Source organism: Myodes glareolus, chromosome 8 (assembly GCF_982192425.1).
Source record: "Myodes glareolus chromosome 8, mMyoGla1.1, whole genome shotgun sequence".
Taxonomy (NCBI): Eukaryota; Metazoa; Chordata; class Mammalia; order Rodentia; family Cricetidae; genus Myodes; species Myodes glareolus.
In genome coordinates, this window is record NC_142033.1 from 96,259,072 (window position 1) to 96,331,160 (window position 72,089).

Genomic DNA, 72,089 nt, shown 5'->3' on the forward strand with positions numbered 1-72,089 from the left:
ATGTTCACAGCAGAATTATTTTTATTATAGCCAGAATCTGAAAACAGCCTAAATGCTCCTCTTTCACACAAATTATAAATGAGCTAAGATAGAAATCAGAGAAGCATCACCCTTTATAAATAGCTGCAAACACCATAAAATGTCTTGAAGTAACTTGAACCAAACAAGTGGAAAAACCTGTATGATAAGAACCTTCAGTCTTTGAAAAAGAAATTGAGACATCAGAAAATGGAAAGATCTGCTATGCTCTGGGGTAGGAGGAACCAACATAACTACAATGGCAATTTTGCCAAAAGCAATCTACAGATTCACTGCAAGTGCCCATTAATATTACAGCAAAAATTCTTCACAGAGTTTGAGAGAACAATCCTCAACTTCATAAGGAAAACAAAAACTCAGGATAGCCTAAACAATTCTGTACAATAAAGAAACTTCTGAATGTGTCCCAATTTCTGACTTTAACTTCACTACAGAACCATGGTACTGAAAACAGCTTGATATTGGCATAAAAACAGATATGAGGACCAAAGGAATTGATATGAACCCACACACCTACAAAAAGCAAAGTTTTGATAAAGAAGCAAAAAAAAATGTGAAATGTAAAAGGAAAGCAATCTAACTACTTATTTTTTATTATTATAACTGTCCTTGAAGCTGCAGTTCCCTGAGGCTAACTTTCTTTAAGCCTGCCTGTCATCTCATAGCTGAAGCTGGGCCATGAGGCAGGGGGCAGGACATGCACCCTCTCTCCTCTGCTTGGCCCTGCCTTTCTAAGTACTAGGGACCAGATGGTGCCGATCTCTCATTGTCTGCTCTGCCTGGGCACAGGTCATGCTTTCAAAGTTTAAAAGTAACATCAGAAGTCAGTGTTAGGGGTGACTGATACATTTTTAGGATCTCTGGTGTCTGTCAGCGTGACTGCTTTAAGTTCATAGTGTGCCATCACAAGCTCTGGTGGATGTAGCTGTGCCAATTTTTTCTATCCTTATCTTTTTAATTTAACTTGTAAACATAAAATTAGGAGAATTCCTGAATCCTTATCTCTGTTAAAAGCTCTAGAATTATTCGTATAAGCTCCTTGGCTCCTTTATCTATCTATCTATCTATCTATCTATCTATCTATCTATCTATCTATCTATCATCTGTCTGTCTGAATACTGTTTCTTTGTCCCATATTTATAAATTATTATTTACAATTATTTTAATCTTGGTTTATTCTCTTACTTCTTTCTATGCTTTTAAAAGTTCTACTCCTTATTTCTGAGTGCTCATTACTTTTCCACCTGTGGTGCAGTTTTCTTTTGGGTTCTCCATGTTCTCCTCCATACTTCTGGTTACTTCTTCTGTGGTTTTCAGGATTCACCAATCAGCCTCACATTGCAGAGCACCAATATGTTGGGGACCAATCCTGATATAAATCATTTCTCATACCAGAGTTGAGGTGTGGGAATAAATGAAGCCCAATTCACACAACTATATTGGGAGGGAGTCTCAGGGTTCATTCAAATCCTGAAGATCACCCACATTTATTATTCAAACAGTTTTTATATCAACATGTAAACTGAGTAGGGGGGATTCATTAGCATTCTGTTTCCTAGGTAGCTAGGGGAAAAGACTTAGGTCATGTCCATAGCTGAACTTGTGTCATCACATCCATGTCCATGCTCATTTTGTCACATAGACTGAAAAACACCTCTTCCCCAGGTGACCACCTAAATTTCAATAGAAGAAGCAGAACAATGTTGTAGAAAATCCTATAGCCGCTAACCTTTAGGTTACCCTCCCACTTGGCCATGGCCTCTTATACTATTTATGCTGATGAAAAGTGCTCCTCTGGCTTCTTTTCCAGCTATGGGATTTGGTTGATGTTCTCCGTTCTAGCAGAGGATATTGATTTGTGAGTCTACCCCTAAATAAATAACCCTCCATATTCTCAATTCTGAGCTAGTGTGGGATTTCTTTTAAGCGTCCTTCTTCAGAACAGCATTAGCATATCCTGACCACTTGCCTAGGATGGCATCATGCTGTTTCACTATCAAAAGGCTAGGAGACCACCTTCTGTGGCAGGTGCAAATTGTGCCTTGTAGTTTGCTCATTATTCGGACCACCATACAGTGTAGGAATATGGGCCTGTATAATTCATCCCCTATACTCACCGCCTCCCACAAGGAACCATTAGGGCCCAGCAACATCTCATACTAGGAACAAGGACTGCTAGCACAGGTTTGAGCTTGACTGATCAGAGTCCCTTTTTGTTATTGTTGTGGTTGTAATTTTTGGGTTTTTCCCATAACAGGTTCTAATCATCTCCCTATCCTCACTTGTGGTGCTGGACCATGCCCCCAAGACAGTGTATTTTGGTGGGAAGGCCTCTCAATGTTGTATGTTCTTGGTCACTAAGGCAGGTAAGGCAGGTAAGTGTTGGGACTGCCATCTTCTCCTTACTTTGTATTGACTGTCGTGTTAGTCTGCCTGTTTAGCTAGGAAGACTCAATTTTTCTGTTTCTGTTTGCTTGGCTTCTCCACCAAGCATAAAACATGAAGGTATGACTATTTTCCATCCCTGTTAATTGTCATCTTTTCTCTGCCTGTTGCCTACTTGTTATCTACCTCTATAAAATGGGTAACCTCTGAGTTACTCATTTTACTTTCACCCCTGTGATGTCTGATCTCTCCATGACATTCAATGATGAGGAGAAAGACAGTTCAAGTCCCACAAAACATGCTAAGGAGAGAATTGCCACAATTAAGACCACACATGCCATTTCCCTATCAGCTCCACTCACATTGTGGGAGGCTATGCCTCTGCCATGGTACTCTTGGAGTGAAGTGCCTCAAAATCCTCCTGCTCCTGAATGTAGAAATTCCCTTGCTCTGCTGTATGACCCCCAACCACCACAGACCCCCTGCCTCAAGACATAAAGGCTGGTGGAAGCCTTCCTGGTCAACTAGGAACAAATGCTATTAACAAGCCTTAGAGTCCCATCCCTGTAGCTGAACTTTCTTATTCAGAAGTCAACTAAAGAGTAAGGCCTGGATTCACCTCATTTTAAGCCAGTCCTCACTCAATGGTCAATGCAACTATAGACTTAGTTTGATTGGTATAGTCTGTTGAAAGCTGTGCTGATGCTGGCCACCTTTTCTTAGCTGGAAAATGACTTACAATCATCAAGAAGAAGCTCAAGCATGAACAAACCTCTTAAATAATGTTCCAGAGACCCTTGACAGTCTCACTGGACAAGGTAACTTTATTCATCCTATGCATCAAGCACAGATTGGCCATGAAGCCTACTACCAACAGATTTTTCACCTGGTCTTCAAAGCTCTTAAGGCATGGATCCCACATGATCTATCAGCTTGCTTCTGCAAACTTTTTCAACAGCTACGGGAAATTTTTACTGATTTTCTCACACATGTCACTGAGGCAGTGGAGCATGGGCCCCATTAAGGAAAGGTTAATAAAACAATTGGTTTGGAAGGGGCTTAATGTCCCTGCCTGCAATGCAATTGCAGTGGTCTACAATGAGAATATTTACAAGTGGACACTGGCCACAAGATATCTAGACACTAGTCATAGTCTCATTGATGCCTTCACCTCTTTTCTGGATGCCCTCCTTGTGGACAGGCATCATGCCAATATTACACCCAAGTGCCCCCAGGTAGATAGATCTTGCTGAAGATGTGGCCAACCAGGCCATTTGTGGCATAACTGTCCCTCAGCAAAACCTAGGACCCAATGTCACAGTTGCAATAAGGGAATTCATTGGGCAAAGGACTGCAGATCACAGTCTGCCAAAACATTTGCCCCTTTAAACTCCAGGCAGGCTGTTTCTCAGCCCTGGTGTAAGAGGAGGCACTAGTAACCCAATGAACACTTCCCAGTTTTCCACACTACCCAATAGTGACCATCTATCTTGATTAATAAGCTGTTAGAGGATTGATGGACATGGGTACAGATATCACCAAATTAACAGAAATGGAGATGCTCTGCTTCCTCCATTGTGAATTTAGATCTGGGCCTCTCATTAGTGGAGTAGGAGGCCAAGAAAACTTGAAACGTACCTCCCATCTGGTACATAGGAAAAACCTACATGGCAACAATGGAGCCATTCACCCTATTGTTTCTACAGTATCAAGAAACTTCTGGGGGCAGAGACATCCTGGAGAATATTGGTGCTGTCCTAACTACTAATGGTAGCATTTTCTTTGGTGACTTTCAGGTCCATGAAAATGCAGGATTGGGAAATTGTAATCCTATGCATAAGTAGTACTCCCAATTCTAGGCCACTGTCTCTCACAAATTCATCACAATCAAGCCTCCTAGTTAGTGCTTTTCCTCCATTTTGTTATGTTTTAAATTTAGATATTAAGACTGTTTTGCTTATACAGAGTGGGAACCTCACCCAAGATTGGTGGGATTATTCAGGTACTTTGTGCTTCCAAATAATTTTGGTGCTGTTGGTGCTGTTCTTTTAAATGCTACTGATGGTATGATAGGAAATTAAGAATCTGCAGTTTATGTAGATATATGGATATTTAACAATATTAGTTTGTGTAATCCATGAACACAGAGTCCCTTTCTGTTTATGCCTCTTAATTTTTCCACCAAGCGTGATTTAGGTCTTTTAAAAGATAACTTTCTAATGACGTATCTGTAAATTTATTCATTGAAATTTTCATTGAACTAAACGTAGATTTAGTTCAGGGTAGGTAACTTTCCTTGCACAATCAAGGCCCTGAATTAAATATTCAGTGTGAAAACGGGCAATAAAATAAATATTTTTCATATACCTATTCAGACTTTCTTTGTAAGGATCATTTTATTTTATCTTAAGTAGCAGAAAGCTCCATATAGGTCTACAAGATAGGACCAATTAGAAAAGAGCTGTCTTTTATACAGACTGCAATGTCAATAGCCTAATATTGCATATTATAGTATGCAACATTCAGCACATGATGATAGAGCTGTCAAGTATACAGTATGCAACAATTGTAGCTGATGATAGAACTGTGTAACATAGAGTACACAACAGCCATAGCCTGATAGTTGAGCTAACATGCAGTATGCAACATTCACAACCTGATGATCAAGCTAATATACAGTATACAACATTCACAGCCTGATAGAAATATTACACCAACAGAAAAGACTAACAAGTGTAAGTGTGGGGTTTCTGTACGTGTACACACGACTAAGGTTAGTCACTCCTTCCTGATATCTGTTATCATTTCTGTGGTTGTTGATGACAAGCTCTACTCTCCTCTTTTCTCTTTCTCTGTGGAAAAAGTCTTGAATGATGAGTCTGCTACTCAAAAGTGATCTGAGTGCCCACTTAGTCACTTTTGTTTTATTTTTTTCTTTAATGTATCTTCATCCTATTGAACGATAAAAGTGGTTGCACAGCAAATTTTATTACTACTACCTTTGCTTTCTTATTAAGCACTAATCAGCTATAAATAGACCATATTTTCCTGATATGTTTCATCATTCTTCCTATTACTTTCCAGTTGCTGGTGAAGTGAGATCAGACTTATGTTTCAGACTCATTCTTCACATTCACAAGGTAAATTAGACAGCTTCCTTCCTTTCTCTGTGGAAGTGGTTCAGGAGAATTGTCTGAATTCTGTCAATCTTGTTTTAAATAAACGCTGATTTGCCAGGCAGGAAGTATAGGTGGGTCAACCAGACAGGAAGTATAGGAGGGGCCATGAGAACAGGAGAATTCTGGGAAGGAGGAAGCCCATTCCTCCCAGTCTTACCCAGATCATGGAAGAAGCAGGATGTGACCTGCCCAGCTGAAAAAGGTACTGAGTCATGTGGCTAACATATACCAGAATATTGGGTTGATATAAACTACAAGAGCTAATAAGACACCTGAGTTAATGGGCCAGTTTATAATCTTATGGAGACCTCTGTGTGATCTTTTTTGGGACTTGCCGGCTGTGGGAACTGGACATGACAGAAACCCCAACAAGCAGACCCCATGTTACATGGAAGGGAATAGCCACTTTCCTCTGCCTCTCTAATTATTTTTTGAGCACTCAAGTGTTAGCACTAATTGAGGTTGATGTTTATATTCTTGCTTATGTGTACCAGTATTAATTTGTTCTTGATTATTCTTTATGGATAGTAGATTGTGTAGTATAACATCACTCTTTGGGCCACCACTTTCTGAATAATGACTCAGAAACTTTTTATTAATTTTGAAAGGATGGTCTTAGCTTAGACTTGTTGCCAACTCACTCTTATCACTCCAATTAACCCATTTATATTAAACTACATTCTGTCATGTGACTTGTTACCTCTCTTTAGTACCTTAACTATGACTTCATTCATGTCTCACTGGTAAATACTACCTCTCAAATTCTTCCCAGAGTTCCTGTTTCTGCCTGGAAGTTCTCCCTATTCTCTCCTGCCTAGCTATTGATCATTCAGCTCTTTATTAAACAAATCAGAAGGTGAGGTAAAACAAGGATCTTTTACAGTGTGATGAAATATCCTGCAACAGTGTAGTTTTATTTACTTTTTTGGTCAATGTGTGAATATAATGACATATGGCATAAACAGAGAATATGCAGGCTTGCTCACACTTAATGTTTATGCAATTATTTCATGTTTTTCAGAGAGAACACTGAAAAAGCATTCCCATCAGTCAACTTCCATCATTGCTTTCAAAATAAGAAACTGCTTTATTTTGAACTGGTACAATGACATTTGACAAAAGAGATGTGATTTCTGTAAGAATTTATGGAAATACATAGAAATATTAAACCACAGGTGAAATCTTAATAAGTTCTCAAAACCAGATGACAATGATTTTTTATGAAATTTCTAACATATCTCAGAATTAAATCCTACTGTGCATAGTTGCATATGAAGTTGGAATTTTCATGTAAATCCTGACAATTAATAGGATAACAATACTCTTCTAACACAGTTTAGGCAAATTATAGTTCTAACAAAATTTTAGTCAGTTAAAGAAAAGCTAGAAAGCCTATTTATAATCAGCACAAACATCTATAAAGTAAAATGTGTGTAGGTGTGTGAGTGTGTGTTTGTGTATGTGTGTGGGGGGGTGGGTGAGTGGATGTTCCTCTCCTCTGGTACAAAAGAGAAGGCTAAATGATTGAAAACACTTGCTGCTCTTGAGATTCTAGGTTCCATTACCAGGATACACGTGACAGTTTACTACATCTACAACTTCAATTCTAGGGAATATCGTGTCCTCTCATTACTATCACATATACCACACTTGTTCACAGTGCACATATATTCTTATAGGAAAAATTCTCATACATAAAATAAAAATACATTTTTAAATAGTAAGCTGGTGGTGGTCACACTAAAGAAACAAAAACAATTTCTAGGAAATTAATTTCCATCATCAACAACAAAAACAACACAAAACATTCTGACATATGTTGTCCACTATGTCCAAAGTGATATTATATTTATGAAATTTAAATATATTTATATTTATGAAATTTTAATACCAATTTGAAAACAAACAAGTCAGGTTTTATTTATTTGACACCAAGATAGTCTTTTAAAATTCTGAAAAATGTCCATTAGGGCTCCATCAGTGTTTCTCAACTGTCCTAATGCTGCGATCTTTTAATACAGTTCCTCATGTTGTGGTGACCTCCAACCATAAATTATTTTTTGTTGCTATCTCATAACTGTGGTTTTGCTACTATTATGAATGCAAGTGCATTTAGAGACATAGATTTGCTAACAGGGGTCACAACTTCCGGTAAACCCATGGCACATACTAGTTTAATTTTGTGTTTTGATTAAGAGAATTTTCATTTCTTCTTTTCTAATATTTTCTTTTATTTTACATACCAGGCAGTTTCCCTCCCTCCCCTTGACCTCCTATCTGCACTCTACCCATTTCTCTTCTTCGATTCTGAAAGGGACAGGCCTCATATGGAAGTCAATAAAACATGGCATTTCAAGTTGAGGCAAGACCAAGCTCCTACCCTTGCATTACGGTTGGGTGAAGCACTCTAGCATGGGAAGCAGGTTTTTAAAAGCCAGTTCAAGCACCAGGGACAAGTCCTGATCCCACTGCTTGGGGACCCACAATAAGATCAAGCTACACAACTCTTACCCACATGCAGAGGGCCTAGATCAGTCCTATGAAGACTCTTTAGCTCTCGATCTGGAATCTGTGAGCATCCCCTAGCTTGGTGAAGCTGTCTGTGAGCGAGTACCCACTTGCTCAGGTCAACTGTCTCTGTGGTTACCCCATCATGATCTTGACTCCCAGTGGCTTAAGTCATCTCTTCGAATGGACTCCTGAAGCTTGGCCCAGTACTTGGCTGTGAATCTCTGCATTGGCCTCCATCAGTTACTAGATGAAAGCTCTCTGATGATAATTAGGGTAGTCATCAATGTGTTTACAGGTGAAGGACAGTTCAGGAACCCACTCCATTATTGCTCGGGGTCTTATCTGGAGTCATCCTTGTGGATTCCTGGGAGTTTCCCTGGCACCAGAGTTCTCTCTAGCTCCCAAATGAGACCCCGACAAGAAATTTCTTTCATTACTCTCCCCTTCCATCCTGTCCCAAGCCACCCAACCCTAATTCTCATGTTCCCATCTGCACCTCCCCTTCCCTCTTCTCTACCCCAAGTTTATCCAGGAGAACTCATCTATTTCCCCTTGCCAGGGTAATCCATGCCTTCCTCTTTGGGTTCTCCTTGATACCTAGCTTCTCTGAGGTTGTTTACTTTAGCCTGCTTCTCATGCACTTTATTTTTTTTTCTTTTTTTTTCTTTTTTTCTGTTTTTTTATTATTATTATTAAATTATAAAAGTTTCCATTTCAGCCCCTCCTCCCACCACCCTCCCACTCCCCCTACTCCCTCTCCCCCTCCCTCTCCATCCCCCAGAGCAGTCAGGGTTTCCTGCCCTGTGGGAAGCCCGAGTTCCTCCCCCCTCCCTCCAGGTCCAGGGAAGGTGAGAGTCCAAACAGACTGGAGCGCCAAAATCCAGTACATGCAGAGGAAGCAAGTCCCAGTGTCATTGTCAACGGCTTTTCAAAAAGGCTCCGGGCCAGTCACATTTAGAGAATCTGACTGGATCATGTCCTCGTTCAGTCCCAGTCCAACAGGCCTTGGTGAACTCCCATTATATCAGTCCCCTTGTATCAGTGGGTGCTCGCATCCCTCGCAGTCCTGATTACTTTTTTTATTTTCTTCATCATTCTGTTCCTCATTTGGACTGTGGAGTGCTCAGTTCGGTGTTCCAATATGGGTCTCCATCTGTATCGCCATCCAACGTCAGATGAAGGTTTCCTGTGCCCTTGCCTTCATTGCTCACGATCTCTTTCCTTCTGCCTCTCATTTGGACCTAGGGAGCTAGGTCCAGTGTTCCAACGTGGTTCTCCGCCTCCATCTCCATCCATCTCCAGATGAGGGTTCTATGGTGACATGCAAAATATTCATCAGTATGGTTGTGGGCCAAGGCCGGTTCAGGCACCCTCTCCTCTGTCCAGAGAACAATCTGGGGATCTCTCCTTGGACCTGGGATCCCATATATAATCAAGTTTCCTATAAACCCTAAGATGACTCCCTTAGTTGAAATATATTCTTCCCTGATCCCTTATTCATCCTTCCTCCCTTCCCCCCATCCCGGTCAACCGAGCTTTCTCCATTCCTCCCCTACTCCCTTCTCTCTAACCATCTCCCCTTCCAACAACCCTCCCACCCCCCCCCCCCATGCACCCAAGGTTACCTGGGACTCTTGACTATTTCCTACCTCCTGGCGGATAGCTAAATATTCTTCATCAGGTTCGTCTTCTTATTTAGCTTCTCTAGGATCACGAATAATAGGCTCAAAGACCTTTAATTATGGTTAGAATCCACTTATGAGTGAATACATACCGTGTTCCTCTTTTTGGGTCTGGCTTACCTCACTCAGTAAAGCGTTTTCTATGTCCATCCATTTGCATGCAAAATTCAAGATGTCATTATTTTTTACCGCTGAGTAAAACTCTAACGTGTATATGTTCCACACCTTTTTTAACCATTCTTCTATTGAGGGGCACCTCGGCTGTTTCCAGGTTCTGGCTATTACAAATAGTGCTGCTATGAACATAGTTAAACAAATGCTTTTGTTGTATGCTAGGGAATCTCTAGGGTAAATTCCCAAGAGTGGAATTGCTGGGTCCTGAGGGAGGTTGACTCCCAGTTTCCTGAGAAACCGCCACACTGATTTCCACAGTGGCTGCACAAGTTTGCATTCCCACCAACAATGGATGAGTGTTCCCCTCACCCCACATCCTCTCCATCATAGGCTATCATTGGTGTTTTTGACTTTAGCTATTCTGACAGGTGTAAGATGGTATCTCAAAGTGGTTTTGATTTGCATTTCCCTGATCACTAAGGAGGTTGAGCATGACCTTAAGTGTCTTCTGGCCATTCGAAGTTCATCTGTTGTGAATTCTCTGTTCAGTTCAGTACCCCATTTTTTAATTGGGTTATTTAGAGATTTAGTGCCTAGTTTCTTGAGTTCTTTGTATATTTTGGAGATCAGACCTTTGTCTGATGAGGGGTTGGTGAAGATCTTCTCCCAGTCAGAAGGCAGCCTTTTTGTCTTACTGACAGTATCCTTTGCTTTACAGAAGCTTCTCAGTTTCAGTAGATCCCATTTATTCATTGTTTCTCTTATTGTCTGTGCTGCTGGGGTCCTACTTAGGAAGAGGCCTCCTGTGCCTATATCTTGTAGACAACTTCCCACTTTCTCTTCTATCAGGTTCAAAGTGGTCGGATTAATGTTGATGTCTTTAATCCATTTGGACCTGAGTTTTGTGCATGGTGATAGGTATGGATCTACTTTCATCCTTCTACAGGTTGACATCCAGTTATGCCAGCACCATTTGTTAAAGATGCTTTCCTTCTTCCATTGTATACCTTTAGCTCCCTTGTCAAAAATTAGGTGCTCATAGGTTTGTGGGTTAATATCCGGGTCTTCTATTCGATTCCATAGGTCGACTTCTCTGTTCTTATGCCAATACCAAGCTGTTTTCAATACTGTAGCTCTGTGATAGAGTTTGAAGTCAGGGATGCTAATGCCTCCTGAAGTTCCTTTATTGTATAAGATTGTTTTGGCTATCCTGGGTTTTTTGTTTTTCCAAATAAACTTGGTTATTGTTTTCTCAAGGTCTGTGAAGAAGTTTGATGGGATTTTGATGGGGATTGCATTGAATCTATAGATTGCTTTTGGTAGAATTGCCATTTTTACTATGTTGATCCTCCCAATCCAAGAACAAGGGAGATCTTTCCATTTTCTGGTATCCTCCTCAATTTCTTTCTTCAAAGACTTAAAGTTCTTGTCAAATAGGTCTTTCACTTCCTTGGTTAGAGTAACCCCAAGATATTTTATGCTATTTGTGGCTATCGTGAAAGGTGATGTTTCTCTGATTTCCCTCTCCGCTTCTTTATCCTTCGTGTATAGGAGGGCCACTGATTTTTTGGAGTTGATCTTGTATCCTGCCACGTTACTAAAGGTGTTTATCAGCTGTAGGAGTTCTTTGATAGAGTTTTTGGGGTCACTTATGTACACTATCATATCGTCAGCAAATAACGAAAGTTTAACTTCATCCTTTCCAATTCGAATCCCCTTGATCTCCTTATGTTGTCTTATTGCTATTGCTAGAACTTCAAGCACTATATTGAAGAGGTATGGAGAGAGTGGACAGCCTTGTCGTGTTCCTGATTTTAGTGTAAAGGCTTTGAGTTTCTCTCCATTCAATTTGATGTTAGCTGTCGGCTTGCTGTATATTGCTTTTATTATATTTAGGCATGATCCTTGTATCCCCAGTCTCTCCAACACCTTTATCATAAATGGGTGTTGAATTTTGTCAAATGCTTTTTCAGCATCCAATGAAATGATCATATGATTTTTTTCTTTCAGTTTATTTATATGATGGATTACATTGATAGATTTGCGTATATTGAACCAGCCCTGCATCTCTGGGATGAAGCCTACTTGATCATAATGGATAATTTTTCTAATGTGTTCCTGGATTCGGTTTGCCAGGATTTTATTGAGAATTTTTGCGTCGATGTTCATGAGTGAGATTGGCCTGTAATTCTCTTTCTTGGTTGTGTCTTTGTGTGGTTTTGGTATTAAGGTAACTGTAGCTTCATAAAAGGAGTTTGGCAATGACTCTTCTGTTTCTATATTATGGAATACGTTAAGGAGTATAGGAATTAGCTCTTCCTGGAAATTCTGGTAGAATTCTGCATTGAAACCATCTGGTCCTGGACTTTTTTTGGTAGGGAGATTTCTGATAACAGCTTCTAGTTCTTCACGACTAACAGGTCTATTTAGATTGTTCACCTGTTCTTGGTTCAACTTTGGTATATGGTACTTATCTAAAAAAATGTCCATTTCTTTTACATTTTCCAACTTTGTGGCATATAAACTTTCGTAGTAAGATCTAATGATTCTCTGAATTTCCTCTGAGTCTGTGGTTATATCCCCCTTTTCATTTCTGATCCTATTAATTTGCATGTGCTCTCTCTGCCGTTTGATTAGTTTGGCTAGGGGTTTGTCAATCTTGTTGATTTTCTCCAAGAACCAGCTTTTTGATTCATTGATTCTTTGGATTGTTTTCTCTGTTTCTATTTTGTTGATTTCAGCCCTCAGTTTGATTATTTCCAGTCTTCTACTCCTCCTTTTTGAATCAGCTTCTTTTTTTTTCTAGAGCTTTCAAGTGTGCTGTTAGGTCTCCAATGTGTGCTTTCTCCGTTTTCTTTATTTGGGCACCTATTGCTATGAACTTTCCTCTTAGCACTGCTTTCATAGTATCCCATAGGTTTGAGTATGTTGTGTCTTTGTTTTCATTAAATTCAAGGAAGACTTTAATTTCTTTCTTAATTTCGTCCTTGACCCAGGGGTGATTTAGTAGTTGACTGTTCAACTTCCATGAGTTTGTTGACTTCCTGGGGATAGCATTGTTGTTGAATTCTAATTTTAATCCATGGTGATCTGACAAGACACAGGTGGTTACTAATATTTTTTTGTATCTGTGGGAGTTTGCTTTGTTGCCGAGTATGTGGTCAATCTTCGAGAAGGTTCCATGAACTTCAGAGAAGAAGGTATATTCTTTCCTATTTGGGTGGAGTGTTCTATAGATGTCTGATAAGTCCATTTGATTCAATACCTCCAATAAATCTCTTAATTCTCTGTTTGGTTTCTGTCTGATTGACCTGTCCATTGGTGAGAGAGGAGTGTTGAAGTCTCCTACTATTAGCGTGTGTGGTTTGATGACTGCCTTGAGTTCTAGAAGAGTTTCTTTTACATATGTGGGTCCCTTTACATTAGGGGCATAGATATTCAGGATTGAGACTTCTTCCTGATGAGTTGTTCCTGTTATGAGTATGAAATGTCCATCTCCATCTCTTCTGATTGATTTTAGTTTGAAGTCGATTTTGTTAGATATTAGAATGGCCACACCCGCTTGTTTCTTAGGTCCATTTGCTTGGAAGACCTTTTCCCAACCCTTTACTCTGAGTAGGTGTCTGTCTTTGTGGTTGAGGTGTGTTTCTTGTAAACAGCAGAATGTTGGATCCTGTTTTCGTATCCAATCTCTAAGTCTGTGCCTCTTTATAGGTGAATTGAGTCCATTGATATTAAGAGATATTAATGACCATTGGTTGTTGACTCCAGTCATTTTTTTGGTGGTAATAGAGTGTATGTGTTTTCCTTCTTTGAATTGTGCTAGTGAAGGGTCGCTAGATGTCTGAATTATTGTAGTTAGTGTTGGCAGTGTTGGATTCCTTGGGATGTAATTTTCCTTCTAGTATTCTCTGTAAGGCTGGATTAGTAGTTACATATTGTTTAAATTTGTTTTTATCCTGGAATATTTTGTTTTCTCCGTTGATAGTGAACGAAAGCTTGGCTGGGTAAAGTAGTCTGGGCTTGCATCCATGGTCCCTTAATTTCTGCAGTACCTCTATCCAGGACCTTCTGGCTTTCATGGTTTCTATAGAGAAGTCTGATGTAAGTCTGATAGGTTTACCTTTATAAGTTACTTGACCTTTTTCCTTTGCAGCTCTTAATATCCTTTCTTTAATCTGACTGCTTTGTGTTTTGATTATTATATGGCGAGGGGACGTTTTTTTTCTGATCCAGTCTATTCAGTGTTCTGTATGCTTCTTGTACCTTCATAGGAATATCCCTCTTTAGGTTGGGAAAGTTTTCTTCTATAATTTTGTTGAATATATCTTCTGGACCTTTGATCTGCAATTCTTCTCCTTCTTCTACTCCTATTATTCTTAGATTTGGTTTTTTTATTATGTCCCATATTTCCTGAATGTTTTGTGATGAGAATTTGTTGGATTTGCTGTTTTCTTTGGTCAGGGCGTTTATTTTCTCTATGGTGTCTTCATAATCTGAGATTCGTTCTTCTATCTCTTGCATTCTATTGGTTAAGCTTGATTCTGTAGTCTCCGTTCGTTTACCTAGATTTTCCATATCCAGCCGGCCCTCGGATTGTGTTTTCTTCACTGCCTCCATTTCAGTTTTCAATTCTTGCACTGATTCCATTACCTGTTTAATTGCTTTTTCTTGGTTTCCCAGGGTATCATTTACGAATTTACTCATTTCTTCAAACTTTTTGTTATATTTGTCTTCCATTTCTTTACTCATTTCTATTATTTTTTTGTTATATTTCTCTTCTATTTCTTTAAGTGAATTATTCATACCCTGTTTTAGAGACTCTATTGCTTTCATAATGACACTGTTTTCTGCTTCTTCCGGAATAGGGCGTTCGAGTCCTTCTGTCGTAAGATCGCTGGGATCTGGTGATTTCATGTTTTTTTTCAGATTGTTGGAGGAATTCTTGCCTTAGCGCCTGCCCATCTCTTCCTTCAGATGCTCTCCAATGGCTCTTCCCTCCGCTGGGTCTTCTTCTACTGGATTAGTGACCCTTGCTATCCAGGAATCACTTTGCCTGCAGTCTTAGCTAGCTGCAGGCAGGCTATTAGAACAAAGGGACTTCCTTCCCTTTGCACTCACCACCTCTCCAGCCCCGTGGTGCCCACCCTGGCTGAGATAGAGGAATTTAAGCCCTGAAAAAGGGAGAGGGGAGGGGAGGGGTTCGAGGCCAAAAGCTGTGATGGCGTAGCAGGAGAGAGGGATTAGCTGGGGGAAGCTGCCCCTTTGGAGTAGCCAGGGAGATAAGGATGGCAGGAATATTGTGTGTCCCCTCACCGGTCCACACACTTACCCCTGCACAGGATCAGAGCCCCTCGCTGGTCAGAAGAGTCCCTGCCTGCGGACTTAGCTGCTGCAGGCCAGCTATCAGAACAAAGGGATTCCCGCCCCTTTGCTCTCACCGCCTGCCCTAGCCCGCGGTGCCCGCCCCGGCTCTCTCATGCACTTTAAAACTAATATCCATTTCCGAGTTAGTACATACCATGTGTATCTTCTGGGTCTGGGTTACAAAATTAAGGATTATTTTTTTTCTAGTTCCATTCATTTGTCTTCAAATTTCTTGATGTCACTGTTTTTGACAGCTGAGTAATATTCCATTGTGTAAATATGCCACATAGACTATGAACATCAACATCCCAGGTGGCAGTATAGGCTACTCACATGTGCTTGGCTCCTGGTGGCATTGCAGCCCTCAGACATAAACATGGTTTCAGGCAGCAGTATAGAACGCTAAAATCCAAATGACTTTCAGTGTTACCTCTCTCCCATGGCATCCTGAATACAGACATCAACATGGTGTCAGACAGCAGTACAGGCTACTCATATCAAGATGTTCCTTGACAGTAGCTTAGTACTCAGACATTGACATGATTCAGCCTTTCTCTGCTGAATATGCATCACTCTGTTCCTCCATCGGTCCCAACAGTCCATTGCTAATTCATTCTTTGATATGGCATTGGAAATTGCAACGTAACACTCAGTATATTTTGGCTAACACAGTCTACATGCAGATACTCATTGTTATGGATCAAATTTATGTTCTCTGAAGCACCATAAATACTGAATCATGTTTCAGGTTTTCGGCTTCAATAACAATATCATGCTCTTAGATTTTGTTCTGCAGCAACAGACCTTCTTTGTGATCCAACCGCTCATAGATGGAGTAGGTGCTAGGATTGACTGACTCAGAAGCACTGGATCTGAGTCCAGATGCCAGCCAGATTTCAAAGGCCTCTCTGACCAGCATCTGGACAGCTAAATATACTTTTAAGCATTGTGTTTTCATCAAAGAAAGCAAATCATTAAATGTGAATCTTGGTCAAAATTTTCTGAGGTTTTTGTTGCCTTGGTGTAGTGATGCTTTGATTGTGTTCTAACAAAGTAAGTTTGCATGAAGATCAGAGTGCAGTGCTAAGCCACTATCTAGCAATAGAGATTGGGCAGTGGTGGCACACACCTTTAAACGCAGCACTCAGGATACATGGACAGATTCATCTCTTTGAGTTCAAAGACACTCTGGGCTACACTAGATTGATATAGGCTCAAAGAGAAACAGCCAGGCAGTGATTGCTCACATTTTTAATCCCAGTACTTGTGAGTCACATGCATGTTATCCCAGCACTAGGGAGTTGCAGACAGGAGTGATATGGCTGGGCAGAGAGAAGAATATACGGTGAGAGGAGACAGATGCGGTTTGAGGATAAAATCCGAGGATGCAGTCTGAGAATTCTTAGGAGAGAATCTCCCCTTCAGTCTAAGGATTTGGTAGAGGTAACAGGTGTCTCTAGTGACTTGCTTCACTTCTTCTCTAATCTTTCAGCTTTCACTCCCTAATATCTGACTTTGGGTTTTTGTTATTAAAAACAATTAGAGTTCATTCTACCCTCAATTTCATCACAATGGGGAACAGTTGAGATCTCCTGCCCACAACAGGGCTTCTAGGAAGGAATTGGGAAGTCCTGAACACTTCCCACAGAGTATCAGGTAGCTTGCACTGCCTGAAGACAAATTTCTTGAGAATGTCTTTAAAGATGAATTACAAATTAATACCACGTTGATTTCTTTCCAAAGTACCTTTTTCTTGTGCTATTTTTAACAAGAAAGTTTCTTGGGAAATAAACCTCTGCTTCATTAGCAAAATTCTGTCCAGTGTGTGGATAAAAATACCTAGACTTTTAGGAAATGCCTTCATTCTTTATAGGCTGAGAAGAACTAAGGACAGATATCTGTAGCCCCAGTGCCTTGGGCATGTTTGCACTTATCTCCATTAACAGCAGTATTTTCCTGTCTTTCTTTTGTTCACCACTCTAGAGGTGGTGGGAATAAGGAGAATGGAGTCAACAAATGGGGCAGCCTCACACAGTAGCTAACTTTATTCAAAGCATTAGACAATTTATAATCTGAGGGTTCAGAAGAGTCACATGAATAAAGTGTAAAATCACAAGAACAAGCTGCACATGGCAAAAACATGCTTTTCCAGGCAGGCATGAAAACATATAACAACAGACAGTTCCAATAAGTAATCTGAAGTAAACTCACTCCTACCTGCTGCACCTGGAAGGGCATGAAAGCATACTCTGAAATCAATCCTGTGTTTTTGAAGAAACTGAGGCCACAAGACTTTTGCCTTATTTCTTTGGAGTTTCCTTTTTTCCCCATATTTTTAAATTTTTTAATTGCTTTATAAATAATAAATAAATTCAAAGTTTCCACTTCCTCCCCTCCTCTCATTTCCCTCCGGCTTCCCCACTCACCCTTCTCCCCCTCCAGTTCTAAGAGAGGGCAGGGTACCCTGTCCTGTGGAACGTCCAAAGCCCTCCCCAGCTCCATCCAGGTTTAGGAAGGTATGCATCCAAATACACTAGGATCCCCAAAAGCCAACACATGTAGTAGAGACAAATTCAAGTGCCATTATCATTGGCTTCTCAGTCTGCCTCAATTGTGAGCCACATTCAGAGGGTCGAGTTTGATCATATGCTCATTCAGTCCCAGTCCAGCTGGAATTGGTGAGCTCCCATTAGCTCAGGCACACTGTTGCAGTGAGTGGACCAACCCCTCGTGGTCCTGACTTCTTTGCTCATATTCTCGCTCTTTCTGCTCTTTAACTGACCTTGGAAGCTCAGTCCAGTGCTCTAATGTGGGTCTCTATCTCTATCTCCATCTGTCACCAGAGGAAGGTTTTATGGTCATATGCAAGATAGTCATTAGCCTGACAATGGGACAAGGCCAGTTCAGGCACCCTCTCCTCCACTGCCCAGGGTCCTACCTGGGGACATCCCTGTGGACACCTGGGAACCCCTCTAGAGTCAAGTCTCTTGCCAACCCTACAATGCCTCCCTTAATTAAGATATCTTCTTCCCTGCTCCCATATCTGTCCTTCCTCCATCTCAACCATCCCACTCTCTCAAGCTCTCCCCAACCCTCCCCTTCTCCCTTCTCTCTTCCCCTCTTCACCTCTTCCCTTCTCCACACCCCACTGCCACCACCATGCTTCCAACTTTTGCCTTGTGATTTTTCTGCTTCCAGTTTCCAGGAGGATCTATATATGTTTTTCTTTGAGTTCACCTTATTACTTAGATTCTCTAGGATGGCAAACTATAGGCTCAATGTCCTTTGTTTATGGCTAGAATCCACTAATGAGTGAGTACATACCATATTCATATTTTTGGGTCTGCGTTATCTCACTCTGGGTAGTGTTTTCTTTTTCCATCCCATTGCATGTAAAATTCAAGATGCCATCGTTTTATACTACTGAGTAGTAGTCTAATGTGTAGATGTGCCATACTTTCTTATTCATTCTTCTATTGAAGGGCATCTGGGTTGTTTCCAGGTTCTGGCTATTACAAATAATGTTGCTATGAACATGTTTCATGTTCTACTTCCAGGCATACAGGGAGTCCACATTGCCTTCAAACAAGCTGCAGCACTCTGCTCACAAACCCAACTCAAATGCTCTGTACCTGGACCTCCTGCCTCAAAGAGTCAGAGCTGATGCCAGCAGCTTAGAAAGCCAGCCTTTTAAAACTGCCACTTGTTTCCTGCTGTGGCTACTGAGTCGGAAAAATCTCTCCTAAAGGAGCTGCAGCACACTGCCAACAAACAGCAAAAAGCTATGTTAAACTTTTTATTTTTGTGTCTAGAATTCCTTTTCAATCTTTCTCAGGCTTTATGTGGATATAGCTGACCACATTGGAGTGTCAATTTGTTGTAGGGGCTGATTGTTTGTCAGGCTGCCTGGCTACTTTACTCCCAAAATAATCACGCAGAAACTGTATTAATTCAAACACCGCTTGGTCCATTAGCTCTAACTCCTTATTGGCTAACTGTTACATCTCAGTTTAACCCATTTCTATTAATCTGCATATCACCACTTGGCAGTGGCTTGCCAGGAAAGATTTGACACTTCTGTCTCTCATGGTTGCATGGTGTCTCTCTCCTACTCTGCTTTTCTTCCTCCCAGCATTCAGCACTGTCTTCCCCACCTATCTATGTTCTACCCTATCAACTAGTCCAAAACAGTTTCTTTATTCATTAACCAATGCAAGCAACACACAGAGGTGATTCCACATCATACTGTGATGATCACACTTGATATTTTGTTCTTATCATACACATGTGGTTGTATTTAAGCAAAATGATATTGTAGTTATCTTCTCACACAACTTACTATTTATGTCAGTAATACCCCTCATCGCTTAAAAGTTTTTATTTTATCATTCACATTCAAAATGTTTAATTGATATATAATTGCTTTTTTATAGTGATATTTTTCTAATATCATGTAAGGTCTGATGTCCTTGTAAGTATTCCTCAAAAGATTTTTACTTATGATCTTAAAGTAATTAATTCCCCCAACTCATCCAGCTTAATTTGAGAAACTTGGAAACAAAAACTTGCTTCCTTTAGAATAAAAAAGCGTCAGCAATCAAAGTGTATTTCATTCACAAAGATTTGCTTTTTTTGTTCTCTTTCAGACATGGTGTAATCCTGGTGTGTATTAACTAATGCTCCTTTTGTATTATGGACAGCACAATGGAGGGCTTTGTGTGCAAATGCTATGACGATAGACTATAGCTCTGTCACTTACTCACTTTGTGACTTTCAGGTAAAGAGTTCTTACACTATATATGTTATTCCTCTTAAACTATAGTAAATTATTCATGAAGTGGAAATTACTAACAGCATTGTTGCACAATGAACACTTCCCACTTTCCAGTATTTTGCTTTATCTTATGTCATAGATGATTTCGTCTTTCCTTTGTAGTAGCTTGTAAAAGTGCTGTGTCATGTTGTCATAGTGATCTCCTCCAAATCAGAACACTAGGGGCGAGGTTCCTAAGACTCAGAAAGATGAGAAAATTTGAAGTCTTGTGAGGTCTTTTCTGAGGTCATAGACCTAAGAACATATTTTTTAGAATAGTTACCTGTAGCTCTTCTGGGAGTCACAAAAACACAGTTTCCACAGCACCTATGCAGTGTTGGGCAGTCTGATGAAGAGGTTACCTTTGAGTCACCTATGTTCCAGTAACTAACCCTCCACCCACACTACTGTAAATAACTCTTGTCAAACATATATCTTGAACATTTAGACTTGGGTAGAATCATTGTTTTGGTTTGCTGTTGGTTCCCTGTCTAAAATAGGTATTTGTTCATATCTCCCAATAAAAAGTCATGTGACAACCATATTTCTTAAAACCCAAAGCACAGTGCTTTCTAAGATCAAATAATTTATAACAGCTGTATGCTTAATAAAGAGATATAGTTATACACATGTATAAGACTTGTTTGTGCATGTTTATGAGCTTCTAATATAGTAAATAGCACTAAAAACAATATGTATGAATAATGCTAATGTAGGAAAATGAGCTTCATAATTAAAACTTGTCATTCATATGGTCAATACCATTCATTTATTTATATGGCCTGCTAAAACTATATTAGTATTTGAATAAAATGGGTAGTCCAGTACTAATAAACTTTTGGAGGACAGTTTTCTATTCTGCTTTACGCACTGAACAACTTAAAAAAAAATGAAGTCCTCTGGGATTATTTTTAATGAATGAAACAAATGAACAATGACATAGCTCTTAGAAAAGGAAGATTCCTGCAGATATCCCTGCAGTCTCCAAGGGACTCAGGCATTTGCATCATGGATAGAGATTTAAAATTACAAACAGAGCACTGCTAATGAAAGTGATCACCAAGTATAGCTCTATGATGTGTGGACTAAGCATTCAAAATGACACAAAAATAAAATTTTCATATGGGCTCAATAATGAAAGCTCTTTGAGGTTATAATTTAAGTGATTTGTATACCTATTTTAAAAATATAGCAATTTCATCTATAGTTTATCTCCTAAATTTGTAAATATTAGTTAGGAACCTGCAAATTTGTGAATCTTCACTAAAATATAGAAACAATTTCCAGAAGTTCCCAAGAGGGAATTTAGATCTTCACATGAATATGATTTTCTTCTTACTCTAAAACGTTCAACTTGATATACTATATTAATTTAGACATTTACAGTTCTATAAAATCCCAAATATTTGTTCTTTGAGAAGTCGAATAATTTTCAGGGCAAATTCTGCAATTTACAGTTAACATTGACTATTAGAACATGATTAGAGGCTTTATATGGTTATTTTACTCAAATATTCCATGTTACACTACTTTTAGAGATAATCATGCCAACAGTTCTCATTCCTTCATTCATTTGTTCATTCATTCATTCATTCATTCATTCATTTATGCTATATTTCAGGGAAGGCGGGTGAGCTTACTATTGCACATGTGTGAACCAATAACAGCTTTTAAGAATGAGTCCACTCTTTCCAGTGTAGGTTTTGAGGATTGGGTTCAGACTTTTCAGGCTTGATGATGAGTACTTTTACCTCCTGAGCAGATTTTAATTCTCATTTTAAAAACAACTACCGTTTGAGAATTTCATGTATGATGTTTCAATCATATCCATGCTACTCCAACTCTTTTGTTTCCCCTTGATTTCCTCTTCACCCTTCCCAACTTATTTTTCTACCTTATTATTTTTTAGAACTCATGGAGTCCAGTTAGTGCTGTGCATGCACATGAGTGTGGGGACATCCTATGGAACACCATCAGCTTGCCAGGGACGACACCTCTAAAGAGTGTGTATCCCTCCCCAGCAGTCATCCACTGCAATAGTGCCTCTATTGGAGGGGCTCATACACATATGCCCATGTCTGTTGGAATATTGACTGGATTGAACTTGTGCAGGCAGCCATAGCAATGTGAGTCATTAGGACAATAGTCCTTTCCTGTCAAGAAAACATTGTTTCTTCTCAGTGCCCCTTGTCTGTCACATTTCCTGAGACTTGGGGTGTTTGATTTCTATGTATGGGTGAGCATTTCACAGACACATATTTTCTGCACTCTGAGTAGTTGTGCGTTTATATGTCAATCAGCTTCTTTGCTTCTTTGCTAACAGAGAGATGCACTAATCTATGGGTACAAAGACACACGGTCAAAAGCCAGTTTGATACTAAGTCCACTTAGAAAAATAAAAGAAGGTTGATCCTTAAGGCCTATTAGTTCCTCAGTACAGGTTCTAGTTTAGATTTACAGTACCAGGTGGGAGTTTCTTCTCATAGAGTGGGTCTGAAATTCAATCAGAAAGTGATCAGTTACCCCAGAATATTCATATCACTCTCATACCCATGGAAACATTGTGACAGGCTGATCATTAGTGTGGCTCATAGAATTCATGTCTGAGTAGGAATATTACTCACTTTCCATCCTAGCAGCCTAAAAGACATCTTTTGGTACTATGAAAGTTAACAAGCAGGTAGACAGCTTCCCAGTCAGTACCAGTTTGATGTTTTCATGTCCTGCAATTTCCTGCTGTTTTCATGTGTGTGCAATCTTCGGCAGTAGGATCTTTCCATCAATTTGGGTGGACAATCAAGACCAGAGGCAATAATATTTATGGTTTGATTTGTCTCTAGTTAAGATTCTGACCACCTGTTTGAGAGGAGATATTCTATACCTAGTATAAGTTTCTTTTTAAAAATTTACATCCCCAATATACTTGTGTCATGAAGTAAGTGGGTAGATACATGTGTAATATTCACATTAGCTATCTGTGTTCTATCTTAATTCTTGCAAACTAATAGATGGATAAGATTTCTTTGATTGTTGAGTCTTCAAAACAATATGCAACTAATCAAACAAGTAAAGAGTATAATCTCATTGGTATCTGGTAATCATGATAGACAAATTGCAAAATATTAGATTGATTAAGAGTACATTTGGCTCCTGTCAAGTTTTTGGCATCCTGGGCATGTTTCTGCTTAATGGAATTATCCCTGATGTGAAACACAATTTTTTCAAAAATGGTTTTAATATTATAATGACTTCTAATAGGAAATAATGTGTTTTTAATAATCTAATGTGTTTAAATGCTCTCATTGACCAAGCTTCTAGTGACACTGAGCTTCGTGCAGCAAATTCAAAGGAATAGTAAAATCTCTACCACATGAGTGGCAATGACATATGTAACCTTTCAGAAATTCCTGGACCGTAAGTCTCCTGAGCTCCTGGAGTGCCACAGACAATGTAAGCTAATGATTCGCCATGAAAAGGTCACTGAAAATGGAAAAGTACAGTCCTTGTGCTTGGCCTCATGTGAAAGTTATAAACTCTGTGACATTCTCTTTAGGAAAGTAAGCAAGGAAACAAAGAAACATGAGGCCAAATTTGTGAAAGGCACATTTTTAAAACAGGCTTTTGCAATTACTTTCTTCATTCATATCAGTGGCACAGCAAGAGAAAAAGAGCTGCACAGAAAACCTGTTTCCCTGGGTCATCTAGGAATGGTACTTGAACAAAGAATCATCAAATTACAGGTTTTGCTTAGGTTTCTGTTCTTGTGAGTTGCTATCTCCCTTCTTTTATCTTTTATTAATTCAAAACAACACTATAGGCATTCTTTCAAAGCACATGGGGACAGTACTGAAGTAATGTTTCTGCTTTGCATGGAAGTAATGAAGTCAGGTGAGAGGGACTTCCCTTTACAGAGCCACATTGATTCTAGGCATTGCAAGAACATGAAGATGACCTGGCAGTGGTGGTGCACATTTTTTATTCTAGAGCTTGGGAGACAGAAGCAAGTGGATCTCTGTGAGTTCGAGGCCAACTTAATCTACAAATTGAGTTCCAGAATAGCCAGGACTGTTATACAGAGAAATACTCAGATAGAAAATCATGAAGATGAATTTTCTGAGCTCAATTCCACTGTTAGTTTGACTATGTGACTTTTTTCCATCCAAAGAGAAAAGTTACTTCTTAATATAAATATACTACCACTTCAACATTTTTTGATAGATAATGCAGAGAAATATGTAATATCAAACCACAACCAATTTAAGACCAGTATTTAACACCATATTTAAACATGCTAAGAGCAAGAATTCTTGGTCAAACTAAGAGAGGTGATATTGAAGCTCTATTAAAGTGTAAGATTTTAAGATTCACCTCACCTCCTGGTTTCCACTGAATGAGGTCATGGGTGGGTATGACCTTGTGGTTCCTTTCTAATGCTATCCCTCTGGCAAACCACGTTTCATCATTTTTGAGAAACCAGGTATCACAAAGAATATAGATTTCCAGTGTATTTTGGGAAGCAGTATTATTATTGTACAATTTTTCAGATATTATGTATTAGCTTTGTAAAAAATAATCCCAGATTTTATATAATTCTGTTAAGTTCATTGAAAGAAACCATAAGGTGTATAGGTAAGCAATGACATTTATTTCAGCAAGAATTATATCATCTACAAGTTAATTAAAATGTCTACATAAATATTCAAAAATATCTAATTAAGTTTTTGGCAAGTCATTCAAAAGTAGAGTATGTAAATAAATTATTTTATTGTTCCTATGAAATCCTAAATTATTCATAGAATTATTTATATTTATATGTTTAATTTTTTACCATATTTAACCCCCTGAAATTCATTATCTTTTTGAAATCAAGAAAATGTTTATATCGGCTACTCTGTCTGATGCATTATCCTTTTTAGGGAATTTGGCTATTGAAATTCCCAATTTACTTCAATTTGTATGTGTATATCATACACATATATTATACACATACAAACCAAGATTTTATAGACTAAACATTTTATATTATAATTGAGCAGTATAGAAACAGTGAGTTGAAGAAATATAAATATTTTAAAACCCTCATTATAATGTATCAGAAATTTCTGGGAAAGCTATAAAGGGAAAAATAAAAAAAAAACCTTCAGTTTGACTCAGCAGCAAACCAAATTGTGATGTTCTGCACAGGTAATCCACTCAGAAGATCTCAGAGGCACAGCAGAATCTTGCTCATACAAATAGTCAAACAGACTAGAGAACCATATTTCTATACATAATTAGTAATAATTCCTCAGGAGCAGGACTTAGTAACATCATTTTTCTGTATCCTTAATTCACTTGGTAATTACATAGTGACCTGTTTGATTATTTCCTTTATCCAAATGAAGAATAACTTTCCTAAATTTGTCTGAGGAGACAGGTTTCAAATTTGAATCCTGTTGCTGAGGTTCTCCCTGATTAGTAAAACTGAGACCCAGGAATGCTATGTTCTTGCATCATTATATTTCAAAGAAATTATTTCTGGGTTCCTTACAAAGGTATTTCTGAGTCATAGTGCTGACTGGAGAAAGTTAACATATATACTACATATTATATTATATACAGTAGCTTTTGAAGTGACAAAGAAAGAATATACCACACAATTTAATATTTTGAAATTAAATGCATTCAGAAATGATATAAGGGTGGGGCCTCAACTCTTTCCCTGGAAGAACTAAGGTTTTCTTTTCCCACTCTTTAATCTGTACTTTTCACTGCAGGAGGAAGATTATTGTGGATGCTATTACTAGGCTTCACTGACTTGCACATTCCTGACCTTAGTATAAAGCAGACTGTATTTACATCTGGAATAATGCACTTCATGTAATCCAGTTGTGATGCTTTGTGTTCTCTACCTATGGACACTTCATTCATCATCCATTTTTATCACTATACATTTCCCCCCCCCCTTGTTTAATGAAGAGACTAGTGTCTCCATGAGTCTGACAGACTTATAATCTGCATCTCTCTCCTTGTAAGGAGGCAAAGTGCAACTACTAACCACCTGGTATAAGAAATCTTTCTATATTCAAGGAGATCATAATTAACAAATATTACAAAACAGATTAGGCAATGATTGCAACTCTATTAGTAACATAAAACGCTTTGTGATTACAAATACACACCTTACCAACACACTATGAGGGTATTTTTCCTTTATGACAGAAATGTAATTGAGAGTGTTTTAAGGGAATTTTATTTCATTTTTAAAAACAACATTAGAACTAGACTAAGAATGAAACATTCTGGCAAAATTCAAAGAAAAAAGCCAGATTTCTGTATGCAGATCATTAAATTTCCTACTAATAAAATATAATGGAACATTAAATAGGGAGATTAATTTTTCAGTAGTAATTATTATAAATTTATAATTACATTTCTGGGAGACAAAATAATGTACAGTTATTGCAGAAACTGGTATCTGGTAAGTGTTAAGAATAAGCAGCTGTGTGTGTTCAACTGTAGATGGGTCATCTGTGTCACCCCTCTATGGTCTGGATTAGAGTTTGAATACCTGTAATTCCAATAAAGTTGGAAAGCATCAATGAAAATATTCTGTCGGCATCAACTGACTATGCAAAATTATCAAAAAGAAGAGGATGACATATTTTTCCAGCTTTAAACTGTTTGTTTCACCAATTTTAAGTATGTATACATTATAATAATGGACAGTAGATATGAAAAGAGAAGAGAGATGTTCTGAACAGAACTTGAGGAAAATATAGACTAGATGAACAGCACATTGAAGGAAAAGTAGAGACTAACACAGGATTTTGTGTGCAGTCATGCAGGTGCTCCAGAGTCAAACATACAAGCACCAGAATCTCTGAAGGGCTAAGGTGGGTAAGGAGCCTCTACAAATAGAAAGCTAGTCTGAAGAATTATAAACATCAGACTATAGTGGTATATTATTGAAGTCTCTAAAAGGAGGATGGGTCCCCACAATGATGATTCCTCTGGAACTATGATAACAGAAATAAGCTGAAATACATCACCTAAAGATAGACTTTGGACTACAAACTGCTCAGAACAACTTTTAGGTGGCTGTCTGAGATGATCAGTGTAGCAGATTACTCTAGCCAAGACATGAGACAATCCCTGCACTTTACCATTATACACAGACTGGAAAAATATGTACAGCTACCTATCCCAAAACTTGACAATTAACCCAAATTTTTTCTTCCAGGAATACCTAAAGATATCATTATTCCAATGCAGCAGGAAACAAATTAAAGAACATAATGCCCACATTCCCAAGAGGTGGAGTGGGTAGATTTTGATCATTTAATGGGTTATGGATATTTGTTATTGTTTTGGGGGATTGGTTGCAAGTTGCTATTGGTTACAAACAGGAGGAAAACTAAACAAAGGAAATTGGATTCATGATTCTTGTTTCAAAAAAAGGGGAATATAAATATTACTGGATAAAACTGTAGATTATTGAATCCACTTTGAAAAAAGATACAGATATGAAGGATAAATGCTATATTATTGAATCCACTCTAGAAATAAATAGGGAGAATATAAACATAAAATGATAAAAGCATAAATTATTGAATCTACTTTTAAAAAAGCAACTAATATGCCAGATAGTGGCGGTGCATGCCTTTAATCCTAGCACACAGGAGGCAGAGGTAGGTGGATCTCTGTGAGTTCAAAGCCAGCCTAGTCTACAAAGAGAGTGCCAGCATATATTCCAAAACCACACAGAGAAACCCTGTCTCTAAAAACAAAAAACAAACAAATAAACAAAAAAGAAACAATAAAAAAGCAACTAAGCAACTAAAGTTTTAAAAAATTTACATTTGTTTGGAGTTTTGAATATTGTACACAAATACTAGAATTTGATACAAATGTAAGGTTAATTTTGTTTGAATGTACTGTACAAACATTTATACTCCTGTTCAAAGTTTTATACCTATACAACTTATTTAACAAAGCAATGCAAATTTCTAGTCCTTGAAAAGTATTATTACCAAAAGTTTAGAATAATAAAGTATTGTATGTTAGTAATTAACCACTTATTACAGTCAAACATGTAGTCATATTAGGTATGTTTTCAAGTTCAAACAAATGTATGTTTTAGATAGGTCATCTTCAAACATTTCAGAGACTTACAGAATATTGAATTTAAGATGCTTCAATATCATAGGTTCTTTCTTTTTTAAGACAATGAGAAATGTCTGTTCCTGGCAGTACCAATTTACTTTAGGAAAGATGATGAACATCAAAGAAACATGACATGGAATTTACTTTCTTTGGGGCAAAAGTAAGCCATTGGGCAAGAAAATGCCCTTGACTTGACATCCGACAATATCCTGTCTTAATTGGACAAACAGGACACAAAAGAAAGTGAATGTCAAACACTGTCAAGACAAGGATGGATAATTCTTCAGAATACCTTGCTTCACAGAAAAGTCTACTGGATATGCTAGGCTTTTAGGCTGAAGAGATATGCTCCAAGATTGAAGAGGAACTTTGGGTGACTGTCTAAAAAGCCAGCTGTTTCTGTCATTTTTCACATTTTTTGGAAGTTGCTTGCTTACACTTCCTACTTACTCAGTTAATATTTCTTGAGTCTCTAAGGGAATTGAAGACTAGATTGCTATAGTTGTCCTTGTATACCAAACACAGAAAGCAAGTTATGATAGAAACTATATTAGGTATAAGACTTTGGATTTACCAAGACAGAATAGATAGAGAGTATTTTCTCTGAATTTGTCAAATGCAAATGGACTAGACATTGCTGATGTATTTATTGTCTGTACATGTTATTATGCTTATTGTATACAGTTTTTTCTGGTATCATTTACAGCCTTCTTTTTATTTTAGAAAAAGGAAATACAGAGGTTTAATATTTGTGTTTTAATAAGTAAAGCTTACCTGAAGATCAGAGGGCAAAATAGCCTTAATAGTCAGTTATACAGGCTAGGGAGTAGTGCCCAAACCTTTAATGCCAGGAACCAGAAGAGAGAGGCAGGTGGATCCCTGTAAATTCAAGGCCACCCTGGGCTAAAAAACATTGAATCTCTCTAAAAAAGAAACAGAGGTCACATAAAGGTGAACCAAGCACTTGGGAACACATGCCTTTAATCCCAGCACTAGGGAGGTGAAGACAGGAGTGATATGGCTTAGAATGAAGAAGAATATAAAGGAAAAGAGACAAGAGCTCAGGGGAGTGTTGAGCCTGATGTTGGTGCAGAACATTGCAGTATAACCCCTTTGCTTGTCTGAGTTTTGGGAGAGGAAAAACCTCTCTAGTACTTAGACTGCTTTGCTTTTCTAATCTTCAGGTTGAACCCAATAAATTTCTCTGGGTTTTTATTATTAATGCTACAGCAGACATATTAGACTCCCTTAAGAATTTTAGTTATTTTATAGCTGAGAAGAAAATCACATGAAAGCATTTTTTTATTTTATCTTTTTCAGTAATAATTTTGTAAAGTCTGGACATTTTTTATATCAGGTGCAATTAGACATAGTGTTCAAAAGTTTGCATCCTGATAATAGGCTACTAATCAGCCAAAAACTAAACAAAACTAAGCAGAATGTGAAGATGCAATTTAGTGCATAAGAAAGAATTTAAATCTGGGCCAGACAAATTTATCAACCTGAAGGTTTTTATGAAATATATAAAATATTGCCCATTTATGTTTCTTTGGTTATTTTGTAAAATACGAATACAATGTAAGAACTCAAAAATAAGTTTGAAGAAAAAGGAAAAGGAATTAGAAAAATAAATTAAACTTTGTGATCATATATGTATGTGTATATATATATATATATATATATATGTTGCAGGTAGATATGACTTACATATTTTTATTTATCTACAATGAACCTAAAATTCCAGAATTTGTAGGTTTGCAAAAAAATTATATTTTAAATATGATTTTGCTTAACTTAAAATTTGGTATTCAAATAGCTTTTGCAATGTTAGAAACATCACTGAATTGAGTTCATTAAGATCTAAAAATAGTTTTCAGCTCAAATATAAAAATAAGATCAAACCTGTATCTCATTAGTGTGAAACTTTCACCTTATCTTTTGATGAAGTAGCATGATTCAGTTCAGTTTCACAATATTGAGTTTGAAGTTTCAGTATTATAATTTCAATCAGCAGCTGTCCCTGTAATGAACTTACAAGTCTGCACCCAATGTTTTTCCTCAGAAAGAACATTGAGTTCACTGGCTTCTTAAAAAGGAGACTTGTACTTCCATTTTTTAATATTATTTATTATGGAACTTTAAAACACACATGAAAGTAGTGGATCAAAGTTTTGTTAGGAGATAAGAAGATTCTAAGACTAGCTGAAGGTATGATTTTCCAAATATTTTGGAGGATTTTATAAATAATACCTGAATACATGAATGTATACTTGTATGCACATATATGCGGGGGTGAGAAAGAGAGGGACAGAAGAATGGAAAAAAAAAACACTGGATTGCATCTCTAAGTTGATGGTATTGTTTTGATTACAAAATATCACCCACAGACACATGAATTGAACTTTTGGTTTTTAGCTGCTGGTGGCTCTGGAAACTAGGTGGTGGGACCAGCTGTAGGAATGGGTCACTGGTCATTGTTCCTTTTGGAATTCTCAACCAGTTTCTTCATATTTATTTCACTGGTATGAGATGAAAACATCTCCTGCCACATGTTTCCAACTGCATGAATTTTTAGTCATCATTCTATAGTCAAGGGACTGTGGATTGAGATTTCAGAACACTTTTCTCTTCAGGATGAATCCATACCTGGTCTTTAGCTCTACTTGGAAGGTATCTCTTGGCTCTGGATTTCAAAGATCTTGAGGTCTCCATCACAGTGCAGGCTTCATGCAACATCCTCTTCTGGCCTCCACACATGAACCTCCCTGGCAAGCACCTGGCCTTGCCAGTTTTCCTTAGCTATGAGGTATGATTCCATAACAGCTTTCTTGTTTTCTTCTTGATTCTATGTTCAAATACACTTGAATGAAGGTGCCAAATTCTGCTTCTTCTTTTGGCTGAAATCTGGATACCTGGAAGACATACAGTTTTATAACCTTTGACTTGTTGTTGGTTTCTAGACCAAGAAATCTCAGGCCTTTCCTTTCTCAGGTTGCAGGATTAGCAGGGTGAGATCTTGTCCTAAGGTTAACACTCTCTTTGTTCCATTTCAAACCTGTCCTTTAAACTTTTATCTCCTTGAACTCAAGACTTGGCTCCAATATTACATTTTTTGGAGGCCCTTTTTCTTCTCAATCTGTACACTTTACATTTTTTTGTTCCATAGTTGGTCTTTTCATTGTAGAAATGCATGAGTGATCACTAATAACCATGAGACACAACAGCAAGCTGTCTCGAATCTTCTCTGCTAAGGTTATTAATCCAAACTGTTTAGCCTCTGGAAAATTTTTTAAGACAATGGAAAAATCAGCCACAATCTTTGCCAAAATATCATAAGAATTATTTCCTTTGAAACCTTTTGAGCAGAGCCTGCATAGTCCATATTACTCTTAGCACTGTCTTTCATGCTCCTACTAGGATGGCCCATTAATCTCCTCTTAAAGCATTCAGTTGCTTTCCTAATTTGCGGTGGTGACTTGACCAGCAAGAAGAACACCACACGTGGCTCTCTTTCCTAAGCTTTATTCAGGACCTTGAACAACTTCTGAGTAGTGAACAATGGGATGGAAAAAGTCCTCTCGCTGCTTGAATAGCCCCTGGGTAGCCAACCCTAGCAAGCCACATGGGAAATGCGGATAGGGCTAAGTATGCAGAAGCAAGCCAGGTCACATATTTGGCCATAAATAAAGATGTTTAGGGCCAGAGAATGTCCACCGGTCAGGGGTGAAGAGCGGAAGTCAGCGCCATTTTCAAGGCACAGAACAAAGCAGCTCTCTACACTAATTCAAAGAGATAAATTCATACATGTGCCTCCAAACAACAGCACAATTAGGCCAATCACATCAACACAACACTCCCTAGTTAGACCATCTGTCTTAGATACTGATCTATTGCTGTGATGAGATATCATGACCAAACCCTTATTATATTGCTTTTATTATATTTGGTATGAACCTTGTATCCCTAATGTCTCCAAGACCTTTATCATGAAGGGCTGTTGAATTTTGTCAAATGCTTTTTCAGCATCTAATGACATGATCATATGGTTTTGTTCTTTCAGTTTATGTATATGATGGATTACATTGATAGATTTTCGTATATTGAACTAGCCCTGCATCTCTGGAATAAAGCCTACTTGATCATAATGGATATTTTTTGATGTGTTCTTGGATTCTGTTTCCAGTATTTTATTGACAATTTTTGCATCGATATTCATGTGTGAGATTGGTCTGTAATTCTCTTTCTTTGTTGAGTCTTTGTGTGGTTTTGGTATCAGGTTAACTGAAGCTTCATAAAAGGAGTTTGGCAATAACTCTTCTCTTTCTATTTTGTGAAACACATTAAGGAGTATAGGTATTAACTCTTCTTGGAAGTTCTGGTAGAATTCTGTACTGAAACCATCTGGTCCTGGGCCTTTTTTGGTAGGTTTTTGATGGCAACTTCTAATTCCTCCTGACTTATAGGTCTATTTAAATTGTTCACCTGGTCTTGATTTAATTTTGGTATATAGTACTTACCTAAAAAATGTCCAGTTCTTTCACATTTTCCAATTTTGTGGCATGCAGGCTTTTGTAGTAAGATCTAATGATTCTCTGAATTTCCTCTGTGTCTGTGGTTATGTCCCCATTTTCATTTTTGATCTTGTTAATTTGCATGTTCTCTATGCCATTTGATTAGTTTGGATAAGGGTTTGTCAATCTTGTTGATTTTCTCTAAGAACCAGCTTTTTGTTTCATTGATTCTTTGAATTGTTTTCTGTGTTTCTATTTTGTTGATTTCAGCCCTCAATTTGACTATTTCCAGTTTTCTACTCCTCCTGGGTGAATCTGCTTCTTTTTTTTTTATAGAGCTTTCAGGTGTCCTGTTAAGTCTCTAATGTGAGCTTTCTCCATTTTCTTTATGTGGGCACTTAGTGCTATAAACTTTCCTCTTAGCACTGTTTTCATAGTGTCTCATAGGTTTGGGTATGTTGTGTCTTTATTTTCATTGAATTAGAGGAACACTTTAATTTCTTTCTTTATTTCTTCCATGACCCAGGTGTGGTTCAGTAGTTGACTGTTCAGTTTCCAAAGTTTTTAGGCTTTCTGGGGGTACAATTGTTCTTGAATTCTAACTTTATTCCATGGTTATCCAATAGTACACAGGTGGTTATTACAATATTTTTTGTATCTGTGGAAGTTTGCTTTGTTACCGATTATGTGATCAATTTTTGAGAAGGTTCCATGAGATGCTGAGAAGAAGATATAATCTTTTCTGTTTGGGTAGACTGTTCTATAGATGTCTGTTAGGTCCATTTGGTTCATTACATCTGATATTTCTCTTATTTCTCTGTTAAGTTTCTGTATGGTTGACCTGTCCTTTGGTGAGAGAGGAACGTTGAAGTTTTCTACTATTAGCATGTGGGGTTTGATGTATACTTTGAGTTCTAGTAATGTTTCTTTTACATATGTGGATGCTTTTATATTAGGGGCATAGATATTCAGTATTGAGACTTCCTTCCTGATATGAGTATAAAGTGTCCTCCATCTCTTCTGATTGATTTTAATTTGAAGTCAATTTTGTTAGTTATTAGTATAGCCACTCCCACTTGTTTCTTATGTCAAATATATTGTTTGGAAAATCTTTTCCCAACCCTTTACTCTGAGGTAGTGTCTGTCTTTGAGGTTGAAGTGTGTTTCTTGTAAACAGTAGAATATTGGATCTTGTTTTCATATCCATTCTCTTAATCTGTGCTGTTTTATAGGCGAATTGAGGTCATTGATATTAAGTGATATCAATGGCCAGTGGTTGCTAACTCTGGTTATTCTTTTTTGGTGGTAGTGTTTGTGTGTTTCCCTTTTTTGAGTTGTGCTGGTGGAGGGTTGCCTGTATTTTTATGGGTGTTGTTGGCTTCCTTGGTTTGTGATTTTCCTTCTAGTACTTTCTGTAAGGCTGGGTTTATGGCTACATATTGTTTAAATTTATTTTTCCTGGAATATCTTTTTTTCTCCATCAATGGTGAATGCAAGCTTTGCTGGGTATAGTAGTCTGGGCTTGCATCCACGGTCCCTTAGTGTCTGCAGGACATCTATCCAAGACCTTCTGGCTTTCATGGTTTCCATTGAGAAGTCAGGTGTAATTCTGATAGGTTTACCTTTATATATTACTTGACCTTCTTCCTTTGAAGCTCTTAATATTCTTTCTTTTTTTTGTATTTTTTGTATTTTGATTATATGGCAAGGGGATTTTTTTTGATCCAATCTATTTGGTGTTCTGTATGCTTCTTGTATCTTCATAAGAATATCTTTCTTTAGGTTGGGAAAGTTTTATTCTGTAATTTTGTTGAATATATTTTCTGGGCTTTTGAGCTGTAATTCTTCTCCTTCTTCTACCCCTATTTTTCTTGGTCTTTTTTTGTCCCAGATTTTCTGGATGTTTTATGCTAGGAATTTGTTGGATATTTTGTGTTCTTTGATCAGTTCGTTTATTTTCTCTATAGTATCTTCAGCATCTGAGATTTCTCTTCTATCTCTTGTATTCCGTTGGTTATAGTTGTCTCTGTAGTTCTTGTTCATTTACCCAGATTTTCCATATCCAGCCTTCCCTCGGTGTGTGTTTTCTTCATTAACTCTATTTCATTTTTCTAGTCTTGAACTGTTTTCATTACCTGTTTGATTGCTTTTTCTTGGTTTTCTTGGGTATCTTTGAGAGATTTATCCATTTTTTCTACCTTTTTGTTTGTCTTCTACATTTCTTTAAAGGAGTTTTTCACATCCTGTTAAAGGTCTTCTACTATTTTCATAATGTTGCATTTAAAGTTTATTTCTTCTACTTCTTCTGGAATAAAGTGTTCAAGTCTACTTGTTGCATGATTCCTGGATTCTAGTGTTGCCTTGTTGCCTTTCAGGTTATTGGAGGAATTCTTACATTGGTGCCTGCCCATCTCTTCCTTCAAATGCAGCCAGGAGAGTCTTGGCGTCTTGGTCCAATCTTTGCTGTGACTGACTGTGTACTTGGGGAATTTTCTTGGTCTGGCCTCTCTTAGGGCCCCTGGCACTGGAGCTGGTCGTGCTGGTGGATCTAAGGATCCGACAGATGGAAAGCTGTGCCCTCTGGCTGGATATCTTCAGTGCAGGAGCAGGATTTGTTCCTGGGTCAAGGACCTCACAAACAATAGGGCAGGCTTGGGGGAGGCTGGGTCATGTGGAACAAAGAAGCCCCTGCAGCAGCACCTGGAGGAGCCCTGGCTACTCCCTTCCAGACCGGCCACCATGGGTGGGGCACACAGTCACCCCTCTGGATGGATCTCCTCAGTACAGGAACAGGGACTCCTGGTAGTACAAGGACCCGGCAGACAAAAGGGCAGACTAGGTAGGGGCAGGGTATTATGAAACAAAGAAGCCCCTGTAGCAGGAGCTGGAGGTGCCCTGCACTTCCTTCTATTAGGAATATTACCTAATATTAGCTCTGTGATGACACAAAAATTCCCAATCAAGTCAAATCAAAAGAAGTCAAATTAAGAAATATTCAGGTTTAATGGGAGATCTATACTCTCGGGTGGCTCTGAGGGGAAAACCGTGAAGCCACAGAAGCGCGACTCCTAGGAGAAAGTAAGGGAGACCACGTGCTCTTCTTTTGGGGGATCACTTAAGTATCATGGGGAGTGGTCCTGACCCCACCCCTAGGGAGTGGTCAGGACCTGGCCTGCTGGAATATGAAGAACAGACCAGGCCTGTTGTCTGGGATAGATGCGAGGGACTGGGGCCTACGTTCCCAAATTAACATTCCAGACTCTTTGGATAAAGGGGTGACAGAAAATTGGAATGGTAATTATGAAAAATATTTAGGCTTTCTTTGGAAAAAGGGTGTAGACTCAAATCTGGCTACTTCCTGTGGGCATGGGTTGGTTTGGGGAAGGGGAGAGCAAGGTGTCCATGTTTAGCGAGAGGTGTGGCTGAAAAGGCATCCCATGAACTGTCATCCCAAAGAAGGCAGGCATCATTTCTTGGGGGAGATGAGAAGGCAGGTGTCTGAGGAAAAAAATGTTATTGCTAAAGATGATTGTGCCAGAATGAGGAACAGGTAGGCCCTTCATTACGGCATCCCGGAAAAACAGAGGGTGGAAAGTCCTGTCTGCTGGACAGACCAGGTGTATTGAGTAGGTGCCTGCTTGAGCATGGAGAGATGGTACCAGGCTGGGTGTCCCAAGAGCTTGACAGCCGAGGGAGTGGTTAGGATTACCGTGTGAGGTCCTGTTAATTGAGGTTCAAGAGACCTAGGAGTTAACTGTTTGAGGAGTACTCTGTCCTCTGCAGAGAGCTGGGCAGGTTTAGGGTCTTTAGGGTCCATTGGTGTGGTGGCAGGAAGACAATTGTCAGCGTGTGAACAGAGAAGGGACCTTAAGAGGGAGAGGTTGGGTAGGTACCCCCGCCAGTGGAGGAGTTTGGACTGGGAGGTAATGGTTAAGGAGAACGGGCCATAAAGCAACTGAAAAGGGCTCAGGCCCATAGGGGAACATGGGGTGGTCCTGAGGCGAAAGCTTGGTTAGTTGTTGTTTGATGAGTCCCATTATCCAGGAGATGTTGAGAGCTTCTGACACGAGCTCCATGACTCTGAGCCACCACATCTGCTGTTTCCCTGAAGATTGGAAATGGTTCTATCCATCCTGTAAAAGCGTCCACAAGTATTAAGATAACAAAGTTTATTTTGAGTAGGTATATGGGTGAAATTAACTTGCCAATCTTTGCCCGGTTGGTGTCCACGAAGCTGGTGTATGTGGAGAGCTCCTTGTGGGTTGGCCTAGGCACACATATGGCAGGAGGAGTGAACCTGTAAAATTGATTCTTGGAGATGGGTAGGGTTAATAGAGGGCTACAAGAAACGAAACAAAGCTGTGGGCAAGCAGCTAAGGATATCTCTACCAGTAAAGGTGCTGGGCAAGCAGGTATCGCAAAGAATGAAAAAAAAATGTTCTGCAAGATTGTAGGGCAATGGTAAAGTTTTTAGTGGGGAGAAACAGGTCCCATCTACCCCTATAACTGAAATTGATGAGGGAATCTTAAGGCCTGAGTGAAACTAAAAGTAATGGACTTACCCGCCACTTATAGCATGACACTAGGCTAGGAAAGGGTTACGGGCAGCGTCAATCCTCTGCAAGGCTGAGACGTTTGAAGGCTGGCACAATTTCACATGGCAATAATGATGCTGGACCTCTGTGGTTTGGCATAGAGGACAAGCCCACAAGGGGTCATTGTGATTTCCAGTGTCCAGGTTGTTGGCAGATAGGGCACAACCTCAGAGCAGGTGTAATGCAATATTGTGCCACGTGACTATTTAGGCCACACTTGATAGAGCCCTGTGCTTGGCTTCCCTTATTCCCCTTCCTGTCACGATAGGGCATCAGGTAAGGCCTGTACTTGTCCATTGTTGTAGCTCTGTCTGTCAGGAAGACTCAACTGATTTTTCTTGGGCATTAAAACTTTAAAGGCCATTTTCACCAATTCCCGTATGTGGGGACCATCCTCAACCTTTTTTCCCCCTAATATCTGGTACATACTGAGGAAGCAGAATGATTAGTAGAAAAGGAAGCTAGCCGCTTTTTTGTTACCTGAAATTTGGAAGAAGAAAGGGAGCAGGGGAGGGACTAGCCCAGTGCATAGAGAGGGTCCAGGAGTGGAGAAGTGAGGTAGGAGGGAGAGGGAGTTGACCTTGAACCTCCAAATAGGGAAAGGGAGGAGAAAGAATGTTGCTCCACCAGGAGGGGTTGGGAGTGTAAGATTGAGGGAGTGGGGGGTGGGGGAGGAGCCAGTGCCTCAGGCAGTGTGGTGCTATGAGAGACTGGCTACTAAAGCATGGGGGGGGGAGGGCAGAGGCCAAAAATCATGGACATATATATGTAAGTTTTGTTCATTTGTATCAAGCAGGTTCAATTTAAAAAGATTTCTGTAAGATGCTTAAAGGGGCACAAAGAGAACTGGCTTTGAACTAGATGTGCCCATTTTAGAGTCTACGCCCACCCATATGACCTAAGTTCACCTTAGTGCGTCCACCAAGATGGCTCTTAGGTCTAGAGGGGCTGTGGAGATTGGATGCCTGGCATCTCACAATACACAGATCTCCTCCTCAACCAAGCCTGATCCCGCGGGATTGACTATAACCTGCTTCGAATTCCCAGCATGAGCTCACGACTTCATTGGGAATCCGAAAACGAGAAAAATAAGTATGAATGGGTGCCCCCAAACCCTATAGCATAGACAAGAAAAGGGACTCACCAAGACACAGCCACTGTAGCCCAGAAGCCGGTTTTAAGTGTGGCATAGAGAGCTCGAACTCTAGACTATGGACCTTTCAATACGTGTGGCCTGCCACATGGAAAGGGCCTTCCCTAGCTCGGCAGGAACCTCCAAATGTTAGGTATATTTCTTAATATTAGCTGCCTGCTGATGCAAAAATTCCCTATCAAGCCAAATTAAAACAAGTCAAATTAAGAAATATCCAGGTTTAATGGGACGTCTGCTGTCTTGGATGGCCCTGAGGGGGAACCAGGAAGCCGCAAAAAACGTGACCCCTGGGAGAAAGATAGGGAGACTGCAAGTTCCTCTTTCAGGAGATCAATTAAGTACCCTGGGGAGTGGTCCTGACCACATCCCCAAGGAGGGGACAGGATCTGACCTGCTGGGATTTGGAGTGCAGACCTGGCCTGGGGTTGGGGATAGATGCGAGGGACTGGGGCCTACATTCCCAACTTGATGTTCCAGACTCTTTGGATATAGCGGTGACAGAAAATTGGAGTGGTAATTATGACAAACACTTAGGCTCTCTTTGGGAGAAAAGGGCGTAGACTTAAATCTGGCTAATTCCCTTGGGCACGGGGCGGTGTGGGGAAAAGGAGAACCAGGTGTCCATGTTTAGCATCCCATGAACTGTCATCCCGGAGAAGGCAGGCATCATTCCTTGGGGGAGATAAGAAGGCAGGTGTCAAGTGTCTTGAACAGGTGCCCGCTTGAGCCTGGAGAGATGGTACCAGCATGGGTATGCCAAGAGTTTGGCAGCTGAAGGGGTGGTGAGGATTACTGTGTGAATCCTGTCCATCGAGGCTTGAGAGACCTAAGAGTTAACTGTCTGAAGAGTACTCTGTCCTCTGGGAAGAGTGGGGCAGGTTTAGGGGCATTAGATTTCACTGGTGTGGTGGCAGGACGACAAATGTCAGCATGTGAACGGAGAGGAGAAGGGACCTTAAAAGGGAGAGATATAGTAGGTACCACACCAGTGGAGGAGTTTGAACTGGGAGGTAATGGTTAAGGAGAAAAGACTTGCCATAAAGCAATTCAAAAGGGCTCAGGCCTGTGGGGGAACATGGGGTAGCCCTGAGGTGAGGGCCAAGATAACCTGAGTTCAGTGAAGAGTACAGTTAGTTGTTGTTTGATGAGTCCCATTGTCCAGGTGTTGAGAGCTTCTGACACAAGCTCCATGACCTTGAGCCAACACATCTGCTGTTTCCTTGGAGATTGGAAATGCTTCTATCCATTCTGTAAAAGTGTCCACAGGTGTTAAGAGATAACAAAGCTTTTTTTTTTTTTTTGAGTAGGCAAATGGGTGCAATTAACCTGCCAATCTTTGCCCGGTTGGTGCCCACGAAGCTGGTGTATGTGGACAGCTCCTTGTGGGTTGGCCTGGGCACACATCTGGCAGGAGGAGTGAACCTGAAAAATAGAATCTGCCTCTTGTAGCATGACCCTAGGATAGGAGAGGGTTATGGGCAGTGTCAGTCCTCTGCAAGGCTGAGACATTTGAAGGCTGGCTGCCGATGGTGATGAGGCTGGACCTCCGTGGCTTGGCATAGAGAACAAGTCCGCACGGGGGCATTGTGATTTCCAGTGTCCAGGTTGCTGGCAGATAGGGCACAACCTCGGAGAAGGTGTAGTGCAATATCATGCCACATGACCATTTAGGCCACACATGATAGAGCCTGTAATTGGCTTCCTTTGTCCCTCTTCCTGTCACCTTAGGGCATCTGGTAAGGCCTGGGCCTGTAGATTGTTGTAGCTTTGTCTGTGGGGAAGACTCAGCTGATTTCTCCTGGGCATTAAAACTGTAAAGGCCATTTTCACAAATTCCCGAATAGGAGTTTGTGGACCATTCTCAACTTCTTTTTCCCCTAATATCTGGTACTGACTGAGGAAGCAGAATGATTAGTAGAAAAGGAACCTAGCTGCTTTTCTACCTGAGAGGTTTGGAAGAGAAAAGGGAACAGGGGAGGGACTAACCCAGTGTGCAGAGGGGGTCCAGGAGTGGAACAGTGAGGTAGGAGGGTAGGGGGAAGTTGACCTTGAACCTCCAAATAGGGAAAGGGAGGAGAAAGAATGTTGCTCTGCAGGAGGGGGATTGGGAAGTGTGGGCTTAAGGGAATTGGGGAGGGGCCAGTGCCTTTGGCAATGTGATGCTGTGAGAGACTGGCTGGGGGGGAGAGGCAAGAGCGCAGAGACCAAAAACCATGTTTGTATCAGGAAGGTTCAATTTAAAAAGATTTTTTATAAGAGCCTTATAGGGGCAACAAAAGACATGACGTTGAACTCTAAGTGCCCATTTTAGCATCTATACCCAACCATGTGGGCTAAGTCCATTTCAGAGCATCCTCCAAAATGGCTCTTAGGTCCAAAAGGGGCCACAGAGATTGAATGCCCGGTGTCCCAGGACAGACAGATCTTCGCTTCAGCCAAGCCTGATCCCGTAGGATTGACCACACCCTGACTCGAAAACCTGGAGTGAGCACAAGACTTCAGCGGGAATTCGAACATGACAAAAATAACTACGAATGCATCACCCCAAAACCCTATAGCATAGACAAGAAAAGGGACTCACCAAGACACAGCTGCTGTAGCCCAGAAGCCGGTTTTAAGTTGAAAGAGCACCTGGAGGGTGTCTCACACGTGTGGAGACCTGTGTTCAAGAACCAGGTCCGAGAGCCACTGGATGCAAGAACAAGAGGCAAACTTTATTGTTCACAGGCCTGTGGGTGCTGCAGTCACATGGAGAACTGAGCACCCCGAGCTACGTCTTGGGGTATCTTTATATAGGCAGAAGCAATGTTACAGAAGCAAAAGTGCGGTTACAGGGGTCCCATTGGCCAGTTTGAATGAGGCGAGGGGTGAATTTGAGGGCAGGCCTCGTGGTCCTTGGCCTGGATCAAAGAAACCAGATAACTGACCAGACCCTATCTCAAGCACATATGGTCGTCTTTTGAAGTCTTTGTTTCCACTCAGGCCAGAATGTCTTGACCATAAATCCCCTGTCCTGCATCCTGATAAGGCTGTCCTGGATATCTCGCCAGATGTCTGACCATAAATCCCCTGTCCTGCAGCCTGATAAGGCTGTCCTGGATATCTCGCCAGATGTCTGACCATAAATCCCCTGTCCTGCAGCCTGATAAGGCTGTCCTCGTTCTGACCTCAGGTATCCTGCTTTGGTCAGCCTTCCGGGGGCCCTTCTCTGAACTGAGCTTCTTTGCAAAATGACATAACTGTGGCTAAAATGAGTTGGGGTCCTTCAAAGTGTGTCATAGAGAGCTCATACTGTAGACTTGGGGTCTTTCAATACATGGCCTGCCATGTGGAAAGGGCCTGCCCTAGCTCAGTGGAACCTCCAAAATGTTAGGAATATTTCTTACTATTAGCTCCCTGCCAACACAAAAATTCCCAATCAAGCCAAATCAAAACAAACCAAATTAAGAAATATCCAGGTTTAATGGGAGATCTACAGTCTCTGGGGGCCCGGAAGGGGAAACGGGAAGCCGCAGAAATGCGACACCCGGGAGAAAGATAGGGAGACCACGTGTTCCTCTTTCAGGAGATCACTTAAGTGCCCTGGGGAGTGGTCCTGACCCCATCTGACCTGCTGGGATTTGGAGTCCAGACCAGGCCTGGTGTCTGGGATAGATGCGAGGGACTGGGGCCTATGCTTTCAACTTGACACTTGCCTCTTAGAATCACTTTTCATTGTGTCCCAAAAGTTTGGGTGTGTTGTGTTTTCATTGTCATTTAATTTCAGAAAACCTTAAGTTCGCGATCTATTTTTCATTCAGTAAAGTTATTCTGCTTACAAAGTTTTGTCAGCTCTCTGTTTTTGTTTACATATAGCTTTAATCCATGGTGGTAGAAGTGCTAAGAAGGTATATTCTGTTGTGTTTGGGCAAAATGTTTTCTAAATATCTGTTTTGTTCATTTAGTTTATAAGATCATTTATCTTAAGCATATGTCTGCTTAGTTTTCGTCTGGATAAATTGTTCATTATTAAGAGTGGGTTATTGAAATCCTTTACTATCAGTGTGTGAGAATAAATATATGATTTAAGTTGTAATAATGTTCCTTTTACAAACTTGGTTGTCCTTGTGTTTGTCATAGATGTTATGAATTACAGTGTCACCTTGGCAGACTTTTTCCTTTGATGAGTATGTAGTGTCATTCCCTGATTAGTTTTGGTTTGAAGTTTATTTTGTTATATATTAAATTGGCTACAATGATTTGCTTCTTAGATCCATTTGCTTGGAATATCTTTTTCTATCCGTTCATTCTAAGATGATGTCTATCCTTGATGTTATTTTTAACATCATGGTGTATTTTCAGAATGAAGCAAAAAATAATGTTTCCTGGTTTTGCATGTGTTAATTCATGTCTTCTATTTTTTTGTTTATTTTTGAGAATTTATACAACTGATATGTAGAGATACCAATGACCAGTCATTGTGGATTCCTGTTATTTTGTGGTTGTTGTTCTTGGTGGTGATATGTTTGTGTTTACTCTTATCTAATGGTTTTACTGGTCTGGAATTATTTACTCCCTTGTTTTCTTGAAGGTAGATGATCCTGATAGGTTCACGTTTTCCTGCTAGAACCTTCTATAGGTTTCAGTTTGTAGAGATATATTGCTTACATTTGTTTATATCAGAGTATCTTATTTTCTCCATCTATGGTGATTAAAAGTCTTTCTGAGCTGGAATCTGTGATCTCTTATTGTTTACAGCATATTATCCAGAGCCTTTTAACTAGAAATTAGATTCTCAATGGAAAAGACAGGTATAATTCTATTAGGTCTGACTTTATAGGTTAATTGGCCTTTTCCCCTAACAGTTTTTAATATTCTTTTTGGTCCATATGTTTTTACTTTCTTTTCTGGTTTAGTGCACTTGGTGCTGTGCATGCTTCTTCTATTTATACAATCAGCATCTAACCAGGTTAAGGAAATTTTCTTCTCTGATTCTGTTTAAATGAGATTCTGGCTAGCTTACCCCCAAAATAATTACATGGAAACTGTATTTGTTTAAATACTGCCTGGCCCAGTAATTCTAGCCTCTTATTGGCTAATTCTTACATCTTGACTCAACCCATTTCTAATAATCTGTATGTCACCACCAGGTCATGGCTTACCAGGGAAGATTCAGCATCCGACATGGCAGCTTCATGGCCGTGGCTCTCCTGACCCTGCTTTCTTCCTCCCAGAATTCAGTTCTGTCTTCCCCACCCACCTATGTTCTGACCTATCAGGACAGGCAGTTTCTTTATTAATTAACCAATGAAAGCAACACATAGAAAGACGACCCACCTACATCACACTTTCAAGTCTTCCATTCTTTTATTCATTTTGTTCCACTGATTCTTTGTGTTTTCATAAATTTCTTAAGAGATTTATTAATTTTCTCTTTAAGAACATCTATTACATTCATAAATGCCATTTTAAGGTCTTCTTGTGATTTGGCTATGTTGGAATATTCAGGGCTTGCTGTTGTAGTAGAGAAATATTGTCCTAGTTGGTATTGTATTTATATGTTAGAGTGTGGGCTTCTGGTATGGGGAAGATTATAATTCTAGGTATTGATATTTGGTCTTATCTTTCTTGTGTGGGTGTGTTGTTCCTTGATTTTGGTTTCCTCACTGGTTCTTAGGGGAGTATAGTGGGTGTTGCTGCCTTGATCTTACTAAGGTTCTGACAGATGTGACCGCTGGTGATTCCTTTAGTAAAATGTTTTTTGGGTATTTGGACCTGAGACATAGGGACAGGGATGGACTTTGTGGCAGTAATTCACAGGAGAGAGGAAAGCAGAGTTTTCTGCTAGGATCTTAGTTAGTACCCTGGGAATGAGTCTGCAAAGAGTGTGAAGAAGCCATAGTCAAAGTTTTTCTGTAGAGCCTGAAATGAGACTGGAGATTGGACTTAGAGGAGTTAAGAGGAGGTGAAAATAGGTACCTAGCCTATCTACTTCCCTCAGCAATGTGTGCTAAGATATCTCTGGGAGTGTCTGCTGGAGTTAGGGGCTGTGACAAAGTAAAGAGGATGGGGGAGATGAAGGTTAATATGGTAGACCTGTGAGACTCACTAGAGATGAGGTACCGGGTATTCTGCTGCAGAGCTGGAGATTGGATAAGGGGGTTGGATTTGGAGAAGCAAAAGAGCTGAAGATAAGAAGTCAGCTTCCTGCTTCCCTGGGAGGAGTGTATTTATGTGTTTTAATTGGAGGCTAGAGTAAGTTCATCAATTAATTACAAACCATAGTATTTTAATGGCTAGCCCTCAATTGCCTGCTATTTTATTTTCAGAAATTATCTCAAAGCCTGGAACATTGTTTTTGGATAATGAACATTCACTGAATGAACAAATTATAAATATGTATATACTGTACATTATTGCCAGACTTTAGAAGTATATTAGTAGCAGATTGTTGAGCAAAGAACATTTGATGCGTAAAATATCAGTACTATAGCAATTATGTAGAAAAACACAAAATTCTACTTTGTGTATATACCTTATATGATTATGAAAATATATTAACTAAATTTTTAAAATTAAAGAAAGAGAAAAATGTCACTGAAAGAGCATTGCTTCTAAATGTCTTGGGAAAAATGATAAACATATCAAGACCCATATATATTAGCTTCTTTGCTGTTGATATAATAAAATACCTTAACCAATGTCACTTTAAGAAGAAATGAGTTTATTTGGGATATAATTTCATGGAGAGATCCATAATGGCAGGGGAGACAGGGCAGCAGTCAATCATAGTAATAAGTCTATGTATTGCATGTCAGATACAGTCAGAAAACTCTTAGAATCTAAAAGTGAATCAAGGCCATAAATTCTCAACGTCTGCACTCAATGATATATTTTTTTGCTGGATATACCTCCTAAAGGTTCAATGATCTCTTAATATCACAACCAGGGACCAAGTTTTGTAATAGGTGATCCCATGAGGGACATTTTTCTCTTCAATCACCATCACACATAATAAACAATATTGAGAAGATTGTCATCCATCACACATAGGTAACTATTTTTAACCAAAAAAATATATTTAAAGGGGCCTTTATGAATATTATATACATATTATAAGGTACCCAGAGTGCTTCATTTTTAATAGAAATATTCACTTGGAATTTTGCCACTAAAGAAACATTAAAAATTTGAAATGAAATGTAGACCAGTTTAGTGAAATTAAAACCAGAGGAAAAGAAAAGGCAAAAGGTGATAAAAGTACTGGCAACAAATGGGATCATGTCTCTAACATTACTAACAAGAAATAGATGCCATTTTACATACTTTCAACCCCACAAGAGAATGCACTACTGTGAAATAAGAGGCTGGAGCATTGAGTCTATAAGCAGAGAGAGGAACCATGGATAGATTACTTTAGTCCTATGACTTTAGTCTTATATAGCTGCCAAATTGAAGATATTTAAAGCATCTATATTATTTTAGATAATGCATGAGCTCATTTAAAAGTGAGAAATAAATATTAAAACAAAACTTTCTACCAATTGAAGACAGCAGCAGTGCCCCAAGTTCAATGAAAAAATAAAGGCAACATTTGTTAAGCCTCTCCTCCTTACTCCTAGCTAAAATATTTGCATATTGTTTTCTATAATACTTTAAACTATTAAACATATTTTTACTAGAATCTCCCTTAGTGTTCAAGGTCTGTTCTAAGGATATCCACTGTGTTTAAAAGATTACAGTCAATAATATCTAAAATAAGGGCTAGATTGAGTTTTATACTACAGAAAATAAAAAGTGAGATACTGATTGAACTTAAGGAGTATAGTTGGTGATCTGTCATTTGTGTAAATTTATTTAGTTTCTTTCTTTTCCTTTCCTTCCTTTCTTCCTTTCTATTTTTCTTTCTTTCTTTTTGTTTTTTCAAGACAGGGTATCTCTGTAGCTTTGGTGACTACTGTACTGGAACTAGTTCTTGTAGACCAGGCTGGCCTAAAACTCACAGAGATCTGTCTGCCTCTACCTGCTGAGTGCTGGGACTAAAGGCATGTGTCACCACTAGCCAACTATATAGTTTTCTAACTATCTTATATATAAAAAGTATTTGGAAAAATGTTTTAAAAAGTATCAGAAACACTTATTTTAAATGACATCTGTGGAAAAGTTTTCATTTGTTAATTTTTTTAAAATATGGGAAAAGAAATGTGAACCATGGGTATATTTTTTTACTTATTGTTAAAACATGAATATTATTAAAATTCATTACAGTGAAATTTTCTTATTTTCAAGGTTTTTCATTCATTTGGAACTTTATGGATATAATATGAGCTTGATTCAGTTCTTAATGTGCACAGCCATAAGGGAACTGAGAAAAAAATTTGACCCAACATCATTTTCTAACAGCAGACTATTAGACTACTTTTGCATAATATTGATATAAAATAAAAATAGAACAATGCTCTTAAAAAGTCATGCACATGTTTGTCTAAGGAAGCAACACCAGTGGTAACACACAGGGAGTTTAATTTTCAAATACTTGTCTTATTTGAATGTGGCTGAGGATTGCTTGCTTCTTTGTCTTTGGTGTTTTGCTTTCAGCTTTGGGAGTTGACCCATGTTTTAAGGATCCTAGGCAAACCAGTGCCCCACTTAAACTGCACCCCAAGGACTACTTTTGACTGGTGACACCAAATTTAGAATGTGACTGACTATAGATATAAAAAATCCCCTATAAATTGTGTTGACTGAGTTTCTGTCTTCCCCAGTTCCTAAAGTCATTAAGTCTCAAAGAAGTCACACAGAGGTCTACATTAACTATAAACTGATTGGTCCATTAGCTCAGGCTTCTTATTAACTCTTACAACTTATATTAACCCATTATTCTTATCTGTGTTAGCCACATGACTCAGTACGTTTTTCAGTAAGGCAGTTACATCTCACTTCTTCTGTGGCTGGGTCACAACTGCAGAGAAATGGGCTTCTTTCTTCCCAGCATACAGTTCTGTTTTATCCACCTACCTAAATTCTACCCTTTATTCATTAACCAATGAAAACAACACAGAAACAGAAGGAACTTTTACAACATTTCCCCTTTTCTGTTTAAACGAAAAGGAAGACTTTATCTTTAACATAGTAAAATTACATATAACAAAACAGTTATCAAGCAAGAATTACAGTTATAATATTTATATCTATTTATATTTTATCATAACAAAGGAAAACTGTAACTATAAATTCTTCAATTCCATCAAAGACTCCAGAAGGATATATTATTACCTAAGTTAACATAAAGTGCATTGTAAGCAACTTCCAAAACTCTAGAATTGACAGACATCTCGTTGCCTGGACAGTTACCCAGTCTTCTCTACTATTGGGGCATCCATCTTCAGCCTACAGGCCCATAGTATCCAGCAGACTTTTCTATAAAGCAGGAAATTACAAAGAGAGTTCAGTCACTTTCTTCTGGATCCAGCAGAATGTCTTACAGATTCTTTCATTAATCAGGAACCCCAAAGGATCATCTCACCTTTTGTCAAGTTCAGCAGTCATTTTTTTGCAGGTTCTTCATGTGCACAGTTCCAGACAAAAGCAGTTACTTGCCCAAATGGCTAAGCAACTCCATAAGTAGCCTCTTTGATGCCCATCTTCCTCAGGAAGCAGCTTGGTGCTGCCAGGAGCAGATGTGTCTAATTGTCATGAAAAGTCCTAAATTCTTATACATTGTAAATATCATATTCTGAAGGTCCTTGAAATATTTGAAAAACTGTAATATATCTCTAAATATCTAGAAAACTTAATTAACATGACTACAAACTTGACTAATATAAATGATTATTCATTAATAACCTATATTTCTTCATTATACATTACATTTTTGAAATGAACTACAGAATCACAACACCTCAATCAAGAGCAGACATATACATATAACAAGATTGACCTTACATTTATATTAATAAACCAAGCTCCACACCAATGTAAATTATTCATATCTATACATATCCCCCTTTAAATGAAAAAGAACATTTATAAACAATATTTGGGAATATGGGAGTAATTTTTTCTCTCCAAACTGCTTCATGCTCTATGAGGGCACTGTGCTAGGTTCATCTCAGTCAGCAGTTGAGTGAATTAAGTTTTTGAGGGTGTTCACGGCAACCTTTGATGATGCCTTGGTTCATGAAACCATATTTGCCTGGAGGCAATCCACAGGGTCTCAACTTCTGTAAAAACAGAAGAAGAACCTCTTTTCCCAAGCAACATGTACTTAGATTCAAATTCTGAAGTCATGATACCTTTTTAATATACATGCTGGTTTAGCTTAGTAGTCCATACAATGTAATATCTCTCTTTACTTAGCTCCTTAACAGTCAAAAAATTCAAAGAAATCACAATAATATACAGAATTTAGATTCTCTTTGAATATTCCATTGTTACATGGCTTATTTTTCTTTTCTCCTTTTAATCCACCACTATCTGTACTCTGTCTCTTTAAAAGGCTTTACCTTTTTTAAGCATTAACTTTATTTTATGACAATATTTTTTTATCTTTTCTTTCCCAAGCCTACATACATTTATCCAACACTGTGACCCATTTAGTGGTCTTTTATGTCTGAATCTGTCTTATTGTGAATCTGTAATTATTGACTCTTCAGAAACAATTTGGCTTTGTGCTTTTAAAATGCTAAGCACTTAAGAATCTAAGTTGTGACATTCCTAGGTCAAATACAAGTACTGGGTGCTTGCCCTGCCCAGTTCAGCATGGCAGAGCCATGCCTCTGAGAGCCAAGCACACTGCCCCACTTCCAGGCACAAAGCTAGTCCATGTTGCCATCAAGCATGCTGCAGCAATCTGCTAATAAAGCCCATCCAAATGTTCTGTCTCCCATAAGAGACAGAGGTCATGCTAACAGCATAGACCAGAAGGCAGACATTTTAAAACTACCACTTTTTCTACTGTAGCTGTTGAGTCAGGAAAATATCTCTATAGCATGCCACCAGGAAACATCAAAAAGCTGTGCTTAACTGTATTTTTGTGTTTAAAATTAAGCTCTCTCGTGCTTTAAGTGGATTTAGTCCATCACATTTGATGTAGGTGGGTCTTCTTTCTATGTGTTGCTTTCATTGGTTAATTAATAAAGAAACTGCTTGGCCTGATAGGTCAGAACATAGGTGGGTGGAGTAGACAGAACAGAACGCTGGGAGACAGAAAGCAGAGTCAGGCAGATACCATGGAACCAGCCACCAGGTCAGACATGCTGAATCTTTCCCAGTAAGCCATCACCTCATGGCATTACACAAATTATTAGAAATGGGTTAATCAAGATGTGAGAATTAGCAAATAAGAGGCTAGAACTAATGGTCCAGGCAGTGTTTAAAGGAATAGTTTCTGTGTAATTATTTTGGGTAAAGCTAGCCAGGTGGCTAGCAGCCTGGTGGGACGAAAAGCAGCCCACCACTCCTTTTACACACATTGATGCCAATTGCTACAGAAGAGAGCCACTGCTTGCTCATCCTGGCCACCCAGCTAGCTTATACCCAAAATAATCACACAGAAACTGTATTCATTAAAACATTGCTAGGCCCATTTGCTCTAGTTTCTTATTGACTAATTCTTACATCTTAATTTAACCCATTTCTATTAATCTGTATTGGCACATGACTGTGGTTTACCAGCAAGATTCTAACTGATATCCATCTCTCTGACTCTGCTTTCCTCCTTCTAGCATTCAGTTCTGTTTTTTCCTCCTACCTAAGTTCTGTCCTATCAACTAGGCCAAGGCAGTTTCTTTATTTATTAACCAATGAAAGCAACACACAAACAGAAAGAACTCCTACATCAAAATTCTAACTTTCAGAACAGATAGAAATACTTTCCTTCAGTTACAGTCTGACATAAGTTAAAGACATAAGAATGTCAGAAACTGTTTCCATGGTCAATATTTATTCCAATTCTAATTCATATGTCAGAAATATAAACTTTTTTTTTACTTTTATTGTGACCATTAGACCAAATGAAGCTTATTATTTTTACTAGGATTCACAAGAAGCAATTTATATGTTATTAATATAAATTTTTGATGAAATAATTAGGTTTCAAATGTAGTATTCCACTCCATAAATTTTTTAATAGGTAAAAAAATCAGCTATTATTTGCTGAATAAAATATTTTAACTATAATAAAGTTTGGATTATTGTTCTTTTAGTTTGTAATTTCTATTTCTTTGTTGGATCAAGAAACATTTGTCTACCACAGTAGGAAGAGCCTATTTAAAGTACTTCCAGTTTGAAGTTACCTGTTTAAACACATCATTTTAAGACTAAAAAGAAAATCTATAGAACTACAGATAGATTTATGACTTAGTGAAATTACTTGTAAGAAATATCCTATTGTCATTGGTGGAAAATTGAAGGGAAAGTTGATTTTTATATGATATGTCATTGATTAAATTATGAACTAAGAGTTATCAATCAGAAGTATTTTTGCCAGTTCTGTTAAACACATTTTTGTGACAATGATTTAAGTGTAGATAATAAAACATAGTTTCAAAAAATTTAGGTACATTGCCAAAATCTTGTTTTCTGTATTAATTCTCAACTTTTAGGTGGAGTTTAATCTCGATAAAGACTTTTTATGAACAATTTTTGCAATGATATTTGGAATATTTGGATTTATTTTATTGATTTTATCTAATGTACATTCATTCTACTCATAACTTTTTATATTCAGTGACTTTTCCCAAAGATAACATTCAGAATATTAAAGTTGTGTGATGTAGTCTTTGAAGTTAAAGAAGTCAGACAGGAAATTGAAGATATAATTTATGTTTTCTTCACATTGTCTGAGGTCTTTGCTGTAAGGCTCACAGCTTGAGTGTTAAAGTCATACCATGATCTATTAAATGATACATATGACGGTTTATATTGTCTGTCAGTACAGGTCATAAACCAAGAAGAAGTCAAATAGCAAGGGAGACAGATGTGAGTAACTCCTATGTTACAGAATCCAGAAATATGTCATATGGATACCATAACTTAACTGGACTCTAGAAAGGAAATATCATTTCCCTGCTCAGAGGGATACTTCATCAAATTGCAGTCTCCTTATTAAAGCATATTTAAAAGTATATTTTGCATTCAACAATATCTGCCACACTTTGAATTTTCTATGCTTGCCATAAAGTTCTTAAAGCTCTGAATCAGTTTCTTTTATCTCAATTTTTTTTCAAGGCTTCAAAGTTAATTGAATTCTAAAGCTAAATATATATTCATTCTTGTATCACACTGAAAGTGAGTTTATCATTGTGATTATATCTGTCTGTATTTGTCATCTGCTGTGATAAACTTAAATTCAAAGCAATCATTCAATATTATACAATTGCCCAAAAGAAAAAAATAGAAATATTTCTCACTTATGTTTTCCTGATTGTACTTTATAATCAATTCAAATATTATACATTTTAAATGACTGATGAAGACAGATTGAGATGTTATTGATAAAATTATTCTCATTTTAAAAATGATTATGATTTAATATGTATGCAATCTGTTAGTTTTTGTCAACTTCTTAGAAGACAGCAATACTAATATTATTCATAACTTATAGTTGTTTTGAATGAGAATGCCCCCAATGTGCTCATACTTTTTAGCACATGGTTCCAAGTAGGTGTTGTTATTTGTGTGTGAAGATTATAGAACATTTTGTTTATTTGTTTTTCTGATTTTGTTTTCAAGACCTGATTTCTCTGTAGCTTTTGAATCTGTTCTGGAACTAGCTCTTGTAGACCAGTCTGGCCCTGAATTCACAGAGATCTGCCTGCCTCTGCCTCCAGAATGTTAAGATTAAAGTCATGCACCACAATGGCCTGGCTAGATTATAGAACTTTTAGAGAGTAGATCATTGATGAAGCAATCATCAAATTTGGATGATATTTTATCATTTGTATTATGACTTCACTTCTGATTGATTTTTGCTGCTTCCCGTGAATAGTCAAATCTGGTGCCTCTAAGCTTTGTTATATAAATACCTGTACCTGTTGCCACACTTGCCATCCATCATAAATCCAAATAATCTCTGTCCATGGTAGCTTCTGCTACTTCACTTCAACAACCCTGGAATTACTCAAAAGAGACAATATAGGCCATATGCCACAATACTGTTTATACTACTTGTTAAAATGACAAAGCATGTGGGCTGGAGAGATGACTCAGCATTAGAGGCTACTCTCGCAACCAAAAACATAAAATGACAAAGCATGAAATTGAATAACTAAAATCCAAATTTGAAGGAAACCTTGTGAATTTCTGGGACAGATGTAATGTTTAATTTTACTTTAAAAACTCTGATAAGCATGCACAAATATATGTGATACATAGAAATGTAAACACTTTTTTATATGAACAAACATAGGTAATATGTCTATTGATACACATGTCTGTATATAATTGACTCACAGGTACCTATATATGTGTATATACACATAGTATTTATATATGAGGAGTATTTGATACTTCAAATAAATGTTTCTCACAAGCTATTAAAACCAGTTGTTAAGCATTAAATAACTGTTATCAGTATAAACATGGGAGCTTGTTACCTTGTTATGTTTTTTGTGTCACCCTAGGCAGAAACACTTATCATTATTAATTCATCTGATCTGAAATATCTAGAATTTTTAAAAGTGCTTGTATGCGATATCTGTGTGTATTTGAATGTCTTCATATGTGAAGTGTCATGTATGTTTGTGATTGCACATGCCCATGTGTTTGCATGCTTATAGAGGTCCAACATTGGCATTGGTGTATTCCTCAGTAGTTCTTCAATTTGTTTATTGAGGCATGATCTCTCATTAAACCTGAAGTTTATATAGTTTATATAGTCTAGTTAGTTGGCTCCAAGAATCCCCTGTCTGTCTATTATACCTCATGAGGGAGGGTTGATTTCCTATCAGAACACACATGCCTAGTATTTATGTGTTCTGGGGATCTAAATCCAGACATCTCAATTGTATTACAAGCACTTTATCCACAGAACTAACTAAAAGGTTTCTAAAGAGAGAAAACTTATCTCTAAGCCTTTCTAGCATAAAGGCATTTCTGAAATTCCCTGTGTACCAACATTGCCTTGGATTCATATCTCCATCTTCAGGTTACAGAGCAATAAATAGGTATAGTGTGATTCCACAGGCCTCAAAATAATCTATATCAATAGTGACCTTGGTGTTTCTCTGTGATACCAGTTTTGCAGAGTGCAAATCATGTACGCTGACATCTAAATTTCAGGAAAGTCAAGAGTCAAAAGAGTGTGTTGAGAAGTTGGAGTTTCCATGAGGAATCCCTTATGGAACAATGCATGATAAAATTGTATGAGCAAAGTTATGGGAAGACACTATGAAGATAGAATAGGCAGAAAAATTAACACTCATTCACTGAGACAGTGACCACCAACCAGAGCCATATCAAGGGTGTAAGGCATGTGCATTGCAATGAGCAAAGCTGTGGAGGTGGAGTTGTACAAGCTGTTGAGTTTAGGGGTTTCCCCATCAGGCCAAAAGTACTAGAAATGAGACTTAGAGATACAATATTTGCCTTGCTATGCCTGAGTCTTTTAACTATGTTTTAGTATATTTTTCATTATACTATGCCTCAATTCACCTATTTTGAATATCCTTGTTCCTTTATGACATTCTTAATGCTGTAGCTCAGAAGTATATATTATTATATCTTTATTATATAGGGGCTCAGGGTTTAACATGTCCTAAGTCTTAGATATTATTCTTTTAATATTGAAAAGTTGATTTACAGATAGGATAAAAGTATTTTGCATTATGAGGTAGACATGAACAAATGGGAGTAAGAAAAAAATACTCCTGTTGTGATGAGTGCTGCTTAAGCTCTATGTTTCATGTCTTAATTTTCACATTAGGTATTAACCATGGTGAAGTCTTCAGAAGATTTGACTGACATTGTGGCAGCTACCACAACTGTGAGACTTGTATCAGCAGAGGAGACAGAGGGTCTTGAATCTCATAGTCTTTCAGTTTCCTGGCTCATGGTATAAGTGATTATGTCTGCTATGTATCTGCCATTATGTGAAATTCTTGTTGAAGTTCCAAATCAATGGGTCTACCTGATCTCACTTGTTTGGAAACTATAAAAATTTTAAGATAAATTAACATTATTAATTATTAATTAATAAAATACATCATTTAACATGCTTAAGGTTATTTATTGTAAAATTGAATTTGATACATTGTTTTTGTTGCAACATGTTTTATTGAGGGAGATAAAGAAACCCATCTAAAACACCACAAGGCCCAAACCTACTCAAGATCTATAGGCAACAAATAAATTATCAGAATAAGATAAATATCCTTTCCCAGGGAAGAGCTCATGAATTTGCTATGCTGTGTGTGTGTGTGTGTGTGTGTGTGTGTGTGTGTGTTTATATGCATATAAAACAGTTAATGGCAAAAAGGTCATCAATTTGAAAGATAGCAAAGAGGTTCATATGGAAAGCTTGGAAGAATAAGAAAGAGAGGCAATGATGCAATTACATTATAGTCAAAAACAGAGGAAATAATTTTAAACAATGATCCCACAGGTACATTTTTTTAGATACATAATTTCTGACCTATAAAAAGCAAAATGTGTTATAAATCAGAAACAAAAAAGAAAAATATGAATATTTCATTATGCACATCAAGAAGTCCCAAGGTTTTAAATTGTTAAATTTATTTTATTGGATCTTTCCACAAGATTTAAGAAAATAACAGATTAACACAAAATAAACATACATTGAAATAATAGTTTTACAAGAATTCATTAGTAAAGGAATATATAATGGATTTCTTACGTGGAGACTATTCAATACCTTTAAAATTTAAAACACAGTCAGAAAAACAGAATCTAAGGTGGAACCCCATGGCACGGGCATGCCTTCTTCCTCCCACACATTACTATCTGTGAAGAAGAAACAGCTTAACCCCTTTTCCTTCCCCCTTTTATAGTTCTCTTTCCCCCAATAAACCCCCGCTACACCTGAGCTCTGTCACATGGTATCTTTCTCTCATGTGCTACTTGTTCCACATTACAAGTCTCCAGCCAATTTTTCTACTGTCCTGGGATGTTAATTCCACAATAACTAGTTTACCTGCTTAAACTGTTTGCAGAGCCCACTTCATGAGCATATGAACAGTGAAGCGCTTGAGTTGGGAATGGCTGATATTTTTCTATTGTCATTATATTGACATTCCTAAGTATTTTGTCTAATATGCATTCTACAAATGAAACGTCATGGGATAGCAGAGCATCTGTGTGAGTGAAGGAAATGTGCATGCTCATACATTCACTTCCTTTGGGTACAGTGTTCAGGGAGAACTGAGACCTTCAGTGAAAGTGCTGGAATATTCAATGGAATCCAAAGCAGATATAAATTAAAAGTGGAGGGAGTGTTCCTGTCTTCCCCCAGGGATCAGTCTCCTGCTAAATCTCCTCATGTTGCTGTATGTCAAAGGCTGTATAGTAGCAAATAACAACTATGATAAGCAGACATTTTAACAGCAGGTTAATGTTTCAAATTTTAATTCCACCAATGATAGTGCTTTCTTAAATAATGTGCTTGTTTTTAATTAGCATGTGACAAAGAATCACTAATTATGTAGTTACTTTGAGGTATATATTTTGCCTATCTATCTATCTATCATCTATCTTTCTATCTATGTATCTATGTATTCATCTATGTATCTATGTATCTATCTATCATCTATCATCTATCAATCTATCTATCTATCTATCTATCTATCTGTCATCATCCATCTCTCTATCACCTGTCTGTGTGTCTGTCTCTGTCCTGCTATCCATCTTTCACATACACACACACATACGTGTATAAAATCTTTTCTCCTTACTTTAGCACATAATTTGGTCTCTTCATTCCTTCCACACATGAACCAATTTCAGTTCATTTATGTGGAAATGCACCTTGTAGTACTTCCACCACTGTTTGCAGCCAAAAGACAAAATGCACTTTGAGGAATATTTGAACTGGCATGTGAGTTGGCACTGGCAGTGGATACAGGGCATGTTATTTTGTCCTCTGAGTAGACAGAAAGGAAACTGAGGTGGAATGAGGTCTCAGTTACCTAAGCTTTCCATGAAATAGAGATACTATGATCAGAGCATGACTTCTTCATTTTCTACCTCTATTTCTCTTCTGTCAGCCTATTGTCTTCAGATTGCATGTTTTTAATGTGATTAAAATCAGATTCATCTTAAATTCTGCTCTCTAGGTGACTCCATTCTCTTTTTGTTTCTTGCTTTTGTAGAATTTAAAAATTCTCTGACGATTATATTTTACATCTTTATATTAAGTGTTCATTAAACCATCAACTTTTGTGACCAACAGTCACTGGAAAAAGGCCAAACCCAATGAATGCTATCATGTACAATATAAACACACATGGGAAGTATCATTAACCATGTCCTTTCCAGATGTTGAAGAACTGTGGTGACAGGAAATCTTCAGGTAAATAACACAAATTGCATTTCTCCCCCCAATTTGTAGAAGGCACAGAAAAGGCAAACTCTGACTGGGTCAGCTTAGCTTCAGGGTTGCAATACTTCTAGATTTAGGGATATTGTGCTGTTTCCAACCTGGCATCTCCATTTCCCTCAGCAACATCCGTTCTTAGATATTTACTTTCTACAAACAGATTTTCAAATGAACTCATCCCCCCCATTCTTTAAAACTGTTTTTTGAGTCAGAGATACTTGAACTCCCCACTTCCAGTCTCACTTCTGCAGCCTCACCAGGATGAAATAGTATCCAGATAGATCTGAAGGTAAACCTCGTGGCTCAAGCCTATCATTTACTTCTTTGGAAGGATAAGAAGGAGGACAGCAAGTTCAAGCTCCTCCTGGATAATTTATGAGACCACCTCAAAGTACAAAGTAAAACAGGGCTGGGATGCTGCCTATTTATGAGCAATTGCATGACATGTGTGAAGAATCAACTCCATACAAAGTAAAAAAGTAGAGCTTACATTATCAGCTTTGTAAAGATTTGCCACTGAATTTCATTTTTTTTTGATTTTTCAAGACAGGGTTTCTCTGTAGCTTTTGGAGCCTGTCCTGTAATTTTTAAATACAAATTTGGCAAAACAACTTAACTTATAATGCCACATCCAGCTGTTTTGGCTTTAAGAAAAGAGTTTGTTAATATGTTCTGTGTTCTTTAGTTTTTCATTCAGATAAGTCATTGTCAGTCATTAGCATATTATTTGAGATCTGCCAGCATTATAATGTGATGTAATATCAAGTGAAAAAAAGAGAATTGCTTAATGAATTTGAAACAAGTGAATATTTTCTATAAATATAACAGATAGCTAAATGCCAGAGGCAAGTTCAGCAGTCATTTCTCTGCAGGTCTTGCATGTCCAGTTCATTAAGCAGTTCAGGAAAGAGCAGGGTTTTTTTTTTTCCCAAAAGGCTAATCAACTCCATGAGGAGTCTCTTTGATGCCCATCATCCTCTTGAAGTAATTGGTTTTGCCAGGAGCAAACATGTCTCATTGTCATGAAAAATCCTAAGTTCTTAAACCATTTTAAGTGCCGTAGTCTCTGAAGGGTTTGAAGAATGCCTATCCATCTTAAATACATCTCTGTCCATCTAGAAATCCTAACTAACATGACTACAAGCTTGACTATTATGACTATCTATTAATATATATTTCTTAAATATACATTACATTTTTAAATGAGCTGCAAAATCACAACACCTTAATCAAGAGCAGAAATATATATATAAAGTATGGTGTGGGAAAATGGTCTGTATTCTGTCAATTATATTTTAAATAAAGGCTGATTGGCCAGTAGCCAGGCAGGAAGTATAAGTGGGACAATCAGATTGGAAGTAGAGGTGGGTCAAGGAGAACAGGAGAATTCTGGGAAGAAAGAAGTCCTAGTCTGTGTTCCTGACCCAGCCACAGAAGGAGCAAGCTGTGACTGCCTCTCGAAATAAGGCACCGAGTAACATGGCTAACATAGGCAAGAATAATGGGTTAATATAAATTATAAGAGTTAGTAAGAAGCCTGAGGTAATAGGCCAATCAGGTTATAGTTAATGTAGTCCTCTGTGTAATTTCTTTGGAACTTAATGACTGCAGGAACTGGGCAGAAAACCACTGAAAACACAAACTATAACAAAATTGACCTTAAATTTGCATCAATAAACCAAGATCGATTACAATGCAAATCTCTATTCCCCTCTAAATGTAAAGAAACATTTATAAGCAATATTTGGGATCATGAGTGTAGTTCTTCTTCAAACTGCTTCTTGCTCTTTATTGGAAGAAATAAATTTTTGAGGGGTGTTCAAGATGATCTTTCAGGAGGTCTTACTTCATCAAACCATATTATTCTGGAAGCAGTTCATAGGTTCTCATCCTCTGTGGAAACCAAAGAACTTCTTTTCCAAAGCAACATATCCTTAGACTCAAATTTTGACTTTAAGAAACTTTTAAAATATATATGTTGACTTATCTTAGCAGTCCCCAGAATCAAATGTCTCTCTGAAGTAAAAAAATTCAAAGATAGCCCAATAATATACATAATTCAGATTCTCTGTGAGTTTTTCATCTTTATGTAGCTAGTTTTTACTCTATTACTTTTTTTACAAGTTAAATATTTATTTTATTATCTTTATTTCCTTAATCGATGACTGTCTGTATTCTGTCTCTTTAAAGACTTCATTTTATTTTTACTATAAAAAAACATTTACTCATTTTTGTAACTCTCTGTACTCTTTTTCTTCTCTCTCCCAAGCCTACAAACATTTATCCACACTTTGACCCATTTAGAGTTTTTTATGTCTTTTAGGTCTAATCTGTCCTATTGTATATCTGTAATTTTTTAATGTCCAGGAGAACTTCTAAAAATGCTAAGTCCTTCTTATGAACATAAGTGACCACATTACTAGGGGAAATACAATACTTCTTGCTTGTCCCACCCTATCCAACATTGTGGAGCTGTTTGCTGCCTCTGAGAGTCATGTTCATAGCCCCATTTTTAGGCACAAAGCTAGTCTATGTTACCATTAAGCAAGTTGTAGCTCACAGACCCCATTCAAATGCTCTGTAGCCAGACCTCCAGAAAGAGTCAGAGTTTGTACTGGCAGCACGACCTAGAAAGTTGGAATTTCAAAACTGCTGCTTTTTTTCCTGCTACTGTTGAATCAGAAAAACTTCTCTTAAAGGAGTCACAACAAGCTCCCAGCAAAATGCTAGCTAACAAGAAGCCATGATTAACTCTGTTCTTTTGTGTCTAGGATTTTTTTCCAAGCTTTCTCAGGTTTTATGTGGATTTTAGTCAACTATATTGGGTGCCAATTTATAGTAAGGAGATCAGCTGTTATTTCCCAACCACTTAGTCCTGAAATAATCACTCAAAGGTTGTATTATTTAAATCACTGCTTGGACCGTTATCTCTACCTACTTAACGGCCAACTCTTATATCTTAATTTAACCCATCTTCATTAATCTGTGCATCACCACAAGGCCGTGGCCTACCAGCAAAATTTCAGTGTCTGTCTCAGGTGGTGGCTACATGGTTTTTTTCTGACTCTGCCTTTTTTTGTCAGCATTCTTTTTAGTTTTCCCTGCCTATCTCTGTTCCCCTACAGCATACTATAGGCACAAAGCAGTTACTTCATTAAGCAATGATATTCACAGCATACAGAGGGAAATTTCATATGAGAAAATTGATTTGCTAAGTAAGAAAAATAAAATAGTACCCATGAAAGACTCAGTGCTCCTTACCTTAGAATATCTTTGTTATGCAATCATTTTCTTCTCAAGTAGAACACCTGCTTGAGATCTTTAGAAATTTAATATTAAAATAGTAGAGAACCTCACTGTGATTTTTACCAATTAAAACAATTCTATGGTTCATTTAAATGTAAACATAAATAAACAATATAATGATAAAATTACACTTATGATTACTATGTCCTTCATCCCATCTGTGTACAGACTTTCCTCACCGAATTAGAATAGGTGAGAAGGAAATCTCAAAGATAATTCAGTTTAGAAAATGTATTCTCTGCGTTTTAATGACAAATCAAAAGGAACTATGATTCTTCTTCATTGTGTTGTCTGTTATTTTTCACAATTAATGTTTGTAGTTAACATTCTCCATATGACATGCTGAGTCATATAATAGCACGAAGCTAAAATAGAACACAATTCTGTTTTAGTCAGTAATTGGTTAAATTATTTTACTCAATAATTGGTTATATTATGCTAAACAATTCGATCTGTCAGCAAGTAATTAGTGGTAACTCAACTAGTCAAAAGCTTCAAGGTGACTTGAAGAAATTATTGTCTTTTTGAAAATTTATGAACTAGCGAGATGGCTTATAGAGTAAAGTATTTGTTAAATAAGTGTGAAGACTTGAATTTCAATCCTCAGATGGCACATAAATCTGGGCAGTCCAGGTCTGTAACCTCAGTGTGAGACCAGAGACAGGTGATCAGCTAGTGCAGGTAAAAGAATGAGGGGAGTAGGGGAGGATTGGGGAAAACTTGGGGGATTGGAATGGGGGGAGGGAGGAAGAATGGATATGGAAGCAGAGAAGTATATATCTCAACTAAGGGAGCCATTTTAGGGTTTACAAGAGACTTGATTCTAGAGGGGTTCCCAGGTCCAAGGAGAGATCCCCAGATTATTCCCTGGACAACAGAGGAGAGGGTCCCAGAACTGGCCTTTTTCTATAACCATGCTGATGAATATTTTGCATATCACCATAGAACCTTCATCTGGCAATGGATGGAGATAGAGACAGAGACCCACATTGGAACACTGGACTTAACTCCCTAGGTCCAAATGAGAAGCAGAAGGAGGGAGAACATGAGCAAGGAAGGCAGGATCAGAGGGAACCTTCATCCGACGATGGATGGAGATTGAGACAGAGACCCACAATGGAGCACTGGACTTAACTCCCTAGGTCCAAATGAGGAGCAGAAGGAGGGAGAACATGAACAAGAAAGGCAGGACTGTGAGGAGTGCGTTCACCCACTGATACAAGGGGACTGATCTAATGAGAGTTCACCAAGGCCAGCCGGACTGGGACTGAATGAGCAGGTGATCAAACCGGATTCTCTGAATGTGGCTGGCATGGGGACTGTCTGAGAAGCCATTGATAATGGCACTGGGACTTGTTTCCTCTGTATGTACTGGCTTTTTGGGATCCTAGTCTGTGTGGATGCTCACCTTCCTAGACCTGGAGGGAGAGGAGAGGAACTTGAACTTCCCACAGGGCAGGAAATCCTGACTGCTCTTAGGGCTGGAGAGGGAGGAGGAGAGGGAGTGGGAGGAGTGAGAGGGTATTAGGAGGAGGGGCGGAAGCTGAAACTTTTATTAATTAATAAAAAATAATAAAAATATAATAAATAAATAAAAAAGAATGAAGTCCAGTTTTAGTGTGAGACCCTGTTACCAAAAAGGTGGAGAGGAATAAAGAAAGACGATGTTTGTCAGTGACTTTTATACATACAAGCACAGGCAAGCTCAGTATCATACTTATGAACACACAGCAATATAACACACACACGTCAATCATTCAATCAATGATAAAAATAATATGTACATAGACTTAAGTTGAACTCAGAATTATTATAATTATTATATTTACATTTTCTAATTCATTGTATTAGGTATAGGAGAAAATAATGAAAAAATTAAGAAAATTAATTATATTTTCATGCAGTAAATATACATTAAAAATAAAAGGCTTGCTAAGAGTTTAAGGGGTTTTTAAGTTCCGTGTTGCTTCTGCTAACCTTGAACCTATCTGTATCTGCTAATCACATTATTTGCCACATCTTCATTAAGCTCATATCAACTAATTGATCACACATTTTGGTTCATTAATACATTTATTTTATGTCTGGTTGTTATCAATGTAAATAAGAAGTTTCAGAGACAAAATTATTAAAGATAAGAGCAAAACAGATGATACAAGTCCTTAAGGCAGTAGACGAGAAAATATTTTCAGTGAAAATATAAATATTAATTAATATAACTTAAATACAATAAAATATAAACATGTACAATTCATATATATTCATTCTTAGAACTAATTATACAAGTTTGCAACCTTTTGCAATCTCTTTGTGCTTTCCATCCTGTTTCTTTTTTCTCCCTTTTTGAACAATTATCCTATTTTATATAATTTAGGTGTGTTAATTATATATTGATACTCATAAACCCAGCTTGAAAGTCATATGAAATATGGAACCTACATTTATTGGCTTAAGGTAGGGGCATAATAAACTCAGTTCTAATGATTTCCCTGGTGATTTTGGAAATTAATGATTCCTAATGATTTCACTTCTTTAAACATCTAGCTCCTTCAACTTCAGTTGCCTGGATGACATGATATTTTCCTTTGTGATTTGTCCGTTGTTTTAGACCAATCAAAACAAACTATTTATGTTTGAGTAACAATTATTTAAAACTATTTTAATATCATATGCATTAGTCTAGAGCTGTGGTTCTCAACCTGTGGGCTGCAAGGTCTTGTTAATCCTCTATCTCCAGAAATATTTGCATTATGATTCATGAGTAGCAAAATTACAGCTATGAAGTATAAAAAGCATAATTTTATGGTTGGGGGTCACCACAATATGAGGGACAGCTGAAACATTAGAAAGGTTAAGAATCTAGGTCTAGAGGTTAAATATTTACTTAATAAGGATTATGGAAATTTTGATAAAATGACAAATCAGGCTTATGTGTCTACAAATTTTATTTCAAGCATGATATAAAAGAGCTGGAGACCTGACATAATTCTTTTACATGCTATATCCACATTTTCCTGTAAATTTGTTGATTTGGTCTTTCTTCACTTTATAATTTTTGCATCCTTGGGAACCACCAGGTGACTATTGCTATGTGAACATATATTCATGTCCTCTGTTATAATCTCTCTCTCCCCCTCCCCCCCCACACAATGTGTGCATCTGTGCTTCTGTTGCAATACCATGCTCTTTCTGTTACTACTGCTCTCTACAGGGAGGGATTTGTTAATCACAGAGCTGGTGGTCTGTGACTGCGCCTTGCGGAAATAGATGGGTGACTAAGAGCTTTGTGTTTGTGATAAGAACTCCAGCATCAGCTTTGGTGCTAAAAGCACATCAATGGATTTTCTCAGGCTATATTTAACATTCTTACAAGAAATATCAAATCTTAAAACTAAAAGGCAAATGAATTAAACTTGATTTACATAAAGATTATGCAAGTATCAGAAGAAAATTATGATTAAAATGAATACAAGTGATCTGCAACATTCTTAAAACTGAGACAGATACATACTAGAAGATCAAATAACTAATAAAAATCTCTCCTTAACTATGTTTTGAAAGGAGCTGTGAAATCTTGTGCGTTAACGAAAAATCTTACCTCTAGAGAGCATGCAAATAAGCCAAAATAACTTTAGGTTGGTTAATTATTGATTTTTGGGTAACTGAGATTATATTTACATAGCACTCCTAAGCTCATTTTCCATACCTGCTTCTTTTCCTACATGTGATCATAAAGTGTCTGTCTATTCTCCTACTAAGCATACTTGTGCTGTTTTCTGTCTTTAAAATATTATATCCAGTAGTCAATCAACAATTCTTAACACATTTGACTTCTTCTATTTATATATTCCTACTAAACAAATGCTTTTAAAGAAAACATATGCACTCATCTAGAAGGCTGCCATGATGATTCTACTGGTTGGTGAAACAAGATGAATTCATTTCTCTAAGTTATGTTGGAAAAAAATCAAGAATCAAATTATTATCAGACATGTGTTTTTCTATTTCTCTTTTCCTTCTTTTCTATTGCTATTTCCCATTTTTTATTGTTCTACTTTCCTCTTTACTGGCCATTATTTGTCTTCCCTGTACCTTCCCGTGGTATAATTTCTGCACGTCTGTGCCCTTGTCTCCCAAGGAAAATGGCTATACTTATAGACCACTCTAGTGAGTCCAGACATAATTACACCTTTCAAGAACCTGTCCAAAAACAGCCCCATTCAAAATCTAAGAGTAAGGACTTCAATATATTGTGAGGCAGAATAATCCAGTCCATAACAATCTGTTCAATAATTTACACACTGTCATGATTTTGTAAATTCTGTGAATTTTGTTTCAACAACATGAAGCAATTGTTTTTCTAGTCATAATTTCTGTTTATGTCCTTCCCATCTCTGTTTATGGGACAGACATTTGCTTTTTACTTTTATGTGAGCTGAATTTAAATTTTGAAGAGTTTTGACATATTCTTCATGAGTTAGACAAACACACTAAAGGGAGAAATAACTAACATAACCAAAATATACATTAAATTTAATGCTTGAGAAAATGCACAGCCGTAACACACCATGGCCATTGCTCTAATTCTCCTGGTGATTACTGAAGTGGTACATTCATCTCAGTTGCATTAAGGAGAACTTGGAAATGAAATTAATCTAGTTTCCTAACTTCTGACATCTGAAATGGTGAGTCTTGAATCTCAATTTGAATGATTCAATGATATACTAAAACATAAGAACATTTCAGGATGTACAGGAGGAGCAAGAGCTTCCCAAAGAGTGAGCAGCACCTAGTGGCCGACTGTATATAAAAAAAATTCAAGGTAAAAGTAGAGCTGCTTTCCTTCCTGCCTTGCCTCCTGGTTGTCCCGCGCTACCGTCTCGCCAGCAAGAACCACGCGGTACACATAGGATCCTTCTGCAGTAAAGCTTTATGCGTCTTGAGAGGGAGAGCATCAGCTTCCAAAGCGGAGACCCAGATAAGATGGAACCCATCCCTTATAAAGGAAACAGCCCCTGCTCTGGACGTGTCATTCCTGGATTGGTCAACTGCTCCCAGTCCTAGGTGAAACCTTGGGAGTAGTGGAAAATACCAACACATGTGAGCTTTCTAGCTCACCTGGCGGTGCAGCGCCATCTATGGTGGAGAGTGTGGTTGCGGCTCTCTACATCTCCCCCTAATTTTACTTCTTTGCAGAAAGGCAACTCCCTAGGAAGGTAAAGATAGAGGTCGCACTTCCCAAAATGAAAACATTAAAATGGGCTTACACGGAATCTGTCCCTAGGCTCATGACACCTGGAACCTATCCGGCCTGCCCTCTGCCATTTTTCTGGGAAAGGGAATATACGGCAGGAAACCCTTAAGCAGAGCGACTTATCTCTCAGAGAGGGCCATTCTCTGTGCGATGCTCTTCAGCTCGACAACCTTCAGGGCTAGCTAAGCCAAGCACTCCACCCTGTGCAATGGACCACAGTCCTAGGGGTGCAGGAGCTGGTTGGCTTAAACCTTACTGCTTTAACATAGATAACCACACATCAGTAGAGGCCCCCTGTTCTAGGGCAGCCAGCGCTGAGCAAAAACCACTTTATCCCTATGGCTTTGGGATTTGAGTCAGCAGACCATCCAGAGGAGAAACACTAATCCATAGCATAGGACTGTTCCAAAACATTTCCACCCCCACCCACTCTTTGAAGTAGGGGATGAAGGACACGATCCAGGACTGGAATCCTTTGGTCAGGCTTATGTCCACTCGCGTGGAGTTGATTGTCACGATGGACCATCTCAAGAAGGACAGCAAATCATCAAAATTCTCCTGCAAGATACAAAGACAATTCTCGGGACAAGTTAGCCACTTTTATAAAGTTCTCATATGGTACACTGGTCACACAAAAGGCTGGAGTTTTCCATACATAGCCCAATTGGGCAAGCTGCCATAAGCTATCCACCTGTTCTTTATTTTACCTCTAATAGATGTATCTATGGTAGCCTGTTGATCCAGGGCTGTAGCCACTGTGGTAGATAACTGATTGAGGGTCTTTGTTTTTTATGATATAGGCCGTGCTGTCCCAGTGGCGCCTAGGAAAAACCCAGGCCCTGTTTGTTGATATTAGGTTTAAGATTTATTGGCTCCCGTATTTCTTGCCAGTACGGTGGCCTCGGGTTCCAGAGCCCGCCCGCCATCCAAGGGCTGTGTGCGGCCCTGGACCTGCTCGCTGCGTGGCTCCCCGTGTCCCGCTGTGCGGCTCCGCCTGTCCCAGGCCAGGAAGTGGCGGCTCCACCCCCAGGCGCCCCTGCCTTCCCCGCGGGGCTAGCCTAGTTCTCTGAGGCTGTGTTGGTGGCGGAGTGTGGCGGGAGCCGACACTCAGACCGAGGCGGCACAGGCAGCAACATCTCAAGGTCCGCGCCAGAGCCGCTGCGGCTCAAGGGGCCAATGGGAGAGGCGGCGAACAGGGCCGCTTTCCTACTAGCCAACTCTCAACACCTGTGCCACAGCAAAAGCAGCTGTAAACAAACTCTCACAGACCCAGCCAACGACCCAATCACTTTAAAAATCTAAGGGCTTTTTGCATCTACCTCCCTGTGGATCCTAAAACATTAGATTTAAAACCAAATAGTTGTAAGCTGCCATGTGGTCACTGGGGAATTGAACTCACGACCCTTGGAAGAGCAGGCAGCATTCTTAACCCCTATGCTATCTCTTCAGTTCCTTATTCAGATGGAAAATCTCTCGGGCTAGTAGCCAGCATTGTTCGCCCCGCCCGTTGCCCCAGGCCATTGGTCCGCCTTTGTTACCTAGGATCAGCACAGCTCAGCTCAGCCAAGTGGAACAGAAGCCACTCCAGCCTCAGAGCCCCTCACAGTTTCAGGCACATTGCAAGCCTTCTGACCTGGCAGCTTGTGGCACCGTTCTCATTCTCGGTACTGCTGTGATACCCTCCAGGCCAGGCACCAACTGAGCCGGCGCGACGTGCCCCCCACCATAGCCACTCAGCAATGCTCCGCCCCAGCCACCCTCCAGCCGCAGTTGCATTCATTCCGAGTCCAAACTAGTGCACGGAGTAAAGCAGAACTCAGAAGCAGACTTGCTGGTCTGAAACCACTGTAACATAAAGCTTTTGACCTTGTAGGTCAGTCTCCCCCATTCTTAGAACCACCGGGGGGGTCCTTTTTTCTTATTTCCTTTTCAGTCTCCCCCATTCCACCGGGGGGTTCTTTTTCCTTACTTCTTTTTCTTACAGGCGCGCCTAACCTCTCACTGCACTCAGTTTCTGATATGCTATCCTGGACTTCCTCCAATACATTTTGTCCGTCTGCAACAACAGCCTGGCAGGATTTATCTTCTAAGCAATTTCAAAGTGATAAGAGAACTGCTGAGAAGTACCAAGGCCTCTACAAAATCTTTCCAAGGTGGAGACAAATCAAGCCCAAAACCGAAAAGTCCAAGAATAGTCGTACCTCTCTGAGCAAACACCCTGCAGTTCTGAATCCTCCTTGTGTCCAAGGGGTCTCCGGTGGTGCAAAGTTCTTCTTTTTCCCGGGTATCAGCACCAGATGTCCCGCGCTACCGTCTCGCCAGCAAGAACCACGCGGTACACATAGGATCCTTCTGCAGTAAAGCTTTATGTCTCTTGGGAGCTAGAGCATAAGCCACATGGCGGAGACCCAGATAAGATGGAACCCATCCCTTATAAAGGAAACAGCCCCTGCTCTGGACGTGTCATTCCTGGATTGGTCAACTGCTCCCAGTCCTAGGTGAAACCTTGGGAGTAGTGGAAAATACCAACACATGTGAGCTTTCTAGCTCACCTGGCGGTGCAGCGCCATCTATGGTGGAGAGTGTGGTTGCGGCCCTCTACACCTGGTGAGGTGGATGTAGCTCTTGTTGACATCTGTCACTCTTCCCTACAAATGTACAGACTGAAAACTGTCTGTTCTCTGAACATTTTCTAGGCCTTCAGTACCAGATTGAGATGGCTGGGAGACCCAACATCATCACAGAATAAATAAACAATTCTCCTGAACTTTCAGCCTCTTCAGCACACAGCCAGTCATTGTTGGATTTACCTTGTAAGCCAATGTAATAAATCATATTTTGTTGTATACAGTCATTCTGATGGTCCTGCTCCTCTAGAGAACCCTGATCCACCACACTTTATGTGATAACACCATGAAGAACTGAAATAGGTATTAGCAGTAGGAAGGTAGGAACTAAGAGTAGGAAGAAAGCACAGTAGGGAAGTGATATCCTATAGGAAATTGTTAATCTTATGCTTCAAAATGAATTTTGGGGACTAGAGAGATGGCTCATATGTTAAGAGAGTTTTCTGCCTTTTAAGAAGTTTGAAGTTCTATTCCTAGTACCCATATTAGGTAGCTCACAACCATCATGACCCCAGCAAGAGGGAAGTCAGACATACTCTTCTGAACTCCACGGGTATCTGTACTCACATATATACATCCCAAAGCATGTGCATATATAATTAAAAAATAAAAAGACATGTGAAAACATATCTAGAGAACCTATCAGCTAAAACTATTGTAGGAACCCTATGGACTATCAATTCTTTAACCAGATGTTTTAGCATGTTCCTGTGGTCTCTCTTGTTAGGCCTATTAAGAAGGCATTAATGTCATGCTGAGTAAGAGACAAACCTGTTGACATGATTGGAAAGATACTGACAGTGTTTTCCTCAGAGGGACATAGTGTTTGCCCACATAGCAGGAATGTAGAGAGTGGGGGAAACCATGAGCGAGTGAAGACCTGAGTCATCATCTATTATAACATGGGCATAGCAATTTTGAAACTCCAATCCTCTGATACATGGGACAATTGGCAAAACTGTTACTCATATGGCTGGGTAAAGCCTCTCTCAAAGGCTTCTCCGAGTAGGAGAGACAGAGACTGCAGTTTCCTTCCACTGTTTGTTACCAATCTGACAGTGCTCCTTACAGAGACCTCCTGCAGAGACTAGCTTGCTCCTTCACCTGGGGTCCTTGAAGGCACTGAGGTTCGTCCGTATGGGGGTAACAGGAAAAGAACCAAATTCCAGCCTCACTGTGTGTTCTTGCCAGTCCTCTGTTCATTCCCTTGCCTCCTGTACTGGGTGTTGTGTGAGTCAATTTGACACACACTACAGAGTCATCAGTGGAAGGAGCCTCAGCTGAGGAGAACCCTCCTTGAGATCCAACTATAAGGCATTTTCTAACTTAGTGACCAATAGGAGATGGCTCCACCCATAATGGGTGATCATGATGAGCCATTCCTGGGCCACTGATCCTGGGTCTTTTAAAAGCGTGGGCTGAACAAGCCATGGGAAGCAAGCCAGAAAGCAGCAACCCTCTATGACTTCTATATCAGTTTCTGTCTCTGGGATCCTACCCACATATAGTCCTGGCCTGTCTTCCTTCAATGATGATCAGTAATACTGACTTGTAAGCCAAATAAACACTTTCTCCCCAACTAACTTTTTGGTCATGATGTTTCAGTGCAGAAATAAAAATCCTAACTAAGATACGACCACTAGTGTTCTAGGACCGAAGCCATGAGAGAAATAGGACAAGAATTTTGAGGAATTGTTTGAGAATGGAAAGCAAAACATGAAGAAACAAAGTCTGTGTACTACTCAGAGAACAACTTGAACGTGGCTGTATATTTTCAAACTTTATAGAAATAAAACAGATGGTTTTGAAACATAGATTTTCCAGTCACAAAAGGATGAACTATAACACACACTTTAATGGGTTGTTGGAATTCCTAAAGACTGTGAAGCACTCACTACTACACAAGAGCTTTCACCAATAGCAGTATTATTCCCGGAGCTACTGTTTTCTTGTTAATTTCTAGACACACAGCACATTTCCAGACTGTCATAGAATGTTTTTTTTGGCACTGATTGCCCAACTTGAATTAGAGTGCACTCTAGAACCATTCATGGCTCTTGGTGTATTTGTATATGCTTATTTATAAATTGATTATCTTGGCAGCAAGATGAGGTCACATTTTGTGTTCAGAATGCTAGAGAGAAAATTCCCAGCAGCTAAGAATCCATTATAGCCAAGACATTTATTTTTTAAAGTAACTCTATTTTGAATGGATTGCTGGCCATGACTGTGTTAAACACCATTGGGGCAGCTCAGCTTCGCTACTACAGAAACTTTGTTTTCCAGGTTCATCACCTTGAATGCTGGATTCTCTCTCAGTTTATCACTGCCCAGATGATTGACAGCTTTCATAGCTCTACCAGGTGTAACTGAAGATAGCAAATATTTTAACCCATGGATATTAACATTAATATAAATTTCCATGTATGTTTACATATCAAATAAGGTTGCATTTTTTACTTTGCATTTATTCAGAAGGCTAATATGTTTAATTTCAGGGCATTCAGAGAATGGCATTTCAATTCTATGATTCAGGAATATTTTATAAATGTAATATATGTGTACCCATGGGGATATATGTATACACACACACACACACACACACACACACACACACACACACACATATATATATATATATATATATATATGGGAGATTTACCTAAGAATTAGTAGTGTTTAAGTGAAAGAGAATAAAAATTGTTTTTAGTCACTGAAGCAATTTGCCACACTAATTTTCTATGGATCTTCATTTAGATGCAACTAAATTCTTTGAAATCATCTTTCCTAAATACATAAGCAGAGCTCCTGTGGCACCATATGCTAAAATGATTTAAAATAATGGCTGGATAATGAGAAAATGGCAATTAAATAATGTTTCTTGTCAATATTAATCATAACAGTTTAATGTGCCAAAAGTGAAGTTTGAAGTGGAAGTAATACAATTATATAAAAGTGGAGAATAAATTGACTAAACACATCTCTCTTAAAGACAAATTTATTGAACTATATTTTCTTTTTTATTTAAAAATTTATTAATTTTACATACTAACCCATGTTCCCCTTCCCTTCTCTTTTTGTGCAACATATATCCCCTTATTCCATACCCATCCACTACTTAGAGGATCTAAGACCTTCCCTTGGGGAGTCAACAAAATCTGGTATACCAAGTAAAGGCAGGAACAAGCCACATCCCTCTGTATCAAGGCTGAGCAAGATATCCCATCATAGATAATGGGCAATCTCTTGCTATTCTTATCCAGCACATGCCATGCGGAGGAAAAATGTAGGTTGAAGGTTATGTGGTGGTGCTGGTGCCCCAACCCCTCACTAGACGTCTTGATTAGTCACAGTAGATGGTAAGTTCACAGGTTATGTATCCCTTATTGCTAGGAGTCTTAGCTGGGGTTATCCTTGTATATTTATGGGAGTTTCCCTTGTACCAAATTTCCACCTGATTCTGAAATGATCACCTTTCCAGTAGTTTCTTTCAATACTCACACCACCAGCCTAACATGATCCCTGATGCTTTCATCCCCACCTGCCCAGTACATCCATGAAATCTCTTCTACTTCCCCTTTCCAGGGAGATCTGAGTGTCCCCCTAACCTCTCTGGTTCTGTGAATTATATTGTTATTATCTTTAATTTTACAGTTAATATGTACTTATGAGTGAGTAAACACCATGTTTGTCTTTCTGGGCCTGGGTTACTTCATGGAGGATGACTTTTCCTAGATCCCTACATTTTCCTGGAAATTCCATGATGTCATTATTTTTAACATCTGAGTAATATTCTATTGTGAAAATGCATCACATTTTCTTTATCCCGTCTCCAGTTGAGGGACATGTAGGTTGTTTTCAGATTCTGGCTGTTAT